This window comes from Abramis brama (genome assembly GCF_963993115.1).
Source record: "Abramis brama genome assembly, chromosome: 13".
Lineage (NCBI taxonomy): Eukaryota > Metazoa > Chordata > Actinopteri > Cypriniformes > Leuciscidae > Abramis > Abramis brama.
Window position 1 is genome coordinate 16,875,103 of NC_139975.1, and position 72,089 is coordinate 16,947,191.

Below are 72,089 nucleotides of genomic sequence, written 5' to 3' on the forward strand. Positions count from 1 at the left end.
ATCTGGTGCCCAGTGCAGCCACGCAAGCCATGCCATGTTTAATCAGCGCATATGAGCAAACAGAACGAGCAGGCTGAGCCAGGTGGCAGAGCCGGCTGCCCGTTTGACTGGGGGCCTGGGCGGCCAAACCCGGCAGGGGCATCAAAGCGGCCCGGGATTTACGGAGTAACCAGCCCCTAATCCACCCCCTTATTGGCTCCATTCATATTGAAATGTGTGATCAGAGGAAAGAGGGAGAAAGAGGCCTGGTCTGGCCGGAGAACGGGCCGGCACAGCTGCAGGGATAAAGTTCCACCATGACAGCAGCACTTTATTAGACAGCTAAGGCCTCATTGATTGGATTAGAGTTTGGGGGTCATGGGTGGCAGTCTGTCTGTTTGTGTATGTGTATATATATATATATATGTGTGTGTGTGTGTGTGTGGAGGGCTGGTTCAAGGAAGTGTCATTTTCCACATCTCCTGACTTCGAGTATGTTTGGTAACCTGACTTGGTGGGTGCGTTTGTGAAAGGTTTGGTTCTGGTTGGTGCGGGACTTGGCAAAGCACAAAAGAGTGAAAGAAACAGAGAATGGGCGGAACAAAATAGAGAGCAAAAGCTCAGGCCTGGTGTCTGCGCTAAAGATTGATTCCGCCCTGGCCTCTCAGCATGATCCTGACTGGTATTAAGTTGTAGCGCAAGTTTTTTTTTTTTTTTTTTTTTTTCGCCAGACAACTGAAACAAGAATTAGCTGGTGACTTAAAGGTTTTCTCTGATTCCTCTGCTAGGAAGCGAGACCCGTTTAGGAGCGATTGAATGTGGCTTACCAGGGATCACTGATCATCCACTGAGCTACTTTGTTTAGGGTAAAGTGTGTGTGTGTGTGAGAGTGAGAGAGAGAGAGTGAATATGAACATTTCACTGGAATTTTATGACGGCTTTTCAAGATATGTAAAATTTTAACATTTTTGTAAAATTATAATAATAATTTAAGTGATTCTACAATGCATTTGAAAATATGCCAATTTTGCTTTTCCACCTTGTGATCTCATTCTATCCTCAAAATATTTATAAAAATAACTTTATAAAGTAATGAAATAATATTTCATCAGTTTTCTATCCGCTTCATAAATGTTTTCTTTTATTCCATATTTAATAAAGATATGAAAATGTGATGGCAAAATTTGCAAGATAGTAATTTCAATATAATCAATAAAATAATTCAATGTAATCAATATAAATTAATAAAAATATGAAAAATATTTAAATGATTAAAAATATCTCTCGTTTTAAAAAGTAACTGACATTTAGTATTTTATTATGATTTATTTGTTATTTTTAGTTCTAAAGTTTGGTTTTGTATTGATCGCATTTATAAGCCAGTGATTTGTTTATGATGTATATTTTTATACATTCTGTAAAATCATCACTGATGCGAGTTAATCAATTTAATTAAAAGTCTTTTAATATGCAAGATTCTTTCAGGATCAAACCCTGAAAAGACCAGAATGAAATGTAACAGCTACAGAGTTCCTGTTAATACTAGACATGTGGTTATAGCTGTTGTTTGGACCTTTGGTTTAAAACTTTTTCCTGGAAAACAGCCTGTTGAGATTCCACTGGCAGAAGCACAGCTCCCAGTTAGTCCTACACAGGTATGTACGCCAAAACAAAACTGCAAATGAAAATATTCTTCAGATTCCACCAAACCGATTTAACTGCTGCACCATCTACACAGTACTATCCATTGTGAGACAGAGGAGTTGAAAAGGTTTGTGGCTAGAATGCATTAGTGGGTCCGAGGGTCGGGGCTAATCCATTTTGAGAGTGTTTAGAGTCTCCAGCCAGCAGACCTCGGTGGAATCCCTGTTCAAATTCAGCCGGCCCTGCCAACCAGCTAGCTAGCCACCAACTGAAGCCACACTTGACATCTTATTTAAAGCTTATTGAGTGAAAGGACTTTGTGCCAAGCAATTTCACAGTTATTTGCAAAAGATAAACCTTGGATCTGGAATCAGAGCATTGTAATCTGACAGAGGGGAACTGTTACCGGAGCTAATACCCTGGGTTTTTCTTCAATGAGGCGATGTTCTGAGTGCACATCTGAAGGGCCATCACGTTAACAAACTGACAACATGAGGAGTCCCGAATCACTCTGCATTGTTGGATATGATCATGCGTCAGTATGCATGTTTCATATCGGATATCAGTTATAATATGCATCAACATTCCCTGTGTTCAAACATCTGCGGTATGTGTCCTTACTCACCGAGCATCAAAGGAAGATTTGTTAGCCTTTGTGGCAGACTGAAGCATGGAGAGGTGGAGGCCATGAATGTGTGAAAGGGAGAAAGGTCAAGTTCCTCCACCATGGGAATCTGACTTATTCATGCTCTTTAAAATAACCTCTCATCGTAAACCTAAAATGGTCAAGAAAAATACAGGACCCTTGCCTCCTTTTATTCGTACATCTCTTCCTAATTAATTGGTTCAGCACATAAACCTGATACTTGTCTCTATGCTTAGCATTTTTCACGCTGAAGTCAATATTAGTGACCGAGAAAAGATACAGCAGGTGTAGCACAAATTAAAAGGGCCACATGCTGATTGTTGACTAAACGGGATCTTGTCCATCAATTGTCTAATATTATCTGCAGTATTTCTTTAAGAACCGGTTTCTTTTGACTGCCTAGACTTTGAAACCTTTACTGCGTTTTGATTAAATTGTCAGTATGGCTTGCTAACACAATTTATATCACAGATTTAATCAATCAGTAACAGCAAGCAAAAATGTCATTAGAAACCAGGAAATTCCACATGATTATTTACAGCCGTGGCTCAAACGTAGTCCTTTGAAACTATATTTTACTCATAGTTTGCTTATTGATTCCAGGGACTTTTCTGGCCTGCAAGTGAATCTTTGGTCCTTTACTTCCTCTGCAGGTGAAGAAAAGAAAGAAAAAATCTAAAACAGAAAAGGAAAGAAACCTCAGATTTCCGGCTCTTAGTCCTTGCGTGTATTACCCAGGGATTGGTCTGTGCGAACACACACCCCATGATGGAGTCATCTGGTGAAGGCATGGTGCTGTTTTTTGGTTCAGAATGATGGGAGATTTATAGTGGTTTCATTGAACCCACGCCTCGGTGTCATAAAAGTTTATAATATTTTTTCCAGGATGAAGATTTTTAAGCATATCTTTACCTCTAGCATGAAGATATAATTCACAGAGCCTGTAACTCACTATGCTGTGGCAGAATTTCAAAGCATTAATACTGGACTGCTCGAACATGATAAATGACCTCTTTGACACTCCTCCGCTGAACACTGCACTCGGGTTATACATGCAGACGGGGAGAACAGGCAGTCTCGAGATTACTGTAAAAGTCAAGCAGTCTGATTGCTCACACTTTTGAGTTTGACATTTACTTTCCCCATTGTTTGTGTGCTATACTCCATCTGTGTCGTTTGGCTGACATTATTATCCTGTCAAAAGTTGGAACTGAATCAGGATAAAATAATGACACACCATATTTCACGCGCACACACACATATGCCCATAAGCACAAAAAAAAAAAAGTCATTTTTTTCCATCTGTGATTTCTGAGGTCCTAAGCTCTGGAAAATTGAATGAATCCCTTGCAGTGCTCCAATACACTTGGTTTCGTGTATATGTCCACCACTGTAGTGCAACATATATTTTCAAGTGCAGAATCTTATTGTTTTTCTTTTATTTCTCTTCCTTTAATCCCACAGGCAACATTTTCATCATTACTCCATGGGAATGACCTTTCTAAAGGCTGATTGTTTGATTGTCTGCACATTAGCTCCCCCTTGTGGTGGTAAAGAAATAAAAAAAAAAACACCTGTCATCTAAATAAGCAAAAGGAAAAGTTTTATTTAGGGATTTTTATTATATGGTCATACATCAGTTAATTACATTCCACCTGTAGATTTTGTTCAGAGAAGAAAAAAAAATATACACACATGCTTACAAAATCTTGTTGGTTTCATCAGGGAAAAGCTTCAGAGCTTCATGAGGCTTCATTGCCATATCCTGTGAAGCAACACACAACAGGGAAAGGGAAGGGAAAGGTACTCGGCATCAGTGTTATATACTTCCCTATATTTCACAGGAAACATCAGTGTTAACCAGGTGTTTGCCATGAATAGCACTACACATGAATCTATACAGGGTGCCCACAAGATGCCCAATGATTCGTTTTATCTAAAAAACAATATGAATATGTCTTTCTGGTGAGAGTCAGTTATTACCACATAGGTGTCTTTAGTTTAGGGTGGGTAAGGCTTTTGAAAGAATGCTTTTGAATTATGCTATCCAAATCCGCATTTATTCGATCCAAAACACAGTTAAAACAATAGTATTGTGAAGTGTTATTACAGTTTACCCATAATTTATTCTGCTAATGGAAAAGTTGAATTTTCAACAGCATTACTCCAGTCTTTATTGTCACATGATCCTTCATACATCATTGTAATATCCTGATTTGGTTCTCAGAAACATTTATTATTATCAATGTTGATATTATTTTCATTTCAGGATTCTTTGATGATTCTTTGATGAATAGAAAGAATAGAACGTTCAAAAGAACTAAAATATACAGTGTCTTATCAGAAATGATCTTTTCCTTGTTCTGTTGGGTTGTTTTCTTAAAGGTTTGCTTATTTTACTCCCCTCATTCTCATTCAAAGGATCTTAATCCAAGGCCACTCTGTCTTCAGTAATTGGTTGTGATATTTTTAAACGTCTCTGTTTTTTTGGAGGAAAAAAATGTTTTACCTGTGACTCAGGTAATCAACGCCCTGTGCAACAGCAATTACGCACACCTCTCCGTGGGTGGCTTTAGGGCTGAGGGCCAAGGCTGTGGTGCTTGAGGAGCTTCCATTATGTAAGCCTTCCATAAGACATGCTCACCACCGGCCGCCCACACACAGTCGACTTAATGCTACGTTCCAGCGAGGCTGTAGCTCTTCTGCGTTGCCACAGAAACGGATGTACAGTTTCTAACCAACACAGAGGAACAGTTTGGCACACGTTTCAGCCTCTGCCCACTCAACAGGCCTCAAGGTAAACATTCACAGCAATCATAACCACATATCAACTTGTGAAAACCACCTTCTCAGACGTGCAACTTTGACCATGTCCCAGATCTTCTTGATTGACATAAGGCCTCTTGCATGTTTTTGAGGCCGGGTCTCGCCAGGTGAGCTCTGGGCCTGTTGGGGCAGATGTGCGGGCACTGCTGGGTGGGAGTTACCCTGAGGGCCAGCGTGGCTGGATTAAAACTCAAATCCTCCTGAGCTCCACACAGGATGGGTGAGGCACTCAATCACACTGGGAGAACACTGAGAAAGACACCTCAAAGCACTGGACTCATTGATTGATCATGATAATGGGAAATGTAAATTTGATATGGAAAGACATGTCAGTGTCATAAAATGTTCATTGTCATTTCGTTATGATTTCTTTTTTTTTGAAGAAAAACTACACTACTGTTCAAAAGTTTGGTGTCAGTAAGATTTTGACAGATTTTTTAAGATGCATTTAATTGATCAAAAGTGACAGTAAAGAGATTTACAACGCCACGAAAGATTTATATTTCAAATAAATACTGTTCTTTTAAACTTTCTATTCGTTAAAGAATCGTGAAAAAAATGGTTTCCACAGACAACATTAAGCAGGCACGATTGTTTTCAACATTGAACATAATAAGAAATGTTTCTTGAGAACCAAATCAGCGTATATCTGAAGGGTCAAATAAATGCAGCCTTGGTGAGCATAGGAGATTTCTTTTCAAAAACAACATAAAAAGAGCTACTGACCCCAAACAAATTGTGATTTTAAACTTTTGCCAAGCTCTTTTAAAATGGTTATACTGCAAAGTACCAAACTGAGTAGTAAGCTGCACTAGCTACTAACACTGTAAAAAAAAAGTTGTAAGTACAATCAAGCTGAAGTATAACATAAAAAAAGTTGAAAATTGCTTAACTTATTTTGATGAGTTAAAGCAATATAAAAACATGTGCTCATATTACTGATAATATATTTTTACAGTGAAATAGCTAACTGCATTGAGCTATTGGAGTAATATGTTGCTTGAAAAGAAAACTGATTGGGCGTCAATGGAAACTATATATATATATATATAGCCTATATATATTTTTGGCCTGCATAATGTGATTGCATTAAACAGTAGTAAGGCCTAACACGAACATGTTAGCCAGCCAAACATTGTCCCTTTCGTGCGTAAAATGTGATATTAAACAGTGACGTAGCATTATAGTCACTCTACACAGCTTTTAATTGGAAAAAGCTTGTTTCTAAAGAATCTACTGTGTTTTGAATTTGAATACCTGAATCTTTCTAGCTTATGTTGATAACCCTATCAGTTTGAACAAAGAGACTAAAAGACGTAGAGGTCTCCAAATCAAGGGAAATGCATGTATTTAGTGTCATGCAAGCTGGTTTTGAGCTTTTCCTAAAGGCGCATACATAAGCTCGGCTTTTCCCTCTGAGCTCCAGAGGACCCAATAAAGCTCCTATCACAGAGAGGATATGGGGCATGTTTATCTTTTCTGACACAAACCTCAGCGTCTCACAAATTAAACCATCCTCGCACAAACAATGCAGCCGCATGCTTTCATGCCCTCATCCGCTTTCTGTTGTGATGAGGCCTCTCACCGTTGGATATTGATGATGAGTTTTCTTTTTCTCTCTTTTCTTTTTTTTTATAAAAAAAAAAATTAATCTTATTTCCATTCAGAAGTTTGGGAGTCAGTAAAAATAAGAATATTTTTATTCAGCAAAGATGCATTAATCAATGCCAGTAAAGACATTCCTAATGTCTGTTCGTCAAAGTATCCTGATAAAAGTGTGTCCACAAAAATATTAAGCAGCTCAGTTGTTTTCAGCATTAGAAATATTAATAAGAAATGTTTATTGAGCAGCAAATATTAAAATGATTTCTGAAGGATCATGTGACTGAAGACTGGAGTAATGAAGCTGAAAATTCAGCTTTGCCATCACGGGAATAACTTAAAATATATTTAAAATAGAAACCATGTTATTTTAAATTGTAATACTTTTTTACTATATTTTTGATCAAATAAATGCAGCCTTGGTGAGCATAAGATACTTTTTTTCAAAGACACTTTTCTCAAACTTTTGAATTTTTATTTTTGTGTGTGTGTTTTTTGTTGTTGTTGTTTAAAGTGTGGCCTTAAAGGGATAGTTTACCCCAAAATGAAAATTCTGTCAAATTATGTACTCAGACTCGTGTCATTCCAAAATTTAACTTTCTTTTTTCTGTGGAACAGGAACCAAGATATTTTAACAGTTAATAGGCTCATTGGACCACATTGACTTTCATTTTATTTCATTTATTTTGTGAAAGTTAAACAGGTTTGGAACAAAGTAAAGGTTAGTAAATGATGACAGAATTGTCATTTTTTTTTAAGGTGAATTATCCCTTTAAGCACTCCTTTAAAAAGCTAATAATTCACACCTCATCTGATAGACCATTTAAATCTCTGAATTTCTTTGCAAATTTGCGTGGCAAAGTTCTCATGTGAGAAGAAGGTCTTTGTACTAGGAAAAAAAAGTGAAGGATCTGTCCCCTAGCACTCTGGTATCGAGGAGGCATTACATATTCACAGGGGGGGATCTAATGCAATTATGAGTGTTTACTTACACCATGTGTGGCCCCCTTCTGCTGCTCTGTGCCACTGGCTGCCCAGGCCAGCCAGGAGGAGATGAAAAGACACAGAACGGGAAGCCAGTGTGGCTCTGTTTGTTTTCAGAATTTAGCCCATCTCCCCTCGTGAGAGGCGCTATCTGAGACCCCTGCTAATTAAAGTTACCCAAGAAGGGAAGGAGCGCGCAGAGAAAGAGATGTGTTTGGATATGAACCCAACTCAAGAGCACACCGAAAGTCAAAAGTGGGGTTCGGCACTGTGGAAAAATATACATATATGTATGATGTGACAGCACGTAGCCTTGTTAGTTGAGTATGAATGTTTGTTTAAAAGATTAGCTATGGCTTCTTTATTAGCAGTCATCTGAGGAGGTCTCCCTTTAGTGTCTCATTACTGATGCTGTGCACACCAAGGCCACCTCAATTACCTTAACCTCAAATATTGTCAATTAAACAGAGGAAACAAACAAGCGAAAAAACCCTCCTTTTATGTCGTTCTTCCGTAGTTATCAGTCCCCTCGTGAGATAAGCTCCGTGTGCGCTGATAATCAGCCGAGAGGACGTGTAGGCCCACTTTCTGAACTTAAATACGCCTCAAACCCTGATTGTTTGACTTTCTTATATTTTGACTTTGTACCTAGGGACCATGGTGACATTTCACGGGTGTGTGTTTTGTGGCAGAGTTGATATTAAGCAAATCTGCCGCTGCTTATATTTGCGCTTAGGGATTTTAAAGTGTAAGCAAGCACAAGCGGGCAAGGTTTCCGACCACCTGAGGGGAAAGTATTCGATATTTGCTAAATAGATAGAGCCTCCGAAAGCACTCCCAGTATTCATACTCAATCTCGTGAGGTTTAAACACACACATTCCTCCCCCCATAAGTAAATGTTCATATTCAATAAATGCTCTTCTACGGTTTTAGCCAAAGTAACACTGTGCGACGCCATTCAAACATGAGGTGACCTTCCATTAAAAACCATTATGTGACTTCTCCTGCTCTATTCTAGAAATTATGGTAGATCTTGATGCCGTGGATCTGTAGATCAACAGATAAAATGACAAATCCATTGGAAATCTCCAAGCAGCATATGGTGTAAGATTTAAGCCAGTGAGCTATTGAACCTAAGGCCAGGCTTAGCTGAAGGTAACAGACAGCATATATTCTAAATGTCTCTTGTGTCATCTGTATCTCTGTGTGGGAGGTAGACAGTGAGTGGTGTTGCAAATGTTATTTATCCTTCCACACCCATGTCCTTTTATGCAACTCTTCTGGGTACACTGCAACAAACATATTTATCTGTGTATGAAAATGTAATAAGGCAAGTCTTTGTTTCATTGCAGTCAAAACATGTAGAGAATCATGGGTGTTGAAGCCCATCCTCCAGTGTATAAACCTGACGGTGTTTCTTAACACTGCAATTACATAATTGCTCCTTAGACATAGATGCTAACCATCCATTTCGGTGGTGTGTGTGTGTGTGTGTGTGTGTGTGTGTGTCCCTTCACAGCTATTACACAACATGACCTCAAATCCTCTACATGAGCATTAGAAAAACCATCACAAACAAAACTTGTCTCAAACCTTTTGTCCAGTGTTGGGGAGTAACTTACTAAAACTGGAGAGTTTCATTACAATTTTAGTAGGCTCAGGCTGACATCTGTTTTCAAAAAAGTAATTGTAAATGCTTCAGTTTTGAATAGTGAAACTTTTCGTTCATGATACATTAAATAAAATATGTTAATTTATACAACCTGAAATGTTAAAAATGTATTTCTTTACACTTGCATTCAAAAGTTTGGAGTCATGGGTAATGCTTTTGAAAGATGTCTCTTATGCTCACCAATGATGCATTTATTTAGAAGGGGGAAAAATTATATACTGTATATATAGTCAAAACAGTATTATATAATATTGTGAAATATTATTACAATTAAATATAACTATTAATATATTTTAACATGCAATATATTCACGTGATGGCAAAGCTGAATTTTTAACAATCATTGCAGTCTTCAGTGTCACACGATTCTTCACTTAATGTAATGTAATTAACATTAACCAAGAATATTAAAAGCTAAAGTGTTCACTGTTAGTTCATGATGCCTAATGCATTAAAGTTTAATTGAAACTTACTGTAACGTGTTATCATTAAAGTTTCAAAGTGCCTCCCCAGCGCTGCTTTCGCCATAATATTATAACTCTACTGGTAATGAGAGGATCGTTTTATTAAATGAAGTAGTCGTTTTACCAGTCAAATAATTATTATTTACTCCTTTAAAAATCCCCAACAGCCTATGCTAATCCAGTGTCGACCTACTTCAAACAAGGAGATCCGCTGCAGTGCAGGTGTGCAGCTCCAGTATTGCTGACCTATCCTAACCCTTCCAGCCACGTTTGATAAGGGGTTTCCCTTGCTAGAGCAGCCAGGACTGTGTCACTGGATCCGGGTTTGCTGTGTTGAGCTTTAGGCTGGGGATGTCTGAGGCATTGGCTGGCATTAACACTAATGGCCCGGATTTACTGCTAAAACAGGGCTTCTACCAGGGTGGTCTTTCACCGACTTAGGGACGCATTCTTCCATGGCAGTTTGGGCTTTGTGTTCATCTCAACTAGGCCACTGTCTTTTTCTCTGAACTTTTTCTCTCTCTCTCTCTCTCTCTCTCTCTCTGTGTGTGCGTGTCTCTCTGTCTCAGGTACTTGTTTTAAAGTTATCATTGCCACTGAAGCTTGAGTGTACCATCAATTAAGACAATCCAGAGGCTGTGTTTGTTCATGTTCTCTGCCAAACCCTTTGAGCTCTGAGGAGCACACGAAAGGAAATCTAAAAGAAGCACACCTCTCAAAGCAAAGAAAAGCCAAAGAATACAGACAACCAAAACTGAATTTTATGCCTCACCACCACAGTTACAACTTCAAACAAACTTTCAAGTAGACATTCATTTATAATGAATCTTGACTCAGTTGTTCATACTTGCACAGGTCACAATGACGTTTTATTTGTTCACTTGCATTTCCACATGAGAGGAATTCCATCTGACAAAGTCTTCATCTTGACAAATCTTGATTTACGTTCGCACATAAATCACTGCAATTACAAAGTAACCTGACATAAATACGTTTACATTTCAAAAGCGTTACAAGTGAGTTTTTCTTCTTTCAGATCAAATCAATTTGTCTCTCAGTCTTTCACAGTCACGCTCGGTAGATCCTGACCCATATCTTACATGGTCCAACCAGTTTGTCATCTCTTCTTCAGCAACTGGGCCACCTATGTGTCTAACAATTTGGTTAAAAGAAAAGTCTACAAATTCATGTTTCAGATTCATGGCATTTCTTGTACAGGGAGGTTTTTCATCCTTAAGGTTAGATGAAATTATAGAGATGTTATATTGTCAAAAACATGAAAAATTGGCTCGTATGATCTTTTAACTGGAAGATCCGCTCACAACATAGTGACCAAGGCTGTTTTGCACTTTCATCAACAGCACCGTCGCCTAGCAGTGTCACACATTTAAACACACAGGTGCACCCCCACACACATTTTAACACCCTTGCACACATTAAATATAATAATTAAGGGAGAAATCTTTTGATCCACATCTAAATATTGAGGAAGGCAACTCAGCCCCTTTGACATTTTTTCTCTTCCAAGCTATATTTGCTCAGCAATATTTACCTATGCTGGCATTTCCGTTGTTTGTCAATTTTCCTTATGAGGCTGTCGTGCCTGTCGGAATGATGCACGGTGCTGACTACACATTTGGCAGGGTAAATGCCTGATATTTGCCTGGACCAAGCTCATGTGAGAGGAATATGTCTCATATCTGTCATGGTAAGCACACAGGACAAATCGTTATTCTTCATTAGAATCTGATACGCCATTGCTGTATTTGACTTCTTCTATTTATATGACAATCACGTTGATGAAAAACACACAGCTCAATCAAAGGTCACCACATTTGTGATAGACAAGTGACATTTAAATTGGCATGGAATCAAATTTAAAGTAAAATATAAACTTTTAATTTGAATAAAATACATTTGTTCATTTAGCAGACACTTTGACAAAACATTACATATAGCCCATGTAGTATATCAGTCGAGTGGGCCTATTAGCCTACACTGGAAGCTCTTCAAACGTTACTTTGATGATTCAGAATTGTGATATAGGCGGATTTGAAATACAGCTTCACAAAGTTAACACTGATAAAAGTGAGTAGAACAACTTACTATCTTACCAAAGTTCTTACCATTTTGGCTCTAAAAGTACAAGAGTACAAGGCAATACCTACAATGTTTTGTAGAACATATCATTGAACATTTTTTTGTGTTCGGTGTGTTTCAAAAGAGCAAGACATTTTGCAAAGCAATTGGTTAAATTAGTTTGAGGTTTTGAAAAGATAATTGTCAACATGAAATAAATTATTGTCCTATATATAGTTTATATATCCCTCATCTGTCCTCATAATCTTTATTCAAAATAACTTCTTCCTCTTCTTATCTAATGGCGTTTGCCGGCACGAGGGTGGGACATTTTCCCACATGATGATGAGATCACAGCAATAGCAAACCACAACGATCCAATCAATTTCTGATGGACAAAATTAAGTCAGTTTTATGCCAACCTTAAATTCTGAGCGAAGAGTCATGTAATGCACTGTAGAACCAGACATCACTTTTTATGCTTCTAAATAATCAACACTACATGCATGTTTTTATAGTTGACACATTGCCAAGATAAATGACTTTATAGAATTTCACAGTGCTGACCTCTGTTTATAAAATAAAATAGCTTTCCTATGATTTTAAAAATACTGATGCTACAGCTCGAAACTAAGATGTTTGCTACTTTTAGCGCCACTACTGATCCTGCCCACTAACTGAAGGGATGCAGTCTGAATGGTCCAATATAACCTAGTGGGCCTTTGTAAATTTATCCCCTACAAAATGCCCTGCATCTACAAATGAGCGCACTGAACAAGCACCTGTCGCTACTTGTCTTCTATCTTTTGATGTCTCAATTTTTTTGTGATCTTTCTCAGTTTCAATGGAAAGAGCAACGAAGAGTCACAGCTTTGAATCTCTGATTGATTGCACAATTTGGCAGGGGGTGGGGTAAACGTGAGGGAGAGACTTTGCTTCATTTTTCCATTTTACATAAAGATGGAAAAGGGGGAGGGGGATCTGCCAAGAGTATTCATTTGATCTGAATGGAACTACAATTTATTCCTGGACAGCCATCCCAGTTCATCATGGAGAGGCATTCCCCAGCCAGCCCTTTGTCTCTGGTTCTGACAGGCCACAACTGCTATTCTAACCCTCAAGAGCATGCTATATTAAATCAATATATAATATTACCAAGGTCAAAATGCAACCCGTGATCAGCTGCATGTTTCCCCAACCCCTAGTGACACGCACCCATCCATCTGCCTATGACAAAATTCTTTCTGTTTTTCTAGAGGCTTCTCTCACACAGCATGTCCTACTTGGAGACAATGAAGGTTCAGATGATAATATTATTCTAGATGAGGATGAGAACTGGTGGACAGTGGTTTCAAAGGGAAATAATGGTACATATTTAAAATAATGGCGTCCTGGTGGTTTGCTCTGTAATGATGTTGAACATAAACACAAGAACATGGATATTCAGCCAAGCCTGAAATGAAATACAGGTTAGAGTCAAACTGAAAAAACTTTGTCTTAATTCAGACAAAAGAAAAAGACAAAAGGAGTGAAAAGGGATGTTTTGTAGTACAAGATTGCCATCTACTGGTAAAAGAGAAAATACACAATCAAATTCAAATCAAGCTTTACTGTGTGAAACAGTAACATTGTGACTCAATGTATATTCCTTGAGAATACATACATTAAAAAAATATATACTGAAATAAAGCTTCTCTCTGCTGTACATATGAAACCATTCTATATGAAACTGCTGTGTGATGTGACAATTTTTTATGTTTACTGTATAATTATGTTGAACAGGATTCGGGGCCAATGAGATCTGAACTGTGGAGATCTGTTTATTGCATTATTGCATAGAATTTGACAACATTGATGATTCTTCCCTGGATGTAATGTCCGAACAGAATATAAACACTGTTCTGTTTGAGGAAGACAGGACGCTTCCTTCATTTCACATATTGATCACTGTACGAATACTGAAAAAGAGAAAGTGTGTATTAGTGTATTTAGTGTATATATACACACACACACACAATTATTAGTCAATGTAAAGACTTCTGTGTGTCGTATATGAAAAATGTCATCAGCACAACACAAAATCATTAGTAGATTCACAGAACTGACCTTTTTCCAGTAATCATGAGATCGAAGGCATGGTTAACCTGATCTAAAGTCAGATTGTGTGTCACAAACTCATCCAGCAGAAGTTTCCCACTCATATAATCCTGCACCAACTTGGGCACCGCCTCAACACTCTTCCAACCTGTCAATCAGATAGAAAGAACATTACATTTTTCTGGGTGTCTTCCACCCAAACAATTCACATTACTCTAATAAATAATAAAATAAGAGAGGACTGTTAAATGATTAGACCTAATTCTCCATATCACATCAAACTGGTACTGCACCTACAACATACACATCAGAACACGGCCATGAGTGATATTTTAATTGATCAGGCATGTTTTTACCACCAAAATAGGAGCCTTTTAGAGTTTTTCCAAGCAGAATATCCTCAGAGACCAGAGTTAGTTCCCCCGTCTGGGTCCAGCCCACCATCACACAGACTCCCCCTGCAGGACTGCACGCTTCCACAGCAGCCCTCTGATTGTACGATACGATTCATTAGTTTATATGAATCCGGATCAGTGATGTTTTTCTATGACTATGTGGTTTGCAATAGGAAATAGAACTGTTTGACCATAAAAGTATTCATAAAAATGAAAAAGGTATATAATAACAATAAAAGATAAAGCTTTAAAAATCATTGTAAATGTAAAAGAATAGCAGAGTCCACACCACAACTTTAACAAAAACGGCACAGAGGAATGATATTGGAATCACTTTCAGAGCTATTTTTGAGACAGATAACTGCAGGTTTGAGTAATGGGAGCTTCAAAAGGTTCAGAAAGGTACAGAATGCTACAAAAGAAACTAACCCCCAACCCTACCCCACACCCCAACAGGCAGCTTTCACCATAGATATCATATATAAACGCTAGATGTCTCGTGCGCGCTGCTGGCCAATGGAGGTCGACGTCCGCACGTGGCGGCCATCTTGCCACAGTGTGCTCGCTCACTCGTAACATGGTGCATGTACTTTTAAATAACCATAACTTGCTCAATTTTCTACCGATTTTCAAACGGTTTGGTTTGTTATAAACGTCAGAGATGTAGTTATGACACTGCATACATACACTGCATACATATGAATAATTATAACATACATGTTCAAGCATTCGGAATTATAGCCACGTTAATAACGTTTGTAAGAAACCAAACCGTTTGTAAATCCGTCAAGATTTCAGCGAGATAAGAAGATTTGTGTGCATGCTGATCACTCACCTTAATTCACAGCTTCACTGTGACAAGATGGCCGAACGGTGATGCCGGAAGTGACTGCGCCATAAGACATCTAGCGTTTATATATGATATCTATGGCTTTCACCACCAATTGTGAAGATCTTTCCTCCCATTACACCAACCTGCAGATAGGCTACTCACACTTGGGATTTTTTCACAGCTAATGAATGATAAAAACATTGAAAGCCAATCAGAATCCATCCTAATTTAAAGAGCTTGAGCATTTAAAGTGGTAGTCGACAAAACTGCAGCGTGCTTATCATAAAGTTATCGTGCGTTGGTGTAGACGTTAATATAGTTATCGTTATAGTTATCTTTAGGGCTGTTGCGATAACCACAGCAACCACGATATTCGCGTGTTTTCTTTTTCATAAGGCTATACCCTTCTTATTTTGAACTTCGTGCATGTGTATTGAATGTTAAATAAGTTAATAATGATAACACGGCTGTGTTTATCATGGTGATTTGTACAGAGGCTTTGTGGATTTGCACTTAAGAAGCCTAAACAGACAGTGATTGAGAGAGACTGAGCGCGTGCGATTACCTGCGTCTGTCTTTGATTTCAAGTCTTATATATTCGTGAAAAGGTTGCGTGTCCAAGGAAAGCTAAACATTTGTCGTATCGCTATTGAGCCACTCAAAATTACCGCAAGGGAAATTCTGTCACCGCGACAGCCCTAGTTATCTTTATAGTTATTATTATTGGTGTGAAAGGGCCTTAGCTTACCATGACACCCACGTTCCCCACACACTCAATAGCAAAGTCAACGCCACCATTCGTCAGCTCCCTCAGCACCTCCTGAATGGGTTTATTGTGGTCTTTAGGGTTCACAAACTCAGTGGCCCCAAATGTCTTGGCGATCTCAGACTTGTCTGGGTTGATGTCAACGGCGATGATCCTGGTGGCACCGGCAGCCTTGCATCCCATGACCGCTGCCAGTCCGACAGCTCCCAAACCAAACACAGCACATGTAGAGCCAGATTCTACCTGGGAAAGACAATGCCAAACTAGCTGGTGGGATGTTATTTTTATTTTATGTATCGCCTTTTTGACGTTATGCCAGTAGAAATCACACACACATTGCCTGTGTTCACTGCTGCCCCATATCCTGTAGACACTCCACAGCCCAGCAGACAGACTTTGTCCAGCGGAGCGTCTGGGTGAATCTTGGTGACGTTGTCCTCTGGCACAACAGTATATTCAGAGAAGGTGCTGATACCAATAAACTGATGGACCTGCTGATTCTTACAGGTGATCCTGCTAGTGCCGTCAGCAAGAACACACTGCTGAGTTTGCTCCCTAGGAAATAAAGAGATTCTTAATGCAACTGATATCACCCACCTCATAAATCTAGTCTATGAGTTTAGGAGAACTTAAACAAAAAAGACAAACATCACTCAGTCATGACAACTCACCAGTTTTTGGTGCAGAGGTTTGTCTTTGGACTCATGCAGCGTTCACATTTTCCACACTGTGGCACGACTAGAGTAATAACTTTATCTCCTGTAGATAAATGGTAGAATGCAGTTTTAAAGTTAAAGCAAAATTGTAAAACCTATAAAGCAGATTTATTTACATGCCTTTTATTTTAACAAAAAATATTTTGTATCACTACTAATCTATTTATTTGCTCTTTTTTCATGTTTTTGTTACATTTTACTCATGCATAGGCTAATAAAGTATGATTTCAGGACCAAAAAAAGACCAATTACAATTCAGTATACAAATATTACAAAGTCATCAATGTCAGTTACATTTTAAATAAAGAATATATCAATGTAAATTGTATTTTAACAAAAATAGATCTATTGAAATAGATATCAATAGATTGGAAGAAGTTTGCAAGTTAAAGTTAACACAAAAAAAAAAAGCCTCCTTGATGGATTTACCTTTGGACATCTTTGTGACGCCTGGACCAACACTCTCCACCACTCCTGCCCCCTCATGTCCCAAGGCCAAAGGAAAGGGCTGGGGATTCATAGTTTTACCAACCTCATACAGGAAAGTCCAGTCTGTGTGGCATACTCCAGATGCTACTATCTGACATGGGTCAATTGAAAGTCATTGGTCTGATACATAAATTGCCTGGCTATTGATACAACATCACAATTGCGTCTTTATGCAATACTACATATATGTGTTGCATGTAAACAGATTACATACAGACTGGGTTAATGAAGTGTAATAGACATACCTTAATTCGTACTTCATGTGCTTTGGGAGGGGCAACCTCCACTTCCTCAATGGAGAGTGCTTTCCCTGGTTCCCAGGCCACTGCTGCCTTGCACTTGATCACCTGTATTTTTTGTAAAAATCTTAATGTGATTCATTTCACAGTTTTAAAAACAACATCATTCTTTGATGACAACTATGTGAGGATTTTCTTTCCTTTATGTCCTTACCTTGCCCTCAGTTTCCATGATAACCACACACTTTTAATACAATGAATCGTTTCCAAAGTTGTCAATAAACAGCCTCCTAAAAGAACATGAATGACAATTAAAACTTGAACGTGTTAACGTTTTTTTTTTTCTTTCTTTCTTTTTGTACAAGCCGACCAAGAGGGAGCAATATATACATGATTTTACAGAGACGGGAGCTATTCTGTATTATTACCCTTCAGACTTTATCACCAATGGGTTTAAATGATGAAGCATTATTTAATGTAATGTTATAAAATAATGGTATTTGTATTTTCTATGTATGCATTTATGTAAAATGTAATATTTGTGATGTTATAGATCAAATTATCAATTGTGTCATTGATTGTTATTGGTGGCAATTTGTCACGATGTGTTAAAATTGGCCATTTTAGATTTTAAATTGGATCATCTTGTAATTGTCTGTTTGTGTATGCCTGATGAAGGACATGGGACCTGATACGTTGTGCTTAATAAAGTATTTTTTATATTTTTGCAAGTGCAGATAGTGTGTGGTTTTATTTTTTAGATTTTATTTTATATATTTTTTTTAGCTATCTCTTAATTTTTTTCCAATGCACCTATCGATTACCTGGAGTTGTGTGAGGTTAATTGTTCATTGATGTACAAAACGATACGGAACAAAAGGTATGTGTGAATGTATTGTTGCACAATGTTGGGGGGGAAGAATTGACACAGACACTATCTATCTATGCGTCACATTAATTGGTTGTCTGGGATGGTAGGCTAATACTTTGTAAAAGTTAACAAAACACAAATGTTATAGATGTTATATTTATAGAAGTATTTGTTAATTTAATGGACCAGAGCTTAAATAGTTTTATTTTTTAACTAACAACTAAAAAAAGATTTATAAATACTAACAAATATATTGCTCATTCATTGTTCGTTAATGTTAGTTAATACATTTATATGACAAACAAATTTTAAATGGGCTTTTTTTGTGAGAAGTTTTTATTTCTATGATGCATTTATTGGAGAGAATAATCCTGTCAGACGCAGCACTGCTGTGAACGCGCGTTCACGTTTAAACACAATTTAAACAATGTATTATTCAATGCATTACTTCTATATAATTATATATTAAGTTGCTCAAGCAAGTGGTAAAATATTTAACCATGTATTTATATTAAAATCTTTTGCATTTAAATTTTAATACAATAAATCTTGCATGTCACAAAGAACTTGTTTTTCCACCTCCACGAATGTCATTATGTCGCCTTGTTGAGGTAAATTGTAGTTTTCCTTGCTTTACCCCGGTCTTAAAGTGAAAAAAGTAGTATTTAATTAAATAAATTTATGGTGAGATTACTACATTTTATTTAATTAATCGCACTTATGGTGAAATGACTACATTTTCAGGTCAATCTGTGTTCATTTTGACCACGAAACATGCGCTGTCACTTTAATTCAGCGTTTGCAGCACAGCAGAAATCATAGACAGTATATAAACGGCAAAAGTAGACTCGGTGCGGAAACGATCGCTGCACTGCTGTATTCGCACCGCAACTGGAACGGATCGATCATCGACGGACTGCATCCGCGTGCAGTGTGACGGTACGTTCACACGGGTCGTCAGCGTCAACGCTTGACGGAAGGCGTGGCTGAAGTTTGGCACTGACGCCATGGTCATAGCAGCGTCAGCCAATGAAATTAGACAGGAACTCAACAACAAGCTTCATTGTCATTCAATGGTCATAAAGGACCGGGTGATTGCCCACCGCAATAATTCGTTTCTCCTCCATTTTAAAATTTATCCTCAGTTTGCTGCTCTTGAACAGGATGAACGTGATTGGCTGCCGCCTGGCTACTGTATTTGCATAGAGCGATCTGATTGGCTGACGCTTCCGTCGGCGGCGCTTCACTGGCGTTGCTCGCGGCAGAAGTTGAAAAATTCTCAACTTCTGCCGCGAGCAACGCCGGTGAAGCGCCGCCGACGGATCCACAATTCTTTTCGGCAACGCTTGACGTCACCCATTCAAAGTCAATGGGAAGCGCTGACGCTGACGCCCCGTGTGAACGTACCGTGAAAGCTCTGTAAACATGGGTACGGAAAAAAATACTCACCGCACACGCACTGCAAACGAAATATGTGTGAAACGGGCGTAGACTTTGAGCAGGAGAGCTACTCCGGCTGCTACTCGCAGTAGAGCGAGTGTTGCCATCTTCAGTTCAGCGACATATTTCCCGCCGCGCGCTCTCTGTCCGCTAGTGCTCATCTGTATTTGACGCAAGTGTTTGTTTGTGTGTGAGTGTGCGCGCTTGCGCACTCATTGGGATAATTGTAAACGCGCAAACACAGACAGAAAAGACATGCCATCGTGGAAATAAGATAAATAACATATTACTTAAGGGCTATTTAGTTTTTTTTTTTTATAAAATAACAAATTGTAATCTGGCGCTATAAAGAAAATCAAATCAAATTTACTTGACTTCAAGGGGGGCGGGGGGAGCCGTTAGGAGGGCGGGGCGCCCCCCTTATATAATGGTAGGGGAAACACTGAGTTGTATCTCATTGCAAGCGGAACATCTGAGAAATCAGGCAAGATAAAATGTGCTACTTTTCTCCATGTTGCCGGTGATGAAGCGATAAAGGTATTTAATACCATGGATTTTGAAGAGGAGGAAGTGAATGATTATGAACTGAAAGAGCAATTCAGGCATTACTGTGAACCAAGGAAAAACTTAACATATCTAAGACACGTTTTTCACTCGAGCTCAGGGACCAACTGAATTGAATGATGCTTATGTGACTGAGTTAAAAAACAAAGCCAAAGAATGTGAATTTGCACAGCTGACTGATTCACTGATCAGAGACCGCATAGTGTGTGGCGTTAACAATGATCAAATTAGAGCTCGACTCTTAAGGGAACCGGATCTGGATCTGAACAAAACTGTGGATATCTGCAGAGCGAGTGAAGTCACAAAAAGCCAAATCAAAGCACTCCACGAGGAAACTGAAGTGACTGTGAACAAAATTAGCAAACTAACGCTAACTAAGAAGTCACCTGGAAATAGTTCTGCTCCGAACGCATGGTCAAAGAAAGAAGAGGAATGTACCAGATGCGGTTACAGGCATGAACCGAGGAAGTGTCATGCATATGGACAAATATGCAAAGTGTGTCGTCGAAAAAATCACTTCGGAAGGATGTGCAAAACGCAAGTGCAGGGTTCGACTAAAAACGACAAAACAAGGTTCACAGTGAGAAAAGTTCATGAGATTGAACAAGAGGATCACACAGAACTGTTCGTGGGTGCCCTTAAAGCAGTGGTTCTCAATTCCAGTCCTCGTGACCCACTGCTCTGCACATTTTGTATGTCTCTCTTATCTGACACACTCAGTTCAGTTCATGGAGTCTCTCCTAATGAGCTGATGATCTGGTTCAGGTGTGTTAAATAAGGGAGACATACAAAATGTGCAGAGCAGTGGGTCACGAGGACTGGAATTGAGAACCACTGCCTTAAAGAGATGCTGACTGGAAAGAAAATGGAGACACAAGTTAATGAAGCAACTGATGCCACAGTTGGAGGAAAAGACAAGTGGACAGAAACACTTACAGTAAACAAAAGAGCACTTTCTTTTAAACTGGATACTGGAGCGGAGTGCAACGTGATTTCATATAAAGACTTCAGAGCAGTTGCAGGAAAATCCGTCAATGTGCAAGTCTAACTGCGTGTTAGTAGCGTACTCAGGCCACAAGATGGAGCCAAAGGGCAAAGTAAAGCTCATCTGCCAGTTCAAAGAGAATGAAGCTGAAGTTGAGTTCCAGATTATAGAGAAAGACTCACCTGCTATCCTGGGAAGGTCAGCTTGCACAGAGTTAGGACTAGTCAAGAGAATCTACAAGGTGGACTGTGAAGAAAACACTGACATTCTGAAAGAATTTGATGATGTGTTCAATGGGTTGGGGTGCATACCTGGAGTGCATCATATCAAGATTGATACGACATTGTCTCCGGTGATACATCCACCCAGAAAAGTGCCGATCGCACTAAAAGACAAAATAAAAACTGAACTAAGCAGAATGGAAAGTCTTGGAGTGATCGACAAACAGACAGAACCAACAGATTGGGTCAATAGTATGGTGACGGTTGTGAAGCCGAACAAACTTCGAATCTGCATTGATCCCAAAGATTTGAACAAAGCTATAAAAAGAGAACACTTTCCACTCAAGACAGTTGAAGAAGTGGTGAGTGAAATGCCAAATGCAAAAGTTTTTTCTGTGTTGGATGCTAACCATGGCTTTTGGCAAATTCAGCTGTATGAAGAAAGTTCCAAGCTTTGTACATTTAATACACCATTTGGTAGATACTGTTTCAAGAGGCTACCTTTCGGTGTATCATCAGCCCCAGAAGTCTTCCAGAAGTGCATATAGCACAAAGGCTCGAAGACCTGGAGGGAATCGTGAATATCATGGACGACATACTCGTGTGGGGAGAAAATGCGGAACAGCACGATGAAAGGCTCAGGCGGCTTTTAGAGAGAATCAGGAGTATAAATCTGAAACTAAATCGGGAAAAATGCAAGATCAGAATGTCTGAAATAAAGTACATAGGGCATGTACTGAGAGGAGAAGGTTTGAAGCCAGACCAAGACAAAATCAAAGCAATTGTGGAGATGCCTAAGCCACAAGACAAAGCTGCCTTGATGAGGTTTCTTGGCATGGTTCAATATCTTGCAAAATTTGTTCCAAACCTGTCAGAGATCAGTGCGCCGCTGAGGAAACTCCTGGAAAATGGTGTGGCTTGGCACTGGGAAACCTCCCAGAAAAAGAGTTTTGAGATGCTGAAGTTATAACTAAGCAATGCCCCAGTTCTCAAATTCTTTGATGTCAACAAGGACGTGACTTTTTCTGTGGATGCAAGTTCAGAGGGTTTAGGTGCTGTCATTTTGCAGGATGGACATCCTGTAGCATATGGTTCAAGATCACTGACTGACTGCCAGAAAAGGTATGCTCAGATTGAAAAAGAGCTTTTAGCCATTGTGTACGGCTGTGAAAAATTCAGCCAATACCTCTATGGTAAACCAGTAAGAGTGCAGTCAGATCACAAGCCACTGGAGACAGTGTTCAAAAAGCCTCTAGAAAAAGCGCCAACACGACTGCAAAGGATGTTGATGAAACTTCAACCGTATGATCTGCTAGTAACCTACAAACCAGGAAAGGAGTTGAAAATCGCTGATACGCTTAGCAGAGCCTACCTGGAAGAAGAAGCAGAACAATTACTGGACAGTGACTTGGAAGTTCATCAGTTGTCAGAGTGTCTACCAATTTCAGAAGAAAAACTTGAAGCAGTCAAGAAAGCTACAGAAGCAGATGGAGAACTGCAGATGGTGATGGCAGTAGTCAAGACAGTATGGCCTAAACAAATCAGACATGTGCCAAATGCAGTAAAAAAGTACTGGACGTTCAGAGAAGAGCTGACCATTTCAGAAGGACTGCTGTTCAAAAACACAAGGCTCGTGGTTCCACAAAGTCTTCAAGCAGAAATGCTGGAGAGGATTCATGAAGCTCATTTGGGGGTTGTTAAGTATAAAGAGAGAGCAAGAGATGTATTGTTTTGGCACAGCATGGGAAAACAAATTGAAGGTGTGGTGTCAAAGTGTGCTGTGTGCAACACTTTCAAAAGTAACAATACCAAAGAACCTCTTGTCAGTCATGAATTACCAGACAGGGCGTGGGCAAAGGTAGGAGTTGATCTCTTTCACTTCAACAAAGCAGATTACTTGCTATGTGTGGATTACTTCTCAAAATTTCCTGAAGTTACAAAGTTGACACAGACAACAAGCCAGCATGTAATAACAGCACTGAAGTCAATATTTGCAAGACACGGGATTCCAGATGAAGTTGTTTCAGATAACGGACCACAGTTTGTGAGTGCTCAATTCAGCAACTTCAGAGATGACTGGGAGTTCAAACACTCGACTTCAAGTCCAAGGTATCCTCAGTCTAATGGTCAAAGTGAAAGAGCTGTACAAACCATCAAAAACCTACTCAAGAAGGTGCAAGAAAGTCAAGGAGATCCGTACATTGCTCTTCTTGAGTACAGGAATATGCCGCTAGGTGGAGTGAAGTTATCTCCTGCACAGCTTCTTATGGGCCGTAGATAGAAAACCAGAATACCAACAGCGAGTAAACTGTTACAGCCGCAGCTGCACAAAGGTGTTCAGCAAAGCCTAAAAGACAGGCAGCTGAAGCAAAAGTTCTACTATGATCGTGGGGCTAGAAACCTGCCTACTCTGAGTGAAGGAGAAATGGTGAGGCTGAGAGCTGAGAATCGTTGGCAGCCAGCTGTAGTGGTGAAAAGTCTTGACAAACCGAGGTCATTCCTGGTTCAAACACAGGGTGGAGAAATCTACAGAAGAAATCGAAAACACCTGCTAAAGACCAAAGAGTTGAGTTTCCAGAATTCACACATTCAGGACTCATTCGATCCAGTTATAAATGACTGTGTTCCTGATGTGGTTGATACAAAGCAGGCATTGCTCCCTGTACCAACTCCTGCAAAGATGTCTTCGGTGCCTGAAGGTGTTGCTGAAGAAACTGTGAAGGTGACGCGTTCTGGTAGAGTGGTTAGACCTCCAAAGCGTTATTCTTGCTAAAGTAAGCAAGTAGTTAATTAAAGTTTAGTAGAGGTTGAGTTCTGTTCAGAGATCTCAAGAAGAAGAAGAAGAAAAAAAAAAGTTTGCAATACTGACTTTCTAATTAGAAATAAGAGTTCAAGTTTATAGTTGTGTTTAATAATAATAATAATTTAAAAAAAGGAAGATGTGATGTATGCTGTTACTTGCCACTAGGTGGAGACCTGTACATGTATCTTTGTTATGACAAGTAAAGCAGAACAAGAATGACATTGACAGTGAACAACTGGTGGTGTGTCTTCTCTTTATTATATTTTGTTTTCCTAAGCGTTAAGCCTAAACAGCTAGCTAGGAGTTACCATAAAACATTACACCCTTTTTATAGCAGAATTATGTTTTGAATGTTTTTAGAAAACCATACACATTTCTTTTCATTTAAAAACACTTCACTTTACCTTAAAAAACAGTTCAAGTACAAATCATTGCCTAATATTATTGTACTGACACTATAGTAAATATGTTTCGAATTAATTCACATTGAGGAGAATTGTGACATCCCTCAAGGCTATAAAGTAGTTTTGAGTAGTTTACCATATTTAAAACACATTCAATAAAGCAGATGAATGCATGCACAGATTTACAGTATATGTTTGCATTCTATTTATAACTTACATTCAGAGCTGTTTTTGTCAGGGCTCGGGAGAGGATCTGCTGGTACTAGTGTACTTTGTACTGGTGCACAGCTGCTATATGATTATTCAAAGCATGTGTTACTGGATGAATGACCAATCCAGAAGCTGAACCAGCTGCTGCCTGTATGTGATTGGATAACCCACAGATAACTTATGGGTCAGCCTTCCTCTTCCCAAAAGCAAAATAAGTTTGACTGTGATCAGTATCGAATGAAGCCCCATGGAAACTAGCAACACTTGTGGACGTGTGGAATATAAACACAATAACTAATAAATATTCAACAAATATTAGCCTAAAGCAGTCTGAAGGCACACAGAAAGGAGGGATACTTTCTTCTCTATACAGTGCACAATGACTGACGAGAAATGAAGCAAACAAGGTGCAAATGCAGTGCAAGCATGCCATCTACTGCTAATAGAGAGAAGATACAAACAAATCAAATTCAACAGATCTGGCTTTATTGTGTGGAACAGTTTCTGATCATAACAGACATGTTCCTTGTATTCTCCTTGGGAATATAAACAAAGAACAATCAATGCGCTGTTCAGTGAATATGACTTTTCCTATCCTATACCTTTATATCAGTGCACCTGTGCTATAGCTAAGTAAGGACCTTTGGATTAGCAGATACAGGAGATAATCATTGTCTAAACATAGGCCTATCTCTCTTTTCCTGTGTACATATTGCAAAACAGTCTTTTATTATGGCAGTTAACTGTCAAAATAACAGCAAAAAATTACTTCTCTAAAATTTTTACTTACACTTATGACATTGATTCAGCCTTTAATTTGGATGGTGCATGGTTTTTAGGGAGGTAGAAGATGAACCCACCTAAAGCACTGATATTATGTGTTCTGTTTAAAGGATATTGGGAATCTCCTGCATTTCACATCTCAATCACTGTCCGAATACTGAGAAAGAGAGAAAGATATCGAATTACATAGACGTTTTAAAAAAAAAATGTTTTACATTTCATACATAGACTTGAAACTATTTTATATATTATACAATATTATGTTCACTGATAACACACACATACAGTGCAATGCATAAGTTAATACACCCATGCTAAAGTTGACTAAAAAGAGGAATAAAAAATCATATTTTGGAAATTGAACTTAATGCCTTAATTTAAAAAATTAGGAAAAATCCAACCTTTTAGGACACCAATTTTCTTTGTGAATGAATAATGTATCGTAAATAAATAAATGTTCTTCCTTAAAATACATGGTGCATAAGTGTGTACACCCCTATGTTAAATTCCCATAGAGGCAGGCAGATTTTTATTTTTAAGTATTTTTTTTAAATTAATTTTTAGGATACTATGCATCCTGATAAAGTTCCCTTGGCCTTTGGAATTAAAATAGCCCCACATCATCACATAGCATTCACCATACCTAGAGATTGGCATGGAGTACTTTCCATAAGATCATCTCTCAATGCAAATCAAACCAGCTATTAGGCTAACTGAAATAAAACCATGCCAATCTCTAGGTATGGTGAAGGCTATGTGATGATGTGGGGCTATTTTAATTCCAAAGGCCAAGGGAACTTTATCAGGATGCATAGTATCCTAAAAATTAATAATAAAAAAAAACTTAAAAATAAAATATATTCCTCTTTTTAGTCAACTTTAGCATGGGTGTATTAACTTATGCATTGCACTGTATATATATATTAGTATTATAAATAGATTCATCTATGTATGTTTTTTTAATCTCATCATTTGTAATCATAATGTAATTTCTCTCCATCTTCCTTTTATAAAATATATGAACATTCAGATCATTCTGAACATTACAGTAAATTGCAAAATGATTAAGCATATAAGATAAGCAACATTTTCTGGTGCTTTTCATCACATTAGTAGATGCTAATACCGTACAACTGACCTTTTTCCCCTGATCATGAGATCAAAGGCCTGGTTAATCTGATCTAGAGTCCGTCTATGTGTCACAAACTCATCCAGCAGAAGTTTCCCACTCATATAATCTAGAACCAGTCTGGGCACCGCCTCAACACTCTTCCAACCTGTCAATCAAAAGTGTAATTACTTTATAATTATTATTAATTTTTCACATTTACCATGCAAGCAGCTCACACTACCCTAAATGCAGGGAAAATTGCCTTGGGGCAATCGTGGCATTTACCTCCAAAATAAGTGCCTTTCAGAGTTCTTCCTAGCAGGATATCCAGGGGGGACAGAGAAAGTTCCTCCACCTCAATCCAACCCACGATCACACAGATCCCCCCTGCAGGACTGCATGCTTCCACAGCAGCCCTCTGGTCAGAGGAACATACAGTAAATGATTTTCTTCTACATGGCAAATTGACTTGTTCTAACTTCAATGTTGTTACTATAAGCATCTTTGAAAAATAAACAGCTCTACTAATAAACCTCCAGTTATTGGAATAATAATACACACTGGTTATTGGAACTTACCATGACACCCACGTTCCCCACACACTCAATAGCAAAGTCAACGCCACCATTCGTCAGCTCCCTCAGCACCTCCTGAATGGGTTTATTGTGGTCTTTAGGGTTCACAAACTCAGTGGCCCCAAATGTCTTGGCGATCTCAGACTTGTCTGGGTTGATGTCAACGGCGATGATCCTGGTGGCACCGGCAGCCTTGCATCCCATGACCGCTGCCAGTCCGACAGCTCCCAAACCAAACACAGCACATGTAGAGCCAGATTCTACCTGGGAAAGACAATGCCAAACTAGCTGGTGGGATGTTATTTTTATTTTATGTATCGCCTTTTTGACGTTATGCCAGTAGAAATCACACACACATTGCCTGTGTTCACTGCTGCCCCATATCCTGTAGACACTCCACAGCCCAGCAGACAGACTTTGTCCAGCGGAGCGTCTGGGTGAATCTTGGTGACGTTGTCCTCTGGCACAACAGTATATTCAGAGAAGGTGCTGATACCAATAAACTGATGGACCTGCTGATTCTTACAGGTGATCCTGCTAGTGCCGTCAGCAAGAACACACTGCTGAGTTTGCTCCCTAAGAGGCAGAGAAAAATTTCAATTTTTCTCAGAAAGAAATGATAAAATGGATATAAGGAATTTTACATAACAACATTAGCAACATGAAATATTAAGAAACGTTTCTTCTTGAATAACTTTTTAGTTAATAACACTCAATCGTATTAAATAAATAAAATTTAAATAATATTTAATAATATTGAATGATCATTCCAAAAAAAAAAGAAAAAAAAAGAAATGCTAACTAACTAAAGTCAATCTCTCAAAAGCAAATGTTAAAAAAAATATAATAAAGTCCCAGACAACAATGTTTTTATTTTATCCTAACCAGTTTTTGGTGCAGAGGTTTGTCTTTGGACTCAGACAGCGTTCACATTGTCCACACTGTGGCAGGAACAGAGGAATGACATGATCTCCTGCAGATACATGGTACATGATAATGTTATATTATATATATATATATATATATATATATATATATATATACACACACACTGGTTTTTTGTATTTTCATATTATATTTTATATTTATATTTTTGGTTTTATAACACACAGTATAAACCTTTATTTTACACACTTCTATTCTCATGTTTCAAAAATTAAGTGATTACAGTTTTTCTCAGTCGCACTTCTCAGATCATAACTGAAATTGTCAAAACTACTTGTTCAACCTCCACATCATCTAGTCACTTGTGCACAACATTAAAGCAATTTATCATTCTTTTGAACAAATTGCAAATGCTTTGGTACATTCATGCGATTGATTATGTACAGTTGTCTGCTGTTTCCTACATTATCAATTGCTTATGTCATGTTGCTTAAAATGTTTTATTCTGGTTCCCTGTTGAATAGTCTTACCCCTCAAGAAATCCCATATACAGTAATGTGTCAGTTTGTACTGTTAAAATTGATAAATGCCATACAGATAAAGTGCTGTCTTGTGCATTTTTAATCATTGTCATCAAAATTATAGCCATAGTTTACATCTGAAAATACTGACAGAGTAAGCTGTTATACTGACAATGACTAAGAATGTTGTTTGTGAACAATGAAACAAGGACTTGTCATTTTGATGGTACTGATATGTTCATTGACATTGGCAAATATACTAATACTTACTTTTGACAGATGAACTAAGGATTTTGAGCAAGATAAAGGCTTTTGCAGGTAAGGTAAGGAATTGTTTTGAGAAATAAACTTACTGGTTTGCAAATCTTAAAGGGATAGTTCACCCAAAAATGAAAATTCTGTCATCATTTACTCACCCTAAAGTTGTTCCAAACTTGTATGAATTTCTTTCTTCTGCTGAACACAAAAGAAGATATTTTAAAGAATGTCGGCAACCGAAGAGTTGATGGACCCCACTGACTTCCATAGTATTTTTTTTCCTCCATACTATGGAAGGCAGTGGGGCCTTGGGCCTGTTTGATTGCCCATATTCTTTAAAAATATCTTCTTTTGGGTTTAGCAGAGGAAAGAAATTCATACAAGTTTGGAACAGCATGAGGGTGAGTAAATGATGACAGAATTTTTATTTTTGGTTGAACTTTCTAAGGAAGATTCAGTAAATGTACCAAAGCGACTGAGAAAAACTTAAGATGATGTAGTAAAAAATGAAGTAAAAAAATATTATGATCAAGTGTTTATGATTGATTTTTTTTTTTTTTTTTTTTTACCTTTAGACACCTTTGTAACTCCTGGACCAACACTCTCCACTGTTCCAGCTCCTTCATGTCCCAGGATTAAAGGAAAAGGCCGTGGCTTCATTTTAGCAACATCATACAGGTAAGCCCAATCTGAGTGACACACCCCAGATGCTGCTATCTGACAAGGATTGATGAATAGTCTTTGCTCAGTGAAATAAAATAATACTTGGTCCCTTAAAAGCACAACAAAAAATTAAGATTAAGAAAAAACATTTTTTGAAAGCATGTAGTATCCAGATTAGTCTTACTGGTTATCCCTTATTCTCAGCCATTTTTAAAAGTAGGTTTTTTTTTTAAAGTTTGTGCAAGTCTACATTTATACTATATGTAGCCTAACATGAAGAATATAACAAACCTACCTTAATTCGTACTTCATGTGCTTTGGGAGGGGAAACCTCCACTTCCTCAATGGAGAGTGCTTTCCCTGGTTCCCAGGCCACTGCTGCCTTGCACTTAATCACCTTAGGAATATATATATATATATATATATATATATATATATATATATATATATATATATATATATATGTATATATATATATATATATATATATATATATGTATATATATATATATATGATGACTGGGAGAAAGTGTCCCAATCAACATGAATTCACCATATATATATATATATATATATATATATATATATATATATATATATATATATATATATATATATATACACACACACACACACACACACACACACACACACACACACATACACACTCGACAGTACTGTTCAAGGTTTTTTTGTTAAGAAATCATACTTTTAATTAGAGTATAAAGTCAGATAAGACATTTATGATTCAAAAGATTTAGATTTAAAATAAATGCAGTTATTTTATTAAAATGTTATTCATCAAAGAATCCTTAAAAAAAATCATCATGGTTTCCACAAAATTTCAACATTGAAAATAATAAGATGTTTTGAGCACCAAATCAGCATATTAGAATGATTTCTGAAGCATAATGATGTTGTTTAAAATTATAATTATATTTCACTCTACTGTTTTTACTGTTTCTATCTTATTGAATAACTGCTGCCTTGGTTGACTCTTTTCAAAAACACATACATTATACAATACATTAATTTCCTCTTATGTCCTTACCTTACCCTCAGTTTCCATGGCAACCACACACTTCCAGAAAGTGAATCTTTCCACTGTGGTTTTCTGTCTGCTATAGACAACGTTGCAGAAACAGAACATTTATGACAATTAAAACGCTTAAACAAAAACATCAATATTCTGCTGATGATTATAAAAAAAAAAAAAAAAGTTATTCCTGTTAAGAATGTTTCACTGCCTCCTAATTCTAGTACTCTAGTATGCTAAGTTTTAGTAAGCTAAGTTACTGTACAATTCAGCATATAAACACATTTTAACATTCAAATAGACATTTAGAGCAGGAGATGCATGTTACTAATAGCTACTCTTAACTCACTCAATGACTAGTACTTTTATCGGGGTTCAAGAGAATGGTGTTGTTATTTTTGTTGGCACTTCTTTTCTGCTTTGCATATTCAGAATTTGGGATGCTGGCCAGACATCTTATGATTGGCTTACCGTCTTTCTTCTGCGTAACGGTTGCGGATGCGGAATCAAAACAAGTTGGAAGGTGATCTCCATCTAGTGGAGCTGTTTAGGAACTACGTTCATTTAAAGCAAAAAATTCAGCCTTAGTTCCAAACCCGGATGACTTTCTTTCTTCTTTGGAAGTTTGGAACACAGAATGTTTGGCAGAATGAGCCTAGTCGCCATTCACTTTTTATATATGAAAAAAGGTAGCCTATATGGTAAGTAACGTTACCTCCCCACAACTCCCTAATATGTTAGTAGGGCGGGACAGTGGGGCCAATTAATAACACCTGGTTTAGACTACAACAAACCACTTGACTCAACTACCACAACAACAAATGCAGTGCTTACCCAGAGTGAGGGGAAAAAGAGACTTATGGCTTTACTAGCTGTAATTGTGCTTTTTGTTGTAAGATGCTGCAGCACATTGTCAGCTGAAGGTAGATTAAATATTACATATTTAAAAAGTAAAAGTTTTTAATTGGTCTATTTCTTTGACTGAAAACATGCCTGTGCTTGGAAAGTCAACAGTTGTAGACAGTTAATATTTTTTGAATCGTCTATTATTATTTTTTTGCATAAATGCCACAAGTGTGTTGTCAACCTTTAGTTTTGTTTTATACCTAGAGACCCCTCGCTCCTCTAATGAAGCCAACAGTACAGACACCACCTATGGCTTTGTGGCCTGTACTTTTGCAGTGCTGTTGTATGGAAGTTACTTTGTTCCTGTTAAAACGATAGATACCGGCGATGGTGAGGAGTTTTGTACTTTTACACGCCACACCAACATTTGACCAACCTTGCCTCAAAATCTGCTGTCTTTACAGGAATGTTTTTCCAGTGGATTTGCAGTTCAGCTATTTGGTGTGTTGGACTGGTTGCTGACACATTGTTTCACCCCTCCAGAGCTCATCCTGCAGCTATGCTTGGAGGAGCACTTTGGGCCACTGGTAAAGTGTACTGTATGTGTGAGCGAATAAACATGTTTAATATACATACAGATGTAATTTATAACAGATTTACCTCTTAGGAAATATAACAGCTGTCCCAGTTGTGAAGTTTATTGGCCTTGGTCTTGGAATTTTGCTTTGGGGATCCAGTGGATTGTTAATTGGATGGGCAAGCTCAAGGTGAGCTGGCTTGATGTTTGACAGAAGGGGGTTATAGGGATGTATTGAACTTCTTGATATTAAACTTTGGGACATTGATTTATATGCTGGTCCAGGCTGCGTTTTCCAAAAGCATCGTGAGCCAAGCTGATTGTAAAGCATTTGTTAATCTTAATGTAAATGTCACCATTTACTAATACATGATTCAAATTTAAAATCTGTTGTTATTTAATGGACCTGAGCTAACACAGACTAACAGTGAACAGGTGTATTTGTATTCACTAACATTAAGAAAGATGTAACACACGTATTGCTCATTGTTAGCTAATGATAGTAGTTTAATGCATTAATTAATGTTAACTAGTAGGACATAATTATAAAGTGTTATCCATGTTTTTAATTGAAGGCTGAGGTAATCTTACCTCTTAAGTCATTCCCTTCAAGGTTTGGCTGGTTTGGGCTGCATCCAGAGGAAGTGTCCAAACCAATACTCAATTACTGTGGTGCTGGCCTTTGTCTGCTAAGGTAATGGGAGAGGTATTTCTTATGTGTTTTTATTAAAATTTCCCTCTTAGCAGGGAGTATAATAATGGTCTACCTCCAAATGCACACATCAAGATGTTTCTTTGGCTATTAATGAAGGCTGAATATGAAGTAATATTGTTCATTCAACTAAGAAGGTGCTTTTAGAAATCCTAATGGAAAGGACATGCTTCAGGCACACTTCTTTAATATGGACAGACAATATTTTTTTTATCTCCCCCCCCCCATCCCCCCATCCCCCCATTATTGTTAACTTAGTAGTTAGGCCTACACCTCACAAATATCCTTTTGAGATGAAAGTGCTGCTGTCTTACTCGCTCAAAAGTTTCTCTGAAATAGAAAATGCAATATATTGTGTAAGGCAGGATAAACAACCTCCTAAGACCTGAAGCCACGTTGTATTGGATCTACAGTTCCATCTGATTTTATGGGATATGGAATAAAAACATCCTTGTGTTTTATTTTTTGTGAGAGAGAACTCTCTGGATTAGGTTTTATTTTTTTCTCACAATCTTGTCTTTGTTTCAGTGCCATCATATTCTTCTTTGTGAAAAGTGATGTTCAGAAACGTACATCTCCTGAATCCGTGCCTTTGTTGATTGATGATAGGGTAAGTTAGAGGGCTTTTCCACATTAAGAGCTTTTTGGATGTTATGTAGAATATTGTTTGGTGTATTTTGTTTTGGATACACACATCTTTGCCTACATTTTGTGTGCATGTATTCACCCTGTATTTAGAGGTTGAATCAAGACATCACAAACCTCAGTGATTCATGGGTGGACACGATTTCACCAAAGAGCAAAAGAGTGTTGTGAGTATCTGTAGGCCTTCCTAGTTCCAGTACATTTCTGCTTCTTTATTATGTACTGAGATGTTTGAGGGCTTTTTTTCTGTGCTTATGTGCGCATGTATAAAAAGTTTGTGAATTTATATTTATGGCATTTTCATCTTTATACTATAATATTGTAAAATCTCTAGAATATAAATATTAAATCTATGGATTATTTTTCTTCTATAATAATATTCTCTTGTTACAGGGGCTGCATCTTGGCCATATTTTCAGGTGTCCTTTATGGCTCTTCTTTTGTGCCCGTTTTCTATATTAAAGTTCATGCCAAAACCAATTCAAGTATGTTCACTGGATCCAGTGAGAATGGTATGTATGTATGCATGTATGGGATGACCAAGTACAGTAGTTTCAGTATCAATGGTATGCAATTTTTACAGCTTAAGATGTTAAAAAGCATTTTATAGGCTATTCTAACATGTTTTTCTGTCCATTACAGAAATTGACTACTGCTTTGCCCATTACAGTGGAATTTTCCTCATGAGCACAGTGTATTTTCTTACTTACTGCGCATTCATGAAGAACAGGCCTCGGATCTATCCCAGAGCCATCTTACCTGGTAATTAATGTGCATTCCATTCCATCATCTTTATTTCAACTTGGATGAAAGGACTGTGTTGCTTTGCAGCTCCACCATATTTGTGGAGTATTGCAAAGCAACTGTATTGTTACAGGTAAAGTTTACTATCAGCTACTGGACACGATATCCCTGAAAATATTCCTCCGCTTTCTACTGAATATTGAGTTCCTGTGTTTCTTAACTGTAAAATCTTCCATGCAGGTTTTCTGAGTGGCTTGATGTGGGGATTAGCCACATATGCATGGCTTATAGGAAATTACTACCTTAGTGCAGTGGTCACATTCCCTATAATTAATGCTGTAAGTATGGCACAAAAGAAAATCTTTCATGTTCTCATTCACCTTGCATTGAAAAGTAATGACAGTGTGTTCTACTTTGATTTCAGGGTTATGGTTTGGTAGCTGCTCTGTGGGGAACTGTGGTATTTAAAGAGGTCAAAGTAGGTAACATAAAGCTATTTGTATTCATTCAGTATTTTGGATGGCATTTTTACGTGACCTAGTCTGACACTGTTTTTCAAATGAACATGAATATTTATGTGTTGATTTAAATCCGCAGAGAACAACTTGCATAAGATAAATTCACTTTGATTAGTTTTGATATTATGGTGAGCAATTAGGATTATAATTATGCATTTAGTACATATTATGTAATTTTATATGCATGTAGAGACAGAGACAATCAAAATTATTCAACCACCATTGCAAATCAGGTTTATTGGCAAAATTTATAGACTCTCAGCTGTTTGCAATGAACAAATCAAACAAAGTAACTGAAGTAGCTCAGCACAACAAATGTTTCAAGTGGTTTCCCCAAATTCAACTGAAAATAATTCAGTAATATTCTTGGGTTTGCATGCTGCAACCGCCGCCTTCAAATCCCACCAGAGATGTTCTATGGGGTTCAAGCCAGGTGACCAAGCCTTGGTGGAATTTGAGGAATGCTTGGGATCATTGTCCTGTTGGAAGGTCTAATGACGCCCAAGCTTCAGCTTCCTCACTGACGGCATGACGTTTTCTCCTAGGATTTCTTGATACTTTAATAAATCCATCTTGCCTTCCACACACTGCAGGTTTCCAGTGCCAGAGGATGCAAAGCAGCCACAGACCATCACCGAGCCACCACCATGCTTAACTGTAGGCAGAGTGTTCTTTTCAGCATATGCTTCATTCTTCTTCCTCCATAAATACCACTGATCCATAGGGCTGAAAAGTTCCAGTTTTGCTTCATATCTCCACAGAACAGAATCCCAAAACTGTGGCTTATTTATATACCACTTTTCTTGTGCTTTTGGGCCAGTAGTGGCGTTCGTCTTGGAGTTATGGCATGCGCTTAGTATGCGCCTTACTGTGCAAGCTGTTGCCACCAAGACTAGCAACTAGCAGGTCTTTTGCAGTCACTCAAGGGTTCTGAACCTGCCTTCTTAGAAATCTGGTTGCTGCTGTTAATAGCTGCCTTTTTCTGCCCTGTCCAGGTAGTGTAACCACTGTTCCTTTAACTTTGAACTTGTAAACTATGCTTCCAGCTGTGTCTTTAGGAACATTTAGTGCCTTCACTATCTTTTTGTATCCTGTTCCTTGTTTGTGAAGGACGATGATATCTTCTCTTAACATTTTGGACCATTCTTTTGACTTAGCCATATTTCTAACTTGCAGTCAAACGTGACACTCAACAAACCTTGCCAGTTCAGATATTTAATGTGTTCTAGCTCAAGCACACCTGGTGCAACTATTGAAGCCCTTGATTAGTCGCATCAGGTGTGCTTGAGACAAAACCTGTTTTGCAGATTTGTTGTGAGGGATTCTATTCAGGGGGTTGAATAATTTTGAAACTGCAGAAGTCATTAAAAGTTGCATTTTTCAATTAAATTTGGGGAAACCACTTGAAACATTTGTTGTGTTGAGCTATTTTAATTACTTTTGTTTGATTTGTTCATTGCAAACAGCTGAAAGTCTGTACTTTTTTAAATTATATTAACTTTTAAAAAAAATAATATAATATAACATTCAAGTCATTAAATGCATAATTATAATTGCTCACCATAATATCAAAACTAACGAGTGTGTGTATAAGAGCCAGTTTAGATCATAGTCGTTTTAATTTGATTTTGATTCATTACCAGTAATAATAAGGAAATGAAGCAGAAACTTCTATTTAGGCCAGCCTAACAAACTGATTTTCTTTCCTCAGGGTCTTGGGAACTTGCTATTGTTTACTTTGGCATCTTGTGTTGTCCTGGGAGGCTCCCTGTTAACTGCCTATTCAAAGACTTGAGTATGTACGTTGTTACCACAAGGTGGCAATGGTGGATCAGGGTTTAAACCAATATTCCTGCCAAAAATTGCAGTCACTGAGCGTATCACCTTGAACAAGGCATCTGCGGTGGCTTAGTAGCCCTTGATGTTATTTGCCCGTTTCTATTGCATTTTAATTGCAGTCCAAATTAATTCTAGGTTTTCTGTAAGTTCACATGTATTTGAATTAAACAGTAGCCCCTTTGGCTTATGTATGTACATTTGTGCTTGTGCAATGTATTCAACGGAATCTGCATATTTTTATCACCCCACACCTTTTGAGCTGTAAATTTGGCTTTTTATGTAATGTACCAATCTTTCCAATAAGAGCATCAGCAGACAAACTGACAAAGATGGGACAAACACTCATAAAGGTGTGTTTGGTTCATGTATACACTACATTATGGGGACAAAATATCCCCACAAAGATGGCAATATCTGAAATCCCTGTCCTTGTGGGAGCATGTTTGGGTCCCCATGAAAAACAGCTTATAAATCATATGAAGTGATGTTTTTTGAAAATCCAAAAATTAGTTTTCTGTGATGGGTAGGTTTAGGGAATAGAATATACAGTTTGTACAGTATAAAAATTATTTGTCTGTGGGATGTACAATATGAAAACTGTGTGTGTGTAATACTATTTCTAGATTAGAATAGTATGTCTAGTCTAAAATACATAATGCATTCCATACCTAAAGGACGACATAACTTGTACTGTTGTTGTACCCGTTTCCTGTCCTCTTTACCGAAGCCCATCATTAATAGATGTTATTGCTTCATATTCACACCAGCAAATTACAAGTACAAAACATGTCAAAACAACATTGTTTAGGTGTGCACAGGAAGCTTTTTCTAGCTATTGAAGCTATTGTAATTCAATTTTAACATCTTCCTAAAAGACAAGCTTTCCTATTTTTGTAATTTATATGCTGTTGGGGAAAAAAAATATTATTATTATTATTATTTATTTTATTTTATTTATTTTTTGCTGGATGTTTGTTATTATTATTATTATTATTATTTAGCAAGTACAGCTTTAATATTTAGATAGGACATGTACTTGGAAAATACGCATCAACGAGGAGATTTTTTTTTTATTCTTTTTTTTTTTTTTTACAGTTTAGTTTCTAATCACCGCATTCTAGCCTCTCGCGTTTTCAGTGAAAAGGGCGTAAGGACAATTGCTGCATTCTTGTCAATTTGGGACTGTTGTCTCAGCTGATCCGGCATCGGGACAGTTGTCTTCATTCATGCTGGAGCTGCGCTGAGGGGATCATCTGGAACTCCTGTGTGTCATCAATATGTAAACGAAAATAACGCAATTCCAATGTGGACAAAATAAATTTGACTTAGCCTAATCATGCGCAGACACTCGTGCCAATGGATACGCATACGACTCGTCCTGGAAAGGTCGGGAACACTATGATTTGTTTGTCCGTATCGTTTTTGAAAGTCTGCAACTGTTGTGGGAGATATTCCGCCATTAGGAAGTATTTGATTATAGCTGTTGTGTGTTTTGTTTATTTGTTTTTCACCGTTCACGTTAATCACACGTCTACTCGCCAAGACAAACGTCCTGATCCGTGGACTAGAAATAGCGTTTATTCTCAAAAACCTCGAAAAACCTACCAGGACCCCACTGAAGGGGAAGTGAATGAATCCCTGAGCCCGACCAGGTCTAATGTGGTGTATATAACTCTCAAATCTAAGCGGCACAAACCGGCCATCATCAGGGGCACAGTGCGCCCCAAACTCCGGAGAAAGAAAGTTAAAGTGAGAGCGCAGAGTGGCACACAGGGCAAAGCGAAGGACGCGAGCCACGATACAAACACCGTTGACAAACAACTGGGATATTCTGAGCTTGATGGCAGTAACGGTGATTATTCATCCATCAGGATATACAGTGAAAGAGCTCCTCCATGGTTCAGCATTGACGATATCACGGCCATGCGATTTCTAGCTGATAGTAAAATTACGCAAATTGACGAAGTTGCACCTCCGGGCTTTTCTTCTTTTATTTTATTTAAAAGTGCGACAAATCACACGGACGATGCTGATGCGTGTCTCAAATGTTGCGGTATTGTCAGGAGACCCTTGGACATGAGTGAAGTGTTCGCCTTTCATCTGGATAGGATCTTGGGACTGAACAGAACTTTGCCAGCTGTCAGCAGAAGATTCCACTCTCTTGGAGGTAGGCTAGTGTATTTGTTTCTGTTTTTGTTTATAAAAAATAAAAAAAAAGTTTTTCAATTATAAATATTTTGTATAGGCATATGTATTTTACTTAAATCAAAGTTTTATTCTATTCTATTCTATTCTATTCTATTCTATTCTATTGTTTTTTTTGTTTTTTTGTTTTTTTGTTTTTTGTTTTTTTGTAGCAAATACTGAATTTTACTTAATTTTGGATTAAATTGGTAAAGAATATAGTGGCCCATAAAAGGTTTTGGACACTTGAAGGGATAGTTCACCCAAATTTTTTAATTTTGTCATTACTTACTCACCCTCAAGTTGTTTCAAACCGGTGTTTCTTTCTTCTGTTGAACACAAAAGATATTTTAACCACCAGATATGTTGGTAACCGATGGCACCCATTGCCTTCCATATAGGAAAATGTTAGAACTCAATGGCTACGGCCAACTGTATGGTTACCAACATTCTTTAAAATATATATTTTTAGTCACAATAAAAAAAAGATGTGTAATTTTTTTTATTTATTTTTTAAAGGCACATTTTGATTTAAACTAATTGCAAAATAGATAAGAAAAGTCAGTTCAGAGAAAAGCATAATCTGTCATTTTCAATTCAATTTGTGTGCATCTTACATAGATTAAATAGAGTTAAGCTATAGTACTTTCTGGGGCCACTGTATTCAGAGCAGTTCAGTGTCATCAAAGCTGTCTGAGAAATCAAATATGACTGATACTGATCTAATGAATGTATAGCCTACATATATTTCATCTTGTTTCAGATGGTCAGCCTTGTCCAGTGGTTTTGTGGGATCCTTCTTTAAGCCCAGCAGTAGATCAACCCTCTGAGAGACTGAGCTGGGGTTCATATCAAACCTCTCTCAAATACAAGTGCTGGCATCGGGGCATCATACCTAAACCAGAGTGGAAGTGCACCAGCATCCACCACCATGAATGGAGCAAGCTAGTAGTCTTTGATTTCCTTCTGCAGGTACTCTACTCCACTTTCATCTGTGTTGCAACTTTAAACTTGTAGATAAACAAAGTTAGATGCACATTAACATATATCTGTTGTTTTCTGACCAATTAATTTAAACTGAATAGTGAACACAAATAAAGATTGTGTTTCTTCTCAGATTTATGAACGACTAGATAAAAACTGCTGTGGATTTAAGCCCCGCCCAGAGGACACCTGTGTTGAGCTTGGTCACCATGAAGAATGTACAGATAAGGACAGCATAGAGCTGACACACATAGTCCACCGTACACATGACCCACACCACCTGGTTTTCTTTAACAACAAGGGCTACTTTGACCGAGATGAGGAGAATCTGGACTTCAGGCTACTAGAGGGAATCAAAGAGTGAGTAAAATTACCAGACCTACAGTGCTTAACACATTTATTAGACCACCTGTCATAATAAAGAGGAAACACAAATAGATTTGGAATTTGGAAAACTTGTTTAAAACTAAAACTGGCTAACAAACTGAAACAACTAGCCTAAATAGTCTTTATTCCCACATAATAACCAAAACTTAATATTTTGTATATGGTGTCCTTTGGCCTTGCTGCCATTGTTTTTATGTACAGTACTTTTCCACAGTCTCAGTTGTTACTGACTTCCAAATAGTTTCTAGTTGTTTCCAAAGACTTGCTTTTGATGAAACTTTTGTGCAGTCTGTCTTTGAATCCACTAAATCCAAACTTTGTTAAATAGGATTCAAATCCGGACTTTGACTTGGCCAACTGTGACTAAAGAGCTTACACATACTGATGGATTAACCATTACAGAAACAAATGATTTTGGTAATCACCAATACTTGTGGGCATTAGGGCAGCTGTGGCACAAACCTTACAATGGGTGGTGTATTTCACATGTTAGAGTTTATACATGACCACTTGATCTTTAATTTAATCTCATAATGATGTTATAAGTGTAAAGAATAGCCAGATTTTGCAGAGATGGTGTGCAAATGTTTTTTAAAGACAGATCATTTTCACATGTAGAATTGAAAATAATCAAAGATATATAAAAAATTAACAAATACATTTGCTTTACTGTTTCAACCCCCTCTTTCTTACCACAAGGGCCATTTGGAATTCCTAAAGGCAAAGAGGTGTTGATAGTGCTCAAGGACCGTAGGCCAAAATGAATGTACATCGGGTGTCTTCTAATTGTCACAGCTTTAGTTCGGTGGGGGAAGTTGTAATCTTCTGATTGGTCAGTTTGAATGTCTCACATTTGGGTTTCAGTCACATGGTCAATGAAGGGATAAAAGAATATTGCAACTGTTGCTCTGTCTCTTTGATTCTCTGTCTCTTCTTTTTGCTGAGGCTTCTTTGCTCTCTCTTCTTTTCCTCTGGGTCCCTTTCTTGGGGCACTCTTTCGTTGCCTCCTCTTTTCTTTGTCTCTCTTCCCTTTTCTAAAGCCTCTCTCTCTCTCTCTCTCTCTCTCTCTCTCTCTCTCTCTCACTCTATCCATCCCTCAGGTAGCATTCTACATAAATAATTCATAGACGATTCATATGATTAATGGCATAAGTTTTTATCATCTCATACATCTATTTTAAGTGTAACCATAACCAGATATTGTCATTAAACCCTTTCAATTACAAATGATGTGCTAACTAGTTTTGATTCGGTATTAACTTTGAAGTGCTGCCTATTGCACATATCGTTACACTATAGCAACGCTGTCCCACATCTTTTGCTATTGTAACTGTGCTTATTTCCATAATTGGTACAGTATAAGTAGCAGTGGGTGGTAATAGACAGCAGGTACAGCTTTAATATTTAGATAGGCCAAGTACTGGGAAAATACGCATCAACGAGGAGATTTTTTTTTAAGAAATGTAGTTTTCTACCATCTTGATAACGTTTCTTTAGTCATCCGGCGATCCTGCAGCCTGAACCCCTGTAGGCAATACTGGTACTCTCTTTCAATTCAAATGTCTTGCAAGTTGTTGTGAAGGACTTAGAAACTCATGACCTCAAAGAAATGAATCCTTGCAGTTTAATTGAATTCCACAGGTTATCAGGTTTGCATAGACATTAAAATCCAGATTTTTTTTTAAATTTAAATAAATAGTTTTGTGCTTCTTTTCTTGTTTATACTGGACCATATGAGGTGATTTGTAATTGCTGCAACTAAGACTGCAACTAAGAATTTGTTTCTGTGAGGCCACAAGTTTGGCCTCAGTAAGCCAACACCTCTACAACACCACTGAAGATGTAAGCAAATACATACGCCAACAGTCTGACACGTGCTGTCTGAGCTAAGGGATTCTGCTGTCGATGCTGCTAATGTGATACCTCTGGGAACGCAAGCTCACTTGTGCAATAACATCAATCAGAATAAATGATCGGCCATTGCTGTGTATGAGTATCACCACTTGCACATTATCTGCATCACAGCATGGTATTACATCATTTGTCCGTTAGCAATGCAACTTGTTTTGTGGGGATTGTAAAAACAGTAATGATATTGTATGTTACACACTTAATTCTAAGTTTGTTTTAATAATTTTGGAGTGCATTACTATATTCTTTCAATATTTTTCCTCTTTCAGGCTACCAGATCAATCTGTGTCAGTGTTGAGGTCTCAGCGTCTCAGGGAAAAGCTCCTGCAATCGCTGTTTCTCGACCAGCAGTACTGGGACAGTCAGGGAGGCCGTCAAGGCATTGAAAAACTCATTGACGTAATTGAGAGAAGAGCCAAAGTCTTGCTCACGTACATCAATGCCCATGGGATTAAAGTAGTACCTATGAACTCTTGACAAATGGAGCTTCAGTTTTCAGTGTGCAAGATGAACCACCAACCTTTTGGTTTCCAGTAATTGTCACTGTTTTTGACAGATTAGTATGACAATGAAGAACGGTTGAATTGAATTGAAGGTCTGTAAGTCAAAACTCAGTGCACTTCTGAAACCACCACTTTGTGGTGTTGTAAGTGATTCACCTTTTAAGACAAGATCATATTAAAGGATATAGTTTCCCTAAATGCTCTACACAGAATCCAGGGCTATTTTTTAACACAACTGACATTCCACAAGTTAAAGGCGCTGTAAGTGATTAACTTCCACCACAATGGCTGCATCCAAAATCACATTCTTCCCTATTAGTCGAAAAACAGTATGTGACAAAAGTAGGAGGTCCGAATTCACAGTACTCATAAAAGAGTTGGCAAAAAGTACCCGGATGACCTACTTCTTCCGACGCGATTCTTAAGTGTGCGTATGATGGACACTTTACTATCCCATGAGGCCACGGCCCACGGGAGAGGATTTGTGAATGGCGGTGACGTGACGCAACTGACACTAGTAGGTCACGTGATAAGGGCAACATGGCGAATGTAGTATGTCCAAATTACATGCATACTGCACACGTTCATACTATAAAGAACAAGCCTTTTTAGTGGTCATGAAGTAATTACTTATTCAAAATAAATAAATACTCTCTTGGATGCGATTTCGAATGCAGCCTTAGCCTCTGAATCAGACCACCCCTTCAGTCAATTCCCGCCAGTGGCATGTCAGAAAACCTGATCCAAGTAACCAAAATGCTCAGCTTTTTAGGATAATTTCTGCTGTGTTAAATGTAGATGATTATGGTTCCAGAGCATTATTATTAAATCTGGTAATGTTGCACTTGTGTACAAGTTTATCACCGTGAAGATAAAACTTTATTATTTTTGTACTACGATGTTTTTTTTTTTTAATTGAATAAAAGTGTTCCATCTGTCCATTGGAAAATCACTTCAATATTACATTAATAGAATAATGAACTGAATTATTTGTTTGTTTGTCAACTTTGAGAAAACATGATAATCTTGGAAATGGAAAAGTACTTTAAACCTATGCTTAACATGACAGCCTTTGGATCTATATTCACTGTAGTCCTTGAACAGCTATCATGTTCATTTTCATGCTATCTGTTGACTGCAGGAATACTTCAGTTTGAGTTCAGCTGAGTTCAGCTGTCTTCTGACTTTGCTGTTGCCCTCATTTGCGTGTTTAGTTTGCCAGCCAACCAGCCAGTTAGTTCTCAGAGCCTAAAGTTACCCCTTTTGAAAGCGTGAAGGAAAACTCCAGACACACCACAGAAATATTCTCACACAAGAGTTCTTTTATGAGTTTGAAAATACTTAATGTTTGGCAGCATTACCCGTGTCAGATGTATCTGCTCTGCACAGTGGACTTGCTGTGTCTTGCCAAACTCTTTGCCAGACAAAATCAGGTCATTTGGAATGTCAAATCACCTCTGCTGGATATGCGAACACTTGAAATGAAACGTTGAAGCGCTCGTCTTCATCTTCCCTATGTTGTTTCCATCCTGCAGATGTGTTCTCACATCCATATGTTCGACCCAAATAGTAGTACAGATTTTTTTATTTTTTTTTAACTGTAAATCCACATGGGAAGTGCTGTTTTCATCATATCAAATGCAGCATAGCATAATGGGAATGGAAATAAGCATCTTTTGAGAGCTGAGTTTGCATATGACCTCATTTTATTTCAAAGTTTGAAGTGTAATGAAATTCCTTTCAGTTGACACAATGATTCCAATCTAGTAATTTCCTGTCTGTTTCTTCATTCGAGTTTAAAAACACTGTAAAACATGCTGGGCAAGTAACATATTTGCCACAGTCATATGTCATATAGGGACCATTTCCACTCTTTCTTTCCCTGTTGTGCTTTCTGCCCTCATTGTATATCCTAACAAGAAAGCTTTTATACCAGTTGTTCTGATTTTTCTTTTGTTAGGACATTACCACCATTTTCCGCTCTATCAGACAAGCCATTATTCTCCATTTCTCCCTCTTTCTTGTTCTAACATAGCTTGTGACCTTAACCAGACTCTTATAAAAGTCCACAGAACAGCTGAACATCTCATTAATTCAGAAGGCTTTTCCATATAATATAATTCATTCTTGTAACTATAACACCCAGAACAATTTCTTAAAAAATAAAAATAAAATAATAGATCATTGCTCATCATTCAAATCAGCTCACAGCTGTTTCCATACTAACATCTCAATCCTCCTTTAATTTGCCTGCACAGCTGACCTGCTCCATTTCTCAAGCATGTGAAAGTATGGAAAGGAATTTTACACTGCCGCTCACTGTCTGTCTTATTTTTCTTTCTTTTCTTTCTTTTTTTTTATTGTTGCTATGACAACATCACCCCAGCAACATCCCACCTGGTTGGCAGACAGATGTACAGTATGAGATCGACAGCATTAGTTAGGACACAAGAAGCTATGAGAGCTCATACCTTTGTACAAAAACACGAGGCTCTAGACATGACATGGGTGCATTAGCCCCCCTCAGATTCTCATCTGGAATATGAGTCTTGCTCAACATTAATGTCCTCCACGTGAAGCCAAAAATGAAACGAATGAAACAGATTGTAGAAAAAAAGGAGATTAAATCAAAAATCAGGGCATGTTATAACCTGAAAATGCACTGTGTGATGAAATACAGAAAGTCTGCAGTTGTGCCACAGTTGATGTTTGCTGAGATTCATGTTGGTCATGGGTTTTTTATCTTGGAAAGATGCTATCTGCGTGTAAAAACAGCACAACACGCCTGAGGCAGGCAGCCAGGTTTCCTTCAGTTGTTCCATTCAGTTTGTCAAAAATAATCTCTCTTTGGGGACTGTGTGCAGCTGTCAGATCTAACAGTAGGATACTAGCCATTTAACTCTTCCCTAACCACGGAAACTCAAAAAAGTGAATTGGACTGAACATACATTGGTTCGATCTTAGTTAAAGGCATAGTTGAAAATTCCAAAAATGTCATAATTTATTCACCTTTGTGTTCCAAAACCTTTTTATTTAAATTCTTTTCTATATGGAACAGCAAAAGAGAGTTTTCATCATACAACAGCAGTTCATAGTGACCATGTGCACTACAGCATTTTAGTCTGGACTAGTTTTAAGCCTTGTCTGTGAAACCATGGGATTGTGTACCAGTCGTGTACTAAGGTGAGCAAGCCTAAATGAGAACACTTGGGTTAAGTCAATTAGGTTAGGTATAAGCACATGATCTTGGTCGAATGGTGCTCATAAAATAGAAACAGTCATCAAAGTAATTTAATGAATTACCCCAATACAAGTACTCGTCTTGCTGGCCTCTGACGTGCATGTTGTTCTTCATTTAGATATTCCAAATAGTCCATGCTTTCTCACAAACAGTAAATTAAACCTGTCTCTTTGAAGGATTAATTAATCTTAAATTTAGTCCTATAGTCTAGCTGTAATCCTTCCTCTTGCAATCAGCTTTGTTTAATCCAGAACAGGCTAAATCTATGACTATTTTTAAGGGTTGTCTGTGCAAGCCACTTTGTGTTAAGACAGCTCAAGCAGGCATTTTAGTCTGAGATTATTATAGGTTTAAGCCTGGTCTGTGAAACCGGGCATTTATGTTTGAGTTTGGTAGATGTATTAGAACTTTCACTGTATAAAAGATTTGTAAAGGTATTTTAAAAATGAACTCTTTGTGTTCCACACCTTACAGGTTAGGATACAATAAAACATTTTGGGTGAACTATCCCTTTAAGGTTTATCTCCCTGTCTGTGTCTCCCTCTTATATTCTCAGCCACACTATACCACGGCTCCCTTTGTCTGCCTGACAGGAATGCACATAGAACAAAGAGTAAAATAAGCTATGTGTGTGAGATTATGATGTGTGCATGTCTTTGTGCGTGGGAGTGTGTGTTAGAGAGAGAGAATAGTCACTGGCATGTTTACAAAAGCTCTCACTAATGCTGCGCCTGTCCCCATGTGCTAGGGGTTAACCCCACATGAGAACTAGATTAGGGGACACAGCACACTGCACTTATTCACATGTCCAGATATAAAAGCAGGCCAGAGAATCTGCCTCACATCGGCATCTGAATCATCTGAGCTGCTGTTAAACTTACGCACATGCAGTTAAAAGGAGCCCATGTCATTTCACTAAATATAGGCGTGACACAAAAGATAACTTTGGAAGCCATTACAGCTTGACAGGAATTGGGTAATTGTATGGAAAATGGAAATGCATTTGTAGATTTTCAAGGATTCTCTGAGCATTTTATAGACTGAAGTAATGACTTCAGCCGTAACCATGTTGAATTTGACCAAGGTTTGTATCCAAAAATGAAGATATTCATTAGTGTATGAAACGCAACACATTATTTATTGTTGTGTCAGGTTGATTTATGAGTTGTTTCAGCTGAAATACTTTTGAGAGGGTCATTTTTGGAGGGTGTCTATTTGGGAGCTGTAGCCTATGCTTCCTCCAATTGGAACGCTGTGTAAATCAAGAGTTAAGACAGCTACTGGACATTATGTCAAATAAAAAATGATCTTGGAAGTCTAAAATGTAAAATTGCAACAGTTATGTGGTAATCTACAGAGTGAGTGTGGAGGACTAATTTGAATAGAGAATAAATATAAAATTGCTATTTTGTATTCTGATCTATTTTTAGGCTTAAATTTTGTGATGAAAGAGAACTGAATAAAGAGAGTTATGTGCCGTAGAGTGCATTACAAGTAAATTAGCACTCATTTTTTCCGACATTCTGGAAAGACCTTCTGGGAAATGACTCGAGCAGGAAGACAAACAGGAATGGGCAGCTCAGAGCGGGCGGCCAGCTAATGTGGCAGGATGGACAAGAGACAGGGAGGCAAAAATTTCATTCCTGCTGCTCAACGTCATCCGAGGGCAAAAGGAACTGAAGCAGCAGACCTCAGTTTATTCATTCTTAACCTTTCCCTCTCTTCCGCTGTAGTCTGTGTGCCAGGAAAAGCTAAGTCATCATGTAAGCAACTCTGGACATAAAAAAAAAAAAAAAGAGTAACTTCTAAACAAATTTTTTTTGTGAGAAAATTCTCTCTAGTAGCAATATATATATTTGTATTATATATATATATATATATATATATATATATATATATATATATATATATATATATATATATATTGGGTCAGGGCTGATGTAGCAGATGTCAAATTAGTTTAAGTCAAAACAACCATGGCATCATCCTGAATTAATTTTGGGGTACAGACACTAATTTAAAAAGTGGAAGTACTGTCAAAAATCTAAATGTAACTTTATATGAGAGATTAAACTCTGCTGCCATCTACTGTCCAAGAGAGGTGTGTAGTCAGCGTCATTACACATACTGCATCTGTGTATTATGAAGTAGGCTTGTCTGACTCTGAGATGTGTTTGTCTGTCTTTCACTGTCTCTCACTCTTTCATACTCTCTAATACAATGACACAGTAAGGAACGAGCTATTGAAATGATGTCATCACTATCATGGATCATCTTAGTGCTGGCGAATTTGCACTAGCCGGTTCCCGTGGCAACCACCTCACTACACAATGTTGAGGGCTCCGGACCTGTGCGGATACTCTTTACAGCCTGAACGCGTTGTGCTAGCAGCTCTTTCCAGCAGTGAATAAATCAGCATCAGCTGGCAAGCAAAGCAAATAACTAGCATACACAAGGAACACATTCCTGAACTTAACACAAAATTAAACAAGAACTAATAAAGACTGGAAGTCACCCAGTTGCTCAAACACACTGTCTGACTGTGTGCAAACACTGCTTGTCTGAGCCTCATAACTGAAAAATCAATGCTTACATTTTATATTTCACTCAATTTTGCTTCCAGTTCTTGCTTTTTATGTCATTGTTTGACATGCGATTTGAGGGCCACTTGACTTGGAGACCAGATTTGTGTGCTTTAACCCCAGAGATCTTCACTCTTCTCTGATAGTGACAAAGTGACAATTGCTAAAAAGGCTTGCTGAGAGCAGAGGACCTTTAGAGACAAACTCTGTGTGTCTGTGTGAGAGAGTTTTTATCTGGGGAAATATCACACTTTTATGTCAGTTTAGAGAAGATGTGATTGAGCATCTCTGTGGACCATCACCCTAAAATACTGCTACAGCACTGGCTGTAAAAATGTAGGTTTTTATCATTGTCTGTTAAATTCTAGGCCGCAGATTAAAAATGTCATAATGATTGATGCACATTCAGATTATTTAATCAAAGAAAAAGAACTATGGCTGCATGCAGTTTAAATTCATCAGCACAAAAGTTACTGAAACTTACAGTCCACTAACTAGCTAGTGGTATTCCGTTGCCTATGCCTGCTGTCATAAAAAACAACTGGAATTTGCTTTTGTAGTACTCAGGGGAAAGAACATAAACAACATTTCAGGGGCAAAGGCTATTTGATTCAATAAGATGTCCAGAGGTACTCAGCAATCCCTTTGCTATGAGTAGCCAGCACCATACAAGCCTTCTCCATCAGCTCATTTATCAGTGTATCAATGGAAGGTAGCTAGTCCATTTTTAGCCCTGGGAACTCTTTACACAGGGGATGTAAACATAGCTGAACACTTAGCAGGACACTTGGCATGGCACTTGGCTTTTCCCCTATCACATATTTTAGTAATCCTCATAATTTAGGAATCATTCAAAAGCTAAAAATTCATCATGTGAAAAGTGTTGTGAAATTGGACATCGCATTACAATGGAAATGGTACTTGTAGCGAGCCCCTCCCCCATGTTTCAAATATTAAATACATTTATTACATGGCTTGGTTGAATTCTAATGTAGAATGCGGTGTGTTGTTTCTTGATAACAGGCCGCTGCTAAGTATAACACACCGTTGCCATGAAAAACAGTGCGTTGCTATGGACGCAGGATTCTAACCGTAGAGATCATGTGAATAACTATTTTCTTTAGCGGAAGCTATACAATCGTTTTTAAATCAATAAACTCCTTTTTAAATCAATATTTTGTTTCAAATGATTGATTTATTTGGTAGGTAGCCATATAATAAGCGGGATAATGTAGAGCGAGACGGTTGTTATAGCGAATACAACCCCTTCAGGCTAATTCAAGCCCCCTTTGCTTCGCGTCGGGCTCCTGATCAGCCTGTCGGGGTTGTAATCGCTATAACAACCGCCTCGCTATACACAACGCATTCTCATCCTAGAGCGTCATATACTGACGCTTTTGAAATTTCGTCTACATTCGACGCACATGGCACCCTTTAGCGTCAATATGAGACGCAGATTATGGGTAGGTTTAGGTCTGGGGTAGGGTTAGGGTTAGACCGCTAGGAGGCGCCTTCTGGCCCATATTTATCTGCGTCTCATATTGACGCTAAAGGGTGCCATGTGAACCTGTAGTTTTGCAGCTACTTTTTAATATGGACTACAGACAGACTGGCGTCCTTTGCACAGTTAGGGTGTGCCATAATAGCTGGTTCAAGCGTAAAAAATACATACAAGATGTTTGTTTTAATCATAATCCATGCACCAGAACTGAATGTGGACATGACGTGGCACTCTATGATCTGCACGCACATTGGTTTTGTAATGTGTGAACACGCTGGCAATGCGAGTAGCTTGTTGTTTTTATGTTTTAGTCAAATAGTTAAGTGTAGGCTATCTGTTGCATTAACCATTCAATCACCATTTTGAGTTCTTTGCACGCACATTAATATGTGACACGATGCGTTACATGTGAAACGGTGCATGTTAAATTACGTTAAGGTTCTAAATGCAGCAGTTGTTTAGCATTTCTCTTGTGTGTATTTGAGCGACACATTTGTGAGAAACCACCAAAATTTTCATACGTTTGCTCTTTCCACTTCGTTAATGGCAGACCCACGGAAGAGCATCCCTTTAATATTTGGTCACTTCTTTACGATAGAAATGTTACAGCCACTGAACAATTTCTTGAACAATAACATGTGGACATCAAAACATGCACACTCATGAGGGTTTAAACTTTTATTTTGAAGTTGCGATGAATGAACAGTTTGTATAGGCTATAGGCTATATAAAAACATATTGATGTATTCTTCTGTGTTGGCATAGGTTTATAGATTATTTACGTTACAAATCTGGTAAAATGGCGCACACTGCGTTCCCATATGAACGTCATAAGCAACCCAAACTCACAGCATTTGCAGAGATGGCATTTGTTAAATGAAGACCCGTCTACTCTGAGTCACAACACAAAATAATTGAAAATATGCTCATAAGATGTCAGGCCACTTCTTCATTTCATCCCCCATTTCATATTGTGATAAATATTAACCATCACTGTGTTTAATAGTGTTTTGTGAGTGCTCCCATGACATCGCTTCTTATAATGGAGCCTTCACGTGCTATGGAAAAGAGGATATTTTCCACTTGTGAACTGGTATTTACCAGTGTGTTGTGTTCAAGTGCTTTTGTTGTCTTAATGTAGGGAAAAGATGGTCTCACAGATCCAGACCTGCTATTTGGCAAAAACAATTTTAGATTGCTTAAGTCATCTGCTACAGCAAGAAGATGATTTATCAAAACTCAAACGGTAAATAATATGCTGTATATTTTCTAGATCATGAATAGTAGAGATTTTTTTAAGGACAAGGGAGTTAATAGTTGTTTTAATAAAATCTATAGAAATAATAATTATAATAATAATAATAATAAATAAGGTGGATAATCAAACCTTTTTTTAAACTTGACAAAGCGGAAATAGGTCCTTTAAACCAGCGTGGATGTGCTAAATGAATCATCCTACTGACAGATGCAAGAACATTCTGTGCTACAGAAAAGTCAACTTTTGGTTCGAATCACTCATCACATGAATGAGCCTCTACAATTACAGTCAGTGAAAAGCCAACTGGAGATTAATATTTAGCTGGTCCTGCTCTCTCTAAACCATGGCAAGACTGCCTGAGGACATGAGGTTTCTTGAATTTTTTTTTTTTTTTTCATTTAATTTAATCCAATAAGGTTATTTTTTGCCGTTGCATTCAAATATAATTTGCAGTGGCATTTTCAGAACCGTTGATATCGATCACGTGACACGCGAGAACCAATGGCGTTTTGCATCAACCTAGAGCAGCGTACACGAATGGCGTTCGAGGCCGAGGGGGAAGAGTTTACCTGAACAACGACTTACATTTCAGTCATTACACAAACTGTGATATCACATGGTCTCAGAAGACTTGGAATATTGCTCACCAGTTATAGTCTATAAACTACTATTGTTTTCTTCGACCATGGCATTTAAAATTAACATTTCATTACGGAAATGCTGCATGAGGACATTCTGCCAAAGATACTGGGTTAGAACAGCATGGTGGTGAGAATTTTACAAATTAGTATCATTGTTGTTGTTATATACCTGTTTGTATGAAAAAAATAATTGTGGAACAACAGCTTATGGTTATCAAGGCCTACGTGGTTACATTACAGTTCTTTAGATGGCCATTGGAGGGCAGTGCTTCTCTGCAGTTGCATTCAAACAAAGTTGAAATGCAGAATTGCTCTTTATCGAGCCAGAAATGCACAAAGTGTGTTTAATATAATATGTGACTGTTCCTATTATTAGAGAAAGTAATTTTGTCAGGATGAATGCATGCCTCCTGGACATTATAACGTTATGATCTCTGGAATATATATTTCGTTGACTATGGCATTATGTGACTGGCCACTGTTGCATATCCTGAAGAGAGTGTATAGCACGTTAACCCACAGAAAAGTTATCATGTGAATAATCTGAAAAGTTGCTGATACAGATGCCATGTAATTGTAAAATGAAGTGAAGGAAGCAGCCGAGAATATAGGATTTTAGCTTCATGTTTGGATAAAAAATTTAGCTTTGCTCTGTCCCAATTAATTTCTCTCTTTGAAGTGGCTTCAGCCCTTGCTGTTGTAATAATCTCCCTATTCCCCTGATTCATGGAGATCAATAGATGTATGTGAATGGCCCATACCATAAAATGTACCACATACTGTGTCTGATGTTTGTGTTACTTTGGGCTCAGGCAGTTCATTTTAATTCCCAGAAAGCCTAAAGAAAGTGACACATTTATAAACCTCCACAAAAATGAATACAAATGCACGTATAGCATAGTGGGACAGGGATATTTGCGTTTAGTTTTTTTTTTTAATGTCAGACACCTGTAGATGACAATGACAATGATTAGCACAGACTTTGTAGCCTAATTTCACAACTGAAAGGCAAAAAATTACAGTGTGATTGACACAGGAGATGTTCTTCACACAAGAGGCAGAGTAGTTTTCATCAGGTTCCTTCATTATCCCTGTGATGAATTATTGTGCATCATTATAGCAAGTGTCTGATGGCTTTCACCGTACTGTTTGTCATTCAGGGACTTCGTTTTCTAACAGGAGGGTTTGGGAGCTATTAGCAAGCTATAAATACATGGAGGAAATAAAAGGCCTTTGGATATATTTAAAGCAAGATAGGAAAAATAATGAGCGTTAACCTAAACATTTATGCGTGTATGTGTGTGTGGCCCAAAAAAGTATTTGGATATTTCACTGAAGAATGATAATTCTGACATCACCCGTCCTCATGTCGTTCCAAAACTCTTCTGTGGAACATAAAAGAAGACATCAATAAGATTTTTTGTTTCCATACAATGGAGGTCAATGGTCAACAAAACGGTTTAGTTACTAACATTCTTTAAAGGAGCTGTATGTAAGAAATGTATTTCAATTAATCATAAAATGGCCCTGATATGTCACTAGACATTAAGAAATCATGTTCATTTCAAATACTTATATCACTGACAACAGTAGTACGGCCAGGATATTGTCATTTAAAAAGTGAAGTTGCAGCCCTCAACTGATGTTGATGTTGTCATCTTGTGTTTTGGCCTGATGCTCCACCCTCCACCTATCTACCAATCACAAAGTCAGTAGTGTTTCAGCATTCGGGTTGCCAGCTCAGCTCTAGTTACCACAGCTGCAGCTACAAATGTTCCTGCTGGATCCTGCAGCCTATCTGGCAACCTCGAGTCAGGGGGGAGGGGGAGGGGATACACCGCTCTACAGTAATTTGAAAGTAATTGCAGTACCAGTTTTGGCCACAATCTTACATACGGCTCCTTTAAAATATCTCAGTCATATAGTTTGGAATGACATTTTCCCCATACTTTAAAATATATGAATTATGTTGCATTAACACAATTATATTAAGTGGCATCTTCAAACAAATTATGCTAGACCTATAAGTAACTGGATATTTTCTTGGCCATTTTTGCAGTGACCTGTAAATTTTAGTCTATGCATGAAGTCAGTTCTCCTCAAGTTCCCACAGGTGTTCTAACAGGTGTAGTAGCGCATCACATTAACGTTTGACAAGCAGCAATTATTCAAATAACTTTTTTCTTAATTCTGAACACTATATCTTTTCTTCCTTCATTATAAAGCTAACAAACCTAATTTTGTCAAATGTTTTTCTTGAAAGCTGTGTTTGCTGTATCATCAAGGTTGGCTTATAAGTCAAAATATTTTTCGGGGTCAATGCGTGTGTGTGTTTTGGTATTTGTTTGTATTACAGGCACATATAACGCTATAGAATATCTAATTTAGTTTTCTAAATTGTATTACCTTTTAATGCATGGTAAAACCTGTGATCTGGCTGCTTGTAAGATATTGGTAAGATTGTGAGATACAGAGTACAGAAGTAAAATAAATATGCTATTCCCATTTCTCTTTGGTCTAGTCAAAACTGGTGACAGAAATTCAATTAAACCTGTTTAATGACCCTCTGAGGAGTTCCTGCCAGATGCCTACAATATTCTGAATGTGATTTAGAACTGGCCTTGTGAAATAAATTACATCCCAAGCCACCCCGGATGCCACACACTAAACTAGCATACTAAGGGGGGAAAGCTGCATAGTATAATCTTAAATATTCATCATTGCAAATAATATATTTTGCTGTATTTTTATTGTACACAAACGAGGGAATCTTAAAGAGAAGGATTTGTAGAGAAGGCATTTCAGCTGAGAGAAACATATTAGCACAAAGAGGCCCTAGATGCTGTTTTATTAGTTTCTATTTCCCCTTTGTTTTTAAAATGCCTTTGTTCTTCACATATCTTCAAATCCATCTAGTCCTTTAAGACTATAATCCAAATGTATCTATAGAGTCCTATAATTCAAAGCCATTTTTTTCCCCTCAGTGAACTTCTATTAGACTGATCTTACAGAATTTGCCACAGGTGCAATACAACGTTCCTGCTGTACAGCACAATAACAGATAGTAGTCCCTGGACAGGCAGCTTTGTTATATTGTGCAAAGCTCAGTCAAACTGGTTTTGTTGTATGAAATATTGAATGAAGGATATACTGTCGTTGTTGTTTTATCAAGAAGGGTCTTCTGGACTAGACTCTAGATTGTCAGGTAATTGCAGAGCTTTTCAATGTTAATAGTACTTTCAGTCACAAGAAACAGTCTTTATGGAGTCTTTCTTATTGTGCATATTGAGTCCTGTGTGAATTTCAACTCCTTTGATGTTCATAGCAGTGTATGTCGCCATAACAACAGCTTACAGCTTTATTTATAGCCTAATGCAACGTCTTTTGCATTCCGAGAAATCTATTATGACAGCCAGCGTGAGCATTGATTCATTTCACATTTACATTTTAATGAGTGCAATATCATATTGCTGATGGGAACATGGGAACAAATATAATTGTACACTATTGCCTGTGGCATTATTTTCCATAATGACATATTCATTGTCCTAATTACAATAAATTAAAGGCTATTATTTTTTTATCAGAAGATATGCTTGCTTGAAAGCCAGAAGAATTTTTACTCTTCAAATTATTTCAAGTGATCTCTTGAGTTCCAAAATGTTAAAAGTATTAATTTATTGGTATCGCCTGCCTCTGTTTTGTAACCAGGTTTATATGTGGAAACTGCTTAACATAAGTGTCAAACAGCCTGACTGAAAATTTCAATGTAATACTGTAGGATTGCATGTTAAAAGTAAATTTTAAAAATCATGATTTGTTTTCTTATTTATGATTAGCTTTATTTTGTATCATAAAGGCAAATAGAAATAATTCAAATTTGCATTGAAACATGCATTTGTTAAGTGCAATGCGCGTATGTGTGTGTGTGTGCGTGCATTAATACACACACAAGGAAATTAAAGGGCCCCTATTATGGATTTTTGAAAATGACCTTTCATGTAGTGTGTAACATGGCTCTAAGTGAATGAAAACATCCTGCAAAGTTTTAAATCTGAAAGTGAACCGTATATAAAGTTATTGTCTTTCAAAAGTAAGAGTCGACTCTGAGTCAATGAAATGAATTGTCTTTCAAACGAGTCATAAGCCGTTTCGTCGTGACGTCAAGACGAAACATTAGCATATTGCCCGCCCACTTATTGCGCAGACAATAAGTGGGCGCAGACACCAGGGAAAACTTGAACCTCAAACCAGCAGCTGATTCCTGTGGATACTGGACAGCATCATGTCGAGAAGACGATTGATCAGATATGTAAGTAATCATAATAGTATACATTTATATACCAACAGCAAGTATTATTGATAAACAAATGAGATTTGTTCTGTTAAATTCACTAAATCAATTTATTTGCATTTGTTTCAGGAACTCAACAGATTTGTTGAGTCATTAGTTGGACTCATTATACTGGACTCATTAGTTCTATGATGATCTCACTGATAAGTCGGTGAGCCCATCTGTGACCTCATCCGACACTCAAAGCAGCCGACACCCTAATTTGTGGTGTTCTGTCATGAACTGTTTCATTCGTTAATTAGTCGCCTTAAAAATGAACATTAAAAATTACAAGGCACATTTTGTCAAGTTGTAAAATTTAACATATTTTCCCATGATACTCAAATTACACAAGATAAAAAAATCCAAATTCCCAAAAGAAAGTACCTTTGTACCTTTTTGTTTTTTATTGTGTTTGTTTCTTGAGTTTTTGGTAGTTATCAGCATATTGTTGTGCATGTAAACACACTAACTGTTAAGGCCCGTTCACATTTATTAACAAAAATTGTACCTTTAAGAGTACAACGGCTTGTCACTGGGGCAGTGCCCTTAAAGGGACAACTATGTACCTTATCAACCCCTAGTGTTGCTATAAGGTACTAATATGCATCTTTTAGGAGTAAAACAATATGTCCTTTTTTTTTTACTACCCCAGTGACAAGCTGTTGTACCCCAAAGGTACAATTATAAAATAAAAAAATCAGAGAATGCACCAACAACAATATAACGATACTAATAAAGATATTGGATATGTAACAGTCAGCTCCCTATCTCCCTAGCCCACACCATAACTATAACGGCACAGAGAAACAAATTCTTTGGAATCACTGATAAAATATTACAATGATATTTTCCAGCTGATGAACTGTAAAAACTTTGACTGCCAATCAATATCCATCCTGCTTTAAAGAGCTTGAGCATTTAAATTGTCAGACGCCATAACTGCAGCACATGCTTATAATAAACAGAACAATCATGTGTTGCCGTGGATGCTAATATAGTTATCTTTATTAATGTTCTTGGTGTGAACTGGCCATTAGACTATCCTGGACTCTAGTTTCTACATTTAATGGCAATATTCATTCACACCGCAAATATATAACTAAATCTAATTTTGATGCAGCAAGTGGCAAAATAATGAAACATTTATTTTATAGTCACAAAATAATGTCCATTGTTGGTGTGTCTTATGTTCTAAAACCACCTGCCATGCACACTGTAACAGACCAGAAATGTAGTGCTTTATTCTGGGGTATGGGGTTCAGTCATATTAATGGGAATGGTTGAAATGGGGGGAGTTTGTTTTAGAGGTAATGTTAACTATGCTTAACCAACTATTACTTGCTCTGTGAATGAGGTATAGGCTAATTAAGACCTTATTTGGCAAAAGGCAGATGCATCACTGTAATACAGTAATGCTGTTTCAGCGAGTTTAAGTGGCTGCTCATGAGTATTTGTTTTAAATGTCAGAAAATACCACGCATCCCCATTACTTTTAAATTACCTCCGCATTGCCCACCATGCTCAATTAAGTAATGAGAGTCTAGTTAATTAAAGGCAGTTATAGAATTTGATGTGTACAGTTGGTTAGAGCAGAGGTGGAGGGAATTATAGAACGCTTCTTTGTGAATATAAACCCATTTAAAAAAGCCAGATTCTAAATGTATTTTCACTTTTACGGGGCAAGTACAATCATGCAACAAAGACTTCCATTTAATACTTAAAAGTTTGCTTATTTGAATAATTATGAGCAAATATTGCTTTTGGACAGTCTACAAAATGGATATTTTCACTCTCAAATTAATTCGCCACCTCTGGTGTAGAGTAGCTACTTTGTTATTAACAGTTAAAAAAAAAAAACATTTTCCATATAGTCACTCAACTGAGTCTCCTGTGCTTTTAGCCTTTAATTAGACCCAGAGACCCTTTCGGAAAATGCTTGTGTTTCAGCTGAGAGAGTCTGCCCTATGGTGGCCAAGATTTATCCGAGCAGCAGAATGTAAAGTAGCCTCCACAGAGACATGATGCCTCACCAACCACTGTTCAGTCTGGTCTCTGGATAAGAGGCAGTGGAGCTCTGGTGGTGCAAATCGCACATCGGACCACATGTTTGTGCAGGCAAATCGATAGGACTCTTGGGTGTCAAATGGCAAAGAATTTTGTCAAAATTGCAGATAAAATTGAGCTTAACATCCCATCACAGTGGGAATGCTGGTCAAACTCTAATGTCCTCAGTGATGTTGCCATGAGAAAAGGGTTACAGTGAAATGTCACATTGCCATTCTAAAAGGTGTAATGGCCATTATTTACAGTTTTTCTCAATTGATTCGAAGTAAGGTTGATGTCGATGTTGAAACGTTTAATATTTTTTTCTAAACAAATTTAAAAATTCAAATGGCGTCATATTGATGTCTACAACTATTATGAACTTGTAATACAAAGGTTCATCTGTGAAAAACCAGAGCAAACAAATGAGGACATGGAAGAAAAAAAGAAGAGGATAGCTATGTTTCCATCCACCTATTTTTATGCGCTTTTTGAGATATTGAATAAAAAAACGTTGGACGGAAACCCCAAGATGCACAATTGAGGCGATATATTTTGGAAACACATTTACCAATTAAATCTCTCGATGCGCAGCAAAAAACTTGTGATTTTGCCACAACAGAGGATGTGATTGGATAACTGGACAAACCAGTGGACCAATTTCATTGCTCAGCATCTCAAATGTTGGTATGATCATTCTGAGATGTCTGTCATCAAAATGATTTGGTATAATGACTTCCCAGAAGTGTCTCTCATGATTGCATTCCCAAACATCAGGCATCCGAACGCAAGATAACATGCCAGCATTTAGTGCATTATTCGTGAATGCTTTATGCGTTATAAGTGCATATAATGCATTTGCGCATAAGTTATTGAAGACTAAAAAGAGGTGGTGAGGACAGAAGTAGAGGGGCAAGAGATGAAAAGAGAAAGAGCAAGAGAAGATATATAAAGCAGACAGCAGAGAGGAAAGGGACAGATAATGGAAGATTATCACTTTATCACGTGGAGGGAGAAAGAGTCTAAGGATTTTACAATGAGAATGATGTTATATACAGTAAGTGTAGAGAGAATAAATGAATCTTTAAGGGCCGTTATCTCTCCAAAAATAATGAAGTCAAAAAGGAAGAAATTATTTATTTGGGATTTGTAAGAATTTTTAATTTTAAGATATCACATTTTTGAATTGTAGATATATATAGATAGATAGATAACATCAGAATATATATATATATATATATATATATATATATATATATATATATATATATATATATATATATATATTATTTTTTTTTTTTTTTTTTTTTTTTTTTCAGAATCTATTTTATTTTATTTTTAAACTTAATCATGTTATTTTGTTTCCACAATATCCGGCCAGGCTGAATATATCTAGATTCAAATTATTTTTGGTCCAGTACACTAATATAAGTTCCATACTGGCCGTGGGGTATTTAGCATCTCATACTTTAAAAAAAAAAAATTGCCTTTTACATTCACAGGAGAGTCTGGGGAGAAATAGAGAGAGTGAGAGGGGAATGGTTCAAATGGACAAAGCATGAACCTACATCCTCATTATAGGTCTTACATGATGTACTTCCCACTGTGCCCTACCTTCAACACATCACATGCTGTATTAATAAACATGATTCCATAAATGCAAAAGAAAAACATATACACATACAATGTGCAGAAATAGGAGCTGAAAAATGAAAAACCATCAAAAATCACATAAAAACAGCGAGTCTTATTCATGAAACAAGCAGATTGAATTTATGTGCAAATTGTTTGTTTGCATATTGTTGTTTGTTTGCCATTATTGCATATTGTCACATTCAATTCAGTGCAACAATTTACATAAAAATGGATTTATGAAGGATTTACACAGAAACATGCTCTGTTGCTGTTTCATGAGAAAGGACCAGAGACTTTTAAAATGTCTCCTTTAATGATATGCACAGAGAACATTTCAGAAATGTTTCAGCACTGACAGAATGGGGAGTGTTATGAAGTAAATTCATAATTTATAAGTAAAGGAAGGCAGAACCTATTTGTGCAGAATTGTGTGCTTCTGAGAGAGAATTTTACGGTGTCTCCTGAGCATTAGACGCGTGGCAAACTTATGTTTCAAGCTTTTTCCAATGTATGCTTGTTATACATAAATGATGTGTCTCTCCAGGTATATGTTTGTTGATACGTGATTATACTGTATGCATAAAGGTGTGACAATAGACTAGACCTTAACCGGGGTTCATGCCATATTTAATTTTTCACAAATGTAAATGTGGTTGTGCATAATATATATATATATATATATATATATATATATATATATATATATATATATATATATATATATATATATAATGCACAACCACATTTACATTATATTTATTATTATTATTTATTACATGGCTTGGTTGAATTCCAATGTAGAATGCGGTCTGTTATTTCTCGATAACAGACAGACCGCTGCGAAGTATAACACACCGTTGCCATGAAAAACAGAGCGTTGATCACTCCATCCGTGTCGGGTATGCGTGTTGTGTGTGTGTGTGTGTGTGTGTGTGTGTGTGTGTGTGTGTGTGTGTGTGTGTGTGTGTGTGTCACAGGTCAGATCAGCGCAGCTCCAGGCTGGGTGAATCTCCAACTAGGAGCACTTTTGGCACTGTGAGTTTATGGAAAATTCACTCTCTTAAAACACTCTTAAAACAATCTTCCTAGCTTCATTCATTTGTCTTCTAACACAATATAACAGTGGGCAGTTTTAGAATTCCATGGATTATTATTATTTTTAACAGTTTTTCTGAAGAGCGCTTTCAAAGATGTAATTTCCACCACTTTTCAATTTATGTATTTTATTACAATATAATATTGTAAAACTGATTATAAGATTATGTATCAGTCAACAACATCAGTGGCTACCTAATCATGTAACAAAATAAATCTTAATACTTCATGAACTTAATGCATTTTTATTTAAAGTTGCTAAATGCCACAAGTTGCCACGAGTTGGGATTTTTGCCTACAGCATTTCGTTTTTGCTCAGGTCTATATTTATTATAAGTCACTCACACATATATTGTAAGTAATGAACTATTACTACTTGATTTAAAATACTTTTAGATCCACATCATTGGTTATTCTTTTTTTTTTTCTTAAAAACTGTAGTGCTGGAAAGTGGTGGAAATGACGGTTTATGTTGGAAAGATTGTTTCTGTTTATTTTTACTTAAATTGCCAGTCCAAAATATTTTTAACCATGTATTTTATTATTTAACATATATGAGTTGAACAGTATACCTAATAGTTTTAAAAATAATGATTACAAATGATATGCAAATTATATGAACCTGCTCAAAACATTAATATAAATATAGATAAATAAAAATAAATTTAGAGTGTACTGGAATGATGATATATAAAGTTCTCAGTCCAAAAGCACAAATATGTCATGAGAACATGCAAATAGCACACAAAAACTACATAAATCATGTCCAAAGCTACACCTGTAATTTCTCAGTGGTGGAAATGACGGAGGTGGAAATGACATTTTAGCAGTTTTTCTGCAATATTAGCACTCCCTCATGTCAGGCTTAGCTACTTTTGGACTTATTATGTTGTTTACTCGTAATAAACATAAATACATTATTTTCATATTTGTTGTACATAATTCAACCGAACTACAGCCAAGGTGGAAATGACGCTGAATAAAAATACTCTGTATAAAACTAATATGTCCTTTTCACTATTATTTCCATGATTACCAAGTAAATAAAATATTTAAGGTGGAGCTATTAAAGTGGATTTTGTTGAAGGAGGTGGAAATGACGGAAAACCTGGGGACAGACCAACCCGATCTCACAGGAAAACGTACAAATTCTACAAGGTGGCTAATTCGTACGAATTCATACGACCTCACTCGTACGAATTAGTACGATTTGTCTAAACCCACGTGATGGGTAGGTTTAGGGGCGGGGAATATATTTTACGAATTGCCCAATTCGTAAGAATTCATACGAATGACCTACCCCTGACCCCGCCCCTAAACCTACCCATCACGTGGGTTTAGACAAATCGTACAAATTCGTACGAGTGAAGTCGTATGAATTCGTACGAATTAGCCATCTTTTTATCATTCGTACGAATTTGTACGAATTGGTCGTGAGATAGTGTTGGACAGACCTATTTCATTCCAAAAATAGTTTAAAATTATGACATACATATGGAATTTCGATGGTATGATATTATTTTATTTGTCCTTAAGACAAACATGTTAAAAAATATTTTTAAATCGATCCTTTAATATAATTTTTTAACATTCAAAGAGGGCCAGTCTGGGTTGGGGACAAGCATAAAACTGTAAAATCTGCTAATAAACAGCCTTGCAAAAGCATTTTTAAAAGAAAAAAGGGGCAAGATTTGGTGGTTACTAGGATGTTGGAGCATGAACTTCATAATGACAATTTATTTGTGCACTTGTTTGTTTATTTATTTACAAAAAAAAGGCCAAGGACACAAAAGTGCCTGTAGTTGGAGAATCACCTATGGACGCGGAACGGACTATTTTCTTTAGCGGAAGCAATACAATTGTTTTTAAATCAATAAACTCCTTTTTAAATCAATATTTTGTGTCAAATTATTTATTTATTTGGTAGGTAGCCATGTAATAAGCGGGATAATGTATAGCGAGGCGGTTGTTATAGCGAATAACAACCCCTTCAGGCTGATTCAAGCCCCCTCCGCTTCGCGTCGGGTCCCGTTCAGCCTGTCGGGGTTGTATTCGCTATAACAACCGCCTCGCTATACATTATCCCTTACATATTTTTTTATTATGTCTCGCCTGCTGAATGATCAACAGCAAGTTAAAAACAGAACAACCTATGGAACCGGCGTACATATCATCCTTCAGCCTTGTTTTCATCTATGAGAAATTAGATATGGCATCTACCCTAACTAAAGTCCAAAGCAGACACTCTCTCTTGTCATTAAAGACACTGTATCCATGTTGTGTTCATTATTAATGTCCTTCCAGGGTCTTTTGGAAAAATGCAAGATGACAGGCCTAACCACATACTCAGGTTTGGGGGCAATCAAACGTAATTACTTAAGAATTAACTATTGAAAAGGCCATATTGGTCCTACTGAAATGAATATTTAGGGAGGAGGGATTTAAGGGACCTGCTCTTTGGTTAATGTCAGCTGAAAGTAACTCTCCACACAGTTCAGGAGATACAGCAGTCTCTCTGTGCTCTTAATTATGACAAACACATGTTGCATATAAATTACCCTGGAGCCAGAGAAGCCATGCATACTCTGTTTATCAGGGTCATGACAAGGTGAAATAAAACACATCTGTAGTGTTCTCTCTTTTTGTCTGTCTCTAGATCACACACACAAATGCACACACAATTTGAGCACAGTGCCTGAGGCCTCTGTGTGTGCTTGTGTATGAGTTTGTGTTCTTGAGACATACATTAACACAAGACAATTAGGTAGGTGATTAAAATCTTTTATTACCATTATTCAGCTATGATTGTATTATTTATTCATACTAATATTATTAAGCAGTTTATCCTTGTATCCTCACTTGATTATATTTTCTGTTTATCATCAGTTCTGTGTTGTGATCAGTGCAGTTGAAACCTTATTTTTTTATCTTTTTTTTATTTTTTACTTTTTATTTTTTGTTTCTTTAAACTGAAAATGATTCATGCAACATTAAAACATTTTAAAAAGTAATTGTTTTTATAATTATAAATATTTCTTATTTCCTTTTTCTTTTCTTGCCCAGTCGTAACATCATGATTTGTGCCTGCGATTTGTCACTGTCTACAAGACTAGAAAATAATGTTTTATGGTCTTGAGGATATTTTTGTTTTCTCATTTTCACAAGTAAATATAATTGTTTTTAACCAATATATCTACAATTTGCACCTGTAATTTCTGTATATTAAATTAAAGATTAATAATTTGAATATTGAAGAGTTGAAAAGTTGAGTTATCAATAAACAGTATAAACACACATACGCAAGCACAACAGAGGACATTAGCAGAGAGCTCCTGGGTCAGGTTCGCCACAGGCAATCCTTGTCCTGCTGAGCGTTTAATGGCCACAATGATTGTAGAAACCATCTAAGATCAAGAGCACAGACAGAGCTGTATGGGGTAAAAGAAGAAGAAGAGGAACAGAACTCTAGAGATTGAAAATTACAGGAACTCAACAGTGCAGGACTGGCCCAAGCTAGCAGAGGGTCATAAATAAGAAGGGCACAAAGGGCAGATGGGACAGGAGAATGTATTTTAAAGAGACTATACATTTCAGATTGATATGAGAACAGAATTCAGATTAACATGTTTTCCACACCAGCAGGGATAATTGCTTTGCTTTCCTCATCCAAGAAATGTACTCAAGTGAGAACAGCAGAATTTATGATAAATTATTTGTTGGCAGTGTGTGTACACAACCACCCTATAATGGTAAAAATCCTCCACTGTTTTTTTTTTTTTTAAATCGGTTTGCAGTTTCTATGCAATGTGACATCACAATGCACAGGCCCCGCCCACGACTGCTGACGGACGCTGCCCTATTAGCATAGACTCTGGCCTGAGTGAGCTCGCCAGAGCATTGAACATCAGCATTCAAGTAAGAAATGTATTCTTATTAAAGCTACTAAAGTTATTCAATCAAGAGCAGTGAGTGATTTTCTCATTTTCTTTTGTTGTTTGATTCATATTTATAGCAGTAGGTACTGTACATTACTTTGCTTTGACTTTAATACACAGATCTAATATACACATGCGATTTCTTTACTTGCTGTTTTCATTCACATACATAACCGACTGTGTTTATGTGAACTTTGTGCGTTTTTGACAACCTTGCGTATTTGACAGTTTAAGCGCTATGGAGCTTAAAATATGACAATATGATTTGAATTTGAATTGTGTAAATTTGAATTATTTACAAGTGAAATCTAACAAAATAGAATTTTAGGTGGTAGTTTAAATAGTTCTGAATTTGATTTTTTTAAACGAATATTGAACATTTGAAATTTAACAAATTGAAATGTTTTTATGGCTGAATTTTATAGACATGTATTTTCAAACAGCTAGCTTTTTTGTTCTGAATTCGTATACTGCAAATATTCAGTTTAAAAAAATACAGATTCAAGTTTTCAAGATGAAGAAATTCGGAACTTCAAATTCAGTTTTCTAAAATTCAATCTCAAAAATTCAAGTTCAAAAATTCAGATCTTACAGAAAGTAGGTCACAGGTCATCCACAGGGAAGAGTAAAGGATCTCAGATAAGTCGAACAGAGCATTTTGGCTGCACTGCAGTAGTTTTCTGCCGCAAACGCGGTGGTGGTTCAAGGGAATCCGTTTATCTTTCGTTCAGTCGTTTTTTTATTTAATATTAAGAGTAGAAAAAGTATAAAACAGCTTGAGTATTAGATTTCTAATATTCTAGTAATAATAGTCCGCTGCAGCAGTTGCACGGAGCTTACAAAACGCGTGTATTGCAACTATAGGCTACATTTAATTTTCTCATCAAACAACTAGACTAACGAATGGCTCGGTACAACAGAAGAGTTGTACCGAGTCTTTTTCTCTGTGTAGAACAGCAGTTGGTCTGAATTTGCTATAACCTATGGCCTATTTTCTCAAAAATTTGCATTTACAAAATATAATGATCTGTGGGGTATTTTGAAACTTCAGAGACACATTCTGGGGACACCTGAGACTTATATTACATTAAAAACTTTAATGGCATTAAATAAATCAACAACAAAACGAAAGTAAAGGCAGCAGTCCCTCACGGACGACTGCTGCCACATATAATAAAACAAAACATCAAATAAAATAGTCCAGGCCTGGTCCTCTCTCATCCTTCACGATCTTCGCTCCTCCTTTTATGCCTCCGCTCCTCCGTGAGAGATACGAGACAGGTGCGTCGCACAGTTGTCGCTCATCAGCAGTCACGCCACCGGCCTCGTCCTGCTCGCCACATACATCTTGTAAAAAGGGGCATAATAGGTCCCCTTTAAATGTAAACTTAAACAAATCAGAAGCCCAAATGAGCCATTACAGCAGCACTCAGGTGATTAAAGGCTAAACCATTCATAAGGCGTATTTTCAATGTTGTGGTTTCAAAAAATCTGTATTTTGTTAATTTGTTTTTTGTGTGATTTCCTCAAGCATTTGTCATCAGGTGTTTGCAGAGATAGGGATAGGGTATGTTTTAAATGAATATTTTGCAAAACAAATGCAAATTGATGCAGATTATGCGACAAAGACCTCTCTCTGTGCCTCGCCATAACACTGAAACTCAATGGAAACAACAGCTTTTGATGGCCTGTTTTGTTTTTGCCGAACAAAACACACAACAATTATTTTTCCCCACTTCATTATTATTATATTCTGCTCTGTTTTTGGGCCCTAGGGGTCATTGTGCCTTTTTATTTCCGCTCTCTGGGAAGTTTTACCACCAGAACACACATGGATGTTGCTAACAGGCTCAGCGGTAGCTATCAATTCGACATCAGGATTAATAATGTGCCCGTCAACAAATGAGGATCCCACTGTGAAAGGCACCACATGTGGTGGCATGAGTGGGGCTGCAGTGAAGTCGACGAACTGTTTGCCCTCCCCCTCAAAGCATACATGCTCACATGCGTCCATCCCTGCAGCTGCTCACATGACTTGCCGCAGCGACCTCTGGATGTCCTCACCTTAAGTTTGCATGTGAAGGAATTACATCATATTTTAATGCTGGCTGGAATTCATGAGGCATTCACAAAGCATTTTGCAAAGGTGCCAGTTTGGAAAAATAACATGAGGCATCCCCTGTCTATACAATTTTTGTAATGGTTGTCCGGTGGTGGGACAGCTGAAGCATAAATTAGTGCTGCCATTGATCTTCCCCATGATATGGGCTTATTTTGTAATGCTGATGAAATCTTCCTTCACATTGGCCAGAGTAAATGCCAAGCTGCTAGCAATGCCAAGCTGTACGAAACCCTCAGACCCAGTAATATCACTCTCTTGGTCTGGGTACAGTGCCTAATTCCCTGCCAGGGGACTGCCCTTCTGTTCTTCTTTGGCACCAAGCTCTCTCACCATGTCTACCATATGTCAAGTGTTACCATGGGATGCTTTTCAGTGGCATCCTGGAGGCTGTCAGAAAACTGAGATAGACTACCGATTATGACCTCTTTACTTTCTTTTGATTTTGTCCTTGATGCTTTACACACACACACACACACACACACACACACACACACATATATATATATATACATATATATATACAGTACAGGTCAAAAGTTTGGAAACATTACTATTTTTAATGTTTTTGAAAGAAGTTTCTTCTGCTCATCAAGCCTGCATTTATTATGACCGCCGCTAGCGTAGCTAGCGAAAGCGGTCATATAGGGATTGTCAAAGTTTTTTTTTTTTTTTTTTCCCGTCATCTTACTGAATTTTCCGTCAACGATACCAGGGACACCGAAGCACCGGGGAACATGAAATTTGGTGGGCATGTAGCCCCACTAGACTTCTAAGGAAAAATTTAGTTTGGTCCCCGGGGGCCACTCCCCCCCCGCGCTGGGCCCCCCCAAACCCAAAAAAATGCAGTTTTTCCTAAATAACTACCTGAACCGTGGCACCGAGGATGAAGAAATTTTTATGGTATGTTGGTCTACTAGACTTTTACGGAAAAATTTCGTTTGGTCCCCGGGGGCCACTTCCCCCCCCGCGCTGGGGCCCCCGTAAATTTTTCGTCAACGATACCAGGGACACCGAAACACCGGGGAACATGAAATTTGGTGGGCATGTAGCCCCACTAGACTTCTACGGAAAAATTTTGTTTGGTCCCCGGGGGCCACTCCCCCCCCGCGCTGGGCCCCCCCAAACCCAAAAAAATGCAGTTTTTCCTAAATAACTACCTGAACCGTGGCACCGAGGATGAAGAAATTTTTATGGTATGTTGGTCTACTAGACTTTTACGGAAAAATTTCGTTTGGTCCCCGGGGGCCACTTCCCCCCCCGCGCTGGGGCCCCCGTAAATTTTTCGTCAACGATACCAGGGACACCGAAACACCGGGGAACATGAAATTTGGTGGGCATGTAGCCCCACTAGACTTCTAAGGAAAAATTTCGTTTGGTCCCCGGGGGCCACTTCCCCCCCCGCGCTGGGGCCCCCGTAAATTTTTCGTCAACGATACCAGGGACACCGAAGCACCGGGGAACATGAAATTTGGTGGGCATGTAGCCCCACTAGACTTCTACGGAAAAATTTCGTTTGGTCCCCGGGGGCCACCCCCCCCCCCGCGCTGGGCCCCCCCAAACCCAAAAAAATGCAGTTTTTACTAAATAACTACCTGAACCGTGGCACCGAGGATGAAGAAATTTTTATGGTATGTTGGTCTACTAGACTTTTACAGAAAAATTTCGTTTGGTCCACGGGGGCCACTTCCCCCCCCGCGCTGGGGCCCCCGTGAATTTTTCGTCAACGATACCAGGGACACCGAAACACCGGGGAACATGAAATTTGGTGGGCATGTAGCCCCACTATAGATTTTACGGAAAAATTTCGTTTGGTCCCCGGGGGCCACTCCCCCCCCACGCAGGGCCCCCCCAAACCCAAAAAATGCAGTTTTTCCTAAATAACTACCTGAACCGTGGCACCGAGGATGAAGAAATTTTTATGGTATGTTGGTCTACTAGACTTTTACAGAAAAATTTCGTTTGGTCCCCGGGGGCCACTCCCCCCCCACGCTGGGCCCCCCGTGAATTTTTCGTCAACGATACCAGGGACACCGAAACACCGGGAAACATGAAATTTGGTGGGCATGTAGCCCCACTAGACTTTTACGGAAAAATTTTGTTTGGTCCCCGGGGGCCACTCCCCCCCCGCGCTGGGCCCCCCCAAACCCAAAAAATGCAGTTTTTCCTAAATAACTACCTGAACCGTGGCACCGAGGATGAAGACATTTTTATGGTATGTTGGTCTTAAGGGCCCACATCAACCTAGCCCATAATCGATTGTCAAAGTTTTTTTTTTTTTTTTTTGTCATCTTACTGAATTTTTCGTCAACGATACCAGGGACACCGAAACACCGGGGAACATGAAATTTGGTGGGCATGTAGCCCCACTAGACTTTTACGGAAAAATTTCGTTTGGTCCCCGGGGGCCACTCCCCCCCCGCGCTGGGCCCCCCCAAACCCAAAATTCATTTATGTGCACATTTAGTGACTGTACACTCATCGGCCTGTAGATGGTGGTGTTGAGCGAAGGGTTGCTGGTTTAGGATGATACTGTCACACACACACATGCAGGAATACAAACAAATGCAAGCATGCACACACACTGACATCCACACGCACAGACACACACCCATACACACACATACAAATCCACATGCACAGACATACACACACAAACACACACGCGCACACACATGTACTGTACGCACGCATACATACACGCACAGACACACAAACACATACACACACACACAGACAGACATGCACATACTACTACTTTTTTTAGGTATATACATAAACACGCAATACAGCCAAATTGCTCCACGTCATTTATTTTTGTGGAAAGCCAGTGCAGGCCTGAGCGGCGGTCATATTTTGTACCGCCATGCGGTACATCTAGTTTGATCAAAAATACAGAAAAAAAAAGTAATATTGTGATATATTATTACAATTTAAATTATTTTACTTTAAATTATCATTTATTTCTGTGATGCAAAGCTGAATTTTCAGGATCATTACTCCAGTCTATCACATGATCCTTTAGAAATCATTCTAATATGATGATTCATTATCAAAGTTGGAAACAGTTCTGCTGCTTAATATTTTTTCATAACCTGTAATACTTTTTTATACTTTGATGAATAAAAAGTAAAAAAGAAAGAAAAAAAGAAGCAAATGTTTTAAAAATAAAAATCTTTTGTAACAACAATATACACTACTGGTCAGTAATTTGGGGTCAGTAATTTTTTTTCTTTCATTTTTTGAAATAAATCAATACTTTTATTCAACAAGGATGTGTTAAATTGATAAAAAGTGATAGTAAAGAAGATTTAAATTATTAGAATTTTTTTTTTGAATAAATGTAGTTCTTTTTAACCTTTTATTTATCAAATATATTAGGCAGCAGAACCGTTTCCAACACTCATAATAAATCAGAATATTAGAATGATTTTTAAAGGATCATGTGATAGACTGGATGTCACATGTGACACTGAAGACTGGAGTAATGATGCTGAAAATTCAGCTTTGCATCACAGAAATAAATTATTCAAGTATAATTTCTCTAATAAAGTATATTCAAATAGAAAACTATTATTTTAAGTTGTAATAATATTTCACAATATTACTGTTTTTTTCTGTATTTTTGATCAAATAAACGCAACCTTGATAAGCATTAGAGACTTCTTTCAAAAAATATAAAAAAACGTAATGTTTCCAAACTTTTGACCTGTACTGTATACATATACACTCACCTAAAGGATTATTAGGAACACCTGTTCAATTTCTCATTAATGCAATTATCTAATCAACCAATCACATGGCAGTTGCTTCAATGCATTTAGGGGTGTGGTCCTGGTCAAGACAATCTCCTGAACTCCAAACTGAATGTCAGAATGGGAAAGAAAGGTGATTTAAGCAATTTTGAGCGTGGCATGGTTGTTGGTGCCAGACGGTCCGGTCTGAGTATTTCACAATCTGCTCAGTTACTGGGATTTTCACGTACAACCATTTCTAGGGTTTACAAAGAATGGTGTGAAAAGGGAAAAACATCCAGTATGCGGCAGTCCTGTGGGCGAAAATGCCTTGTTGATGCTAGAGGTCAGAGGAGAATGGGCCAACTGATTCAAGCTGATAGAAGAGCAACTTTGACTGAAATAACCACTCGTTACAACCGAGGTATGCAGCAAAGCATTTGTGAAGCCACAACACGCACAACCTTGAGGCGGATGGGCTACAACAGCAGAAGACCCCACCGAGTACCACTCATCTCCACTACAAATAGGAAAAAGAGGCTACAATTTGCACGAGCTCACCAAAATTGGACAGTTGAAGACTGGAAAAATGTTGCCTGGTCTGATGAGTCTCGATTTCTGTTGAGACATTCAGATGGTAGAGTCAGAATTTGGCGTAAACAGAATGAGAACATGGATCCATCATGCCTTGTTACCACTGTGCAGGCTGGTGGTGGTGGTATAATGGTGTGGGGGATGTTTTCTTGGCACACTTTAGGCCCCTTAGTGCCAATTGGGCATCGTTTAAATGCCACGGCCTACCTGAGCATTGTTTCTGACCATGTCCATCCCTTTATGACCACCATGTACCCATCCTCTGATGGCTACTTCCAGCAGGATAATGCACCATGTCACAAAGCTCGAATCATTTCAAATTGGTTTCTTGAACATGACAATGAGTTCACTGTACTAAAATGGCCCCCACAGTCACCAGATCTCAACCCAATAGAGCATCTTTGGGATGTGGTGGAACGGGAGCTTCGTGCCCTGGATGTGCATCCCACAAATCTCCATCAACTGCAAGATGCTATCCTATCAATATGGGCCAACATTTCTAAAGAATGCTTTCAGCACCTTGTTGAATCAATGCCACGTAGAATTAAGGCAGTTCTGAAGGCGAAAGGGGGTCAAACACAGTATTAGTATGGTGTTCCTAATAATCCTTTAGGTGAGTGTATATGTATATATATATATATATATGATAATGATTTAAGCTGGGGCACAGTTGGAAAGCATAGTCAAAAGCATTGAAAAAAACACACATGAGCATAGCAGAAAACCTGTAGGATTAGGTGGCACTGTATGCAACCAAATGCAGA

The 72,089-nt window shown here is 37.7% G+C and overlaps 4 protein-coding genes across 11 annotated transcripts; 2 read left to right on the top strand and 2 right to left on the bottom strand.

Annotated features, from left to right (window-relative positions):
• Nucleotides 1-13,486: 13,486 nt before the first annotated feature.
• On the bottom strand, nt 13,487-25,000 carry LOC311094998 (alcohol dehydrogenase class-3-like). Its single transcript, XM_084133273.1, has 10 exons — nt 24,937-25,000; nt 17,646-17,721; nt 17,438-17,539; nt 17,133-17,283; nt 16,659-16,746; nt 16,323-16,542; nt 15,970-16,230; nt 14,351-14,483; nt 14,004-14,142; nt 13,487-13,855 (listed from the first exon to the last, which is right to left on the bottom strand). The coding sequence occupies exons 2-10, from the start codon at nt 17,661-17,663 to the stop codon at nt 13,831-13,833; spliced, it is 1,137 nt and encodes a 378-aa protein (XP_083989399.1). The 5' UTR covers nt 17,664-17,721; nt 24,937-25,000; the 3' UTR covers nt 13,487-13,830.
• Nucleotides 25,001-25,394: 394 nt separating this feature from the next.
• Nucleotides 25,395-31,225, bottom strand: LOC311094999 (alcohol dehydrogenase class-3-like). Of its 7 annotated transcripts, none has more exons than XM_084133276.1 (10): nt 31,111-31,189; nt 30,777-30,846; nt 30,021-30,122; nt 29,632-29,834; nt 28,284-28,371; nt 27,755-27,974; nt 27,402-27,662; nt 27,109-27,241; nt 26,851-26,989; nt 25,395-25,869 (listed from the first exon to the last, which is right to left on the bottom strand). In XM_084133276.1, the coding sequence occupies exons 3-10, from the start codon at nt 30,035-30,037 to the stop codon at nt 25,845-25,847; spliced, it is 1,086 nt and encodes a 361-aa protein (XP_083989402.1). In that variant the 5' UTR covers nt 30,038-30,122; nt 30,777-30,846; nt 31,111-31,189; the 3' UTR covers nt 25,395-25,844. The 7 variants fall into 7 exon arrangements, with proteins under 7 accessions (XP_083989402.1, XP_083989400.1, XP_083989401.1 ...); XM_084133274.1 differs by having other exon boundaries at nt 25,396-25,869; nt 29,632-29,779; nt 31,111-31,225; XM_084133275.1 differs by having other exon boundaries at nt 25,396-25,869; nt 29,632-29,779; nt 30,777-30,843; nt 31,111-31,191.
• Nucleotides 31,226-31,620: 395 nt separating this feature from the next.
• On the top strand, nt 31,621-37,556 carry tmem144b (transmembrane protein 144b; the record flags this gene model as incomplete). The annotated part of the gene is made up of 12 exons (XM_084133013.1): nt 31,621-31,684; nt 31,872-31,997; nt 32,072-32,194; nt 32,275-32,374; nt 32,798-32,878; nt 33,425-33,506; nt 33,635-33,708; nt 33,935-34,053; nt 34,184-34,303; nt 34,526-34,623; nt 34,710-34,763; nt 36,515-37,556. 12 exons carry the CDS (start codon nt 31,621-31,623, stop codon nt 36,596-36,598), a joined length of 1,125 nt encoding a protein of 374 aa, XP_083989139.1. The 3' UTR covers nt 36,599-37,556.
• Nucleotides 37,557-37,565: 9 nt separating this feature from the next.
• gask1b (golgi associated kinase 1B) lies at nt 37,566-43,550 on the top strand. Of its 2 annotated transcripts, XR_014608794.1 has the most exons (5): nt 37,566-38,809; nt 39,590-39,798; nt 39,944-40,170; nt 40,897-41,029; nt 42,378-43,550. XR_014608794.1 is itself a non-coding variant. In XM_084133640.1 (4 exons), the coding sequence occupies exons 1-4, from the start codon at nt 37,999-38,001 to the stop codon at nt 42,583-42,585; spliced, it is 1,455 nt and encodes a 484-aa protein (XP_083989766.1). In that variant the 5' UTR covers nt 37,566-37,998; the 3' UTR covers nt 42,586-43,550. The 2 variants fall into 2 exon arrangements, 1 of the variants encoding a protein (XP_083989766.1); XM_084133640.1 differs by lacking the exon at nt 40,897-41,029.
• Nucleotides 43,551-72,089: the final 28,539 nt, after the last annotated feature.

Coding starts and splice junctions, on each gene's coding strand:
- LOC311094999 (XM_084133274.1), bottom strand. Junction 29,780..30,020: donor CACATGAAGTACGAATTAAG/GTAGGTTTGTTA, acceptor AATCCTTGTCAG/ATAGCAGCATCTGGGGTGTG. Junction 25,870..26,850: donor CTCATGATCAGGGGAAAAAG/GTCAGTTGTACG, acceptor TCTCTTTCTCAG/TATTCGGACAGTGATTGAGA.
- LOC311094998 (XM_084133273.1), bottom strand. Junction 16,747..17,132: donor CGTCACAAAGATGTCCAAAG/GTAAATCCATCA, acceptor ATTTATCTACAG/GAGATAAAGTTATTACTCTA. Junction 16,543..16,658: donor AACCTCTGCACCAAAAACTG/GTGAGTTGTCAT, acceptor TTTATTTCCTAG/GGAGCAAACTCAGCAGTGTG.
- gask1b (XM_084133640.1), top strand. CDS start 37,999: ATGGATACGCATACGACTCGTCCTGGAAAGGTCGGGAACACTATGATT. Junction 39,799..39,943: donor TCTTTGATTTCCTTCTGCAG/GTACTCTACTCC, acceptor GTTTCTTCTCAG/ATTTATGAACGACTAGATAA. Junction 40,171..42,377: donor CTACTAGAGGGAATCAAAGA/GTGAGTAAAATT, acceptor TTCCTCTTTCAG/GCTACCAGATCAATCTGTGT.